This window comes from Amblyomma americanum, chromosome 10 (genome assembly GCF_052857255.1).
Source record: "Amblyomma americanum isolate KBUSLIRL-KWMA chromosome 10, ASM5285725v1, whole genome shotgun sequence".
Lineage (NCBI taxonomy): Eukaryota > Metazoa > Arthropoda > Arachnida > Ixodida > Ixodidae > Amblyomma > Amblyomma americanum.
This window is the reverse complement of record NC_135506.1, coordinates 107,019,763-107,091,851: the sequence shown is the minus strand read 5'-3', so window position 1 is coordinate 107,091,851 and position 72,089 is coordinate 107,019,763. Positions and strand designations below refer to the sequence as shown.

General features: G+C 46.0%; 1 protein-coding gene across 1 annotated transcript; it reads left to right on the top strand.

Moving 5' to 3' along the window:
* Window positions 1–64,701: 64,701 nt before the first annotated feature.
* Window positions 64,702–69,239, top strand: LOC144108609 (neprilysin-21-like). Its single transcript, XM_077641802.1, has 3 exons — window positions 64,702–64,717; window positions 66,763–67,067; window positions 68,910–69,239. The coding sequence occupies exons 1-3, from the start codon at window positions 64,702–64,704 to the stop codon at window positions 69,237–69,239; spliced, it is 651 nt and encodes a 216-aa protein (XP_077497928.1).
* The last annotated feature ends 2,850 nt before the right edge of the window (window positions 69,240–72,089 follow it).

The window sequence follows — 72,089 nt, the reverse complement described above, 5'->3', positions numbered from 1 at the left end:
ACTGAACTGGCACTCCTCAAGCAGGAAGAACTAATCCTTGAAAATTTTGTGGGATCTTTATTACCACTCAGTGTTTTTATCGTCTTGTCCAAAGCATTCGATTTTACTGATCATACAGTTTTTATAGGTACATTGACTTAATATGGCGTTCGTGGTATGGCCCTCGACTTACATGAATCATACTTGAGTCAAACAAGAAATTTGTGTATGTAAACGGCTTATCATCTAATATCCCTCCTGCTCATGTAAGTGTCCCTCAAGGAAGCATTTTGTGTTCTCTTCTGTTCAATATTTTCGTCAGCGATCTCATTAACATTTCTCTCAACAACACGCACATTATGTATGCCGTTGACACCACACTTCTCTTTTATTTCAAATCCCCAGATGATTTGGCCCTAGGTGCTAACAGCGTTCTTTCTAAATTACATCACTAGTCTCTCGAAAACGCTGGAATATTCAACACCGGAAAACCAAAGCCTTAATTTTCATCCAAAAAAGTATGAATGCCGCCTAACCTGAACGTATTATGTTTAACACCTGTAGAATAGAAATTTTATGATAAACGAAATGTTTTGGTGTGCACTCTGATCATGACATGTTCTAGCACTTCCATGTACATTTACTCGCTGGAAAACTGTCACAGGCGCTGGGTGATGCTCATTATTTCAGGCACCAGCCTCGATCCGTAAAACTTCTCGTTTATCATGTAATTTTTCTCAGTCACCTTAATTACTGCTGTCTCTTATGGGGGGCAACTTCAAATTCAAGCATCCGTAAGCTGTTTGTTTTTCAGAAGAATGTTGCCCGTGTCATACGCAGTAAGCCTCACGACTTTATTAACGCTCCTCTTTTCAATGCGCTCAGATCCCTAAAATTGCCTGCCTTAATAAACCACCGCTCATTGTCAACTTACAAAAGGGATGTGATAAAATATTGACGTTCTCAGCTCTCTCGCTAATCGCATAAAACGTACAGTCCCTTACAAATCTCAAGCCCCCGATACTTGGTGTGTTCCTCGCCTACGGGCTAATTATGGTTAGCAATTTTTTTAACCCCGGCTCCCCAGTTTACTAAATAAACTTTCCGGGTGTAATCTCGTTTTGCTCACTTGTTCCGCAAGAAATCTGTAGGAAGTGTTTTTGTGCTCGCGACTGCCTGCGGTTTTACCTGTACTTTTTGCCTTTCCTTTCTTACCCCTTTTTTCATGCATTTCTGCATATTTTTAACTTGATGTATTAATTTGCCTTCGGTTTATCGCAGTTCTTTTTCCCGTTTTTGTTTAACAAGATTCCCTCCTGCACTGCTACTGCCATTGTAAACAGCCCTTGGAGCGAATCAAGCTGCGAATCTTTTGCCTTTGTTTTCCTCGACAACCTTGTACTCACTTCTTTGTGGGAATTAGTCAACCAAATCAAATCAAAACACCGGACAACTATTGCGTATGTTGAAGTGCGGGCGTCTGTCTCTACACGATCATTGTACAAATTCAGCACTGAAATGTGAAAGCGTGATGGTGAAGTCATCACCGTCCACAGCGCTCATGTGTTGCAGTAAAAGGGTGAGGGGCGTGTATTCACGCTTCTTTGATACCCGCTGTATGGCCTCATGCATAGTGTACAGCATAAACTGGGTTTTGTACCAGATGCGGTATTCTTTACGGAGATAGAAGGACCAAGGTACCAGCCAAGGAAGCCAACAACAGTAAGTGGGTAGATCAATCACCTAGTATTCAGCAAAGACTCATAATAAAGAATTAGTCCTGCAGTAAGCCACCACAAAAAAGCGAATGATATATACATCGTTTCGGAGGAACAATTTAAATATTCGGATCACACACTTCGTGAACTTGCAACAAAAGGCTAAGGAAAGTGGCATTCACTGCATTGCTGATGTGTAAGATGCCAATAACTTTTTACCTGTCAATGAACGAAAGACTGTTAAGTCGGAAAAAGCTGCAACCGGTAAACTGCCCTCCAGTGGTCGAAAAGGGTGGAAGAGAAGTGTCATTCAGCTTCATATACGCACGAGGAAGTGTCAGCAATTGAGGCAGCCACACGGCAGCAAATCGCAAGTCCACTATGGCACTAATGAAAGGAAGGCCTGATCAGATGCTCAGCTGGACACAGGATTTATAAGCGGGTGCACACATGCAAGAAAAAAATTGTCCGGCTTGTCACTAGGGCTGTAATGGGCGAAATACCGCGTGTTACCAATGAAATGAAAAAGAACAGCTATTTGAGGACCAGGTATGAGCAGCTTTCTTCAGCAAGAGTGAAAAGCTTGTTGACATTAATGGAAAAGAATGTGGCCTTATTCTTTCATGCCACAAGCCATTTCTGGCTGCAACGAAAGACGGCATTGTTTCATGCAGCTGCTCTGAACTTCCCATTCCTGAGATCAAAAATCAATGCATGTGGAAGCAATTTCGAAGCGTGATTTACGTGTCGTGCAAATGAAGCCCAGCTGCAAGTACTACTCGCAAGTGCAAATGGAAATGAATGTGGTTTAGGTGAAGCCACGTGTGCTGCACGTTTACAGTAAAGAGAAGTGCCTGCAGTTTACAGTGCTCTTCAAAAAACCGTTTTTCACTGCCTCAGTCTAACGTTGCCCAGTGTTTAAGATTTTTTTAAGAATTTGATTGTTACCATTTTCGCTATCGTCAAAAGCGTTCACCTTTGGATTTCTGTAGCAGTCTTATGTGCTCGGCGTGAACGCTGGAAAAAAATTAAAACGATTATGCTACAGGTCGAAGGAATGGACCATTGTCTTCACTATTTATATAACAGTAGCTTACAGTTTGCGAATATTCAAATTTTTTGTCCAAAAAAGTTGGATATGTGCAGGAAGTCGATATAATTTCACGATCTGCTCTCGGCCCTTGGTGTTCAGAAATTACTCTGACAGCCCACAACACAGCAATAAGTTTCTCCACTCTTAGAACGCTGCAGAACTTCAGCCAATAACTCACAACGAGCGGCAACACCTCTTGTGCAGCTGCGAGCAAGACGGCACGTGCACACATTGATAGAGAGTGCCTCCGGCGCGAGCGGCGGAGGTATGGTAGGGTAAAACGAGACAAAAATTTCCAAACCCATACTGTTTTTGCTCTTTTATTTGAAAATCCGAAAACGTTGTACAGGAGCCTTCCTTGGTATCTCAGCTAAATGGTCAGAAAAACTGAGAAAGCTTGCAACATCACAACTGTGAATATTCATCAATTATATAAAAGTCATATTTGTCTCGATTTGTCCCGACCCACGCAGCAAAATGAGACATAAGGTGGGGCAAAGCGAGACATTTTGTTTAAACCAAACAAAATCAGTTCTTGCACTCGGAGAACTTGAAGTACAATCCTTGAGGACCTGCGAACTCTTCATGAGCCAACTCGTGACATATCGTGCATTGGATCCACAGAGAACGAGGCGCTGTGTAGCTCTATAATTCTTGCACGCGTGGTACTCCCAGTTACATTTGTTGCTTCTTAATCGCTTCGCAGAACGTTTTCCTTTCAGTGCGATATCGTGCGATTGAACGCTGCTACCAACAGCCCTTTCGTTTGATTTACCGCTTCCTTTTCTTGAGGCCATACCCGACTTGTTGGGAGGTTTTGCTGCAACTTGCTTCGCCTTGTATGGCGATGAGGTCAAACCGGTGCTTGTCTCCGACTTCTCTCTTTTCGGTTTTTCTATAGCAGGCACAGGAGAAAGAACTTGAAAGGTCGTGCCACTATGAGCGGGCTCTTCATTCTCTTCGGTAGAAGTAGGCGGGGAGCAGTTAGCGCGGGATTCTTGGCGTTGACCGCAAGCTTAATGCCCCGCTGCGCTTGCCAATGGCACTTCATCGAATACAGGATCATCCAGCGGCGCAAGAAAAAATAGCCAAACACCACACTTCTGCAATCTATTGGTTATGTTCCCGAAGTTTCCTGATCGTTCAAGGGCTTTGCTTACCAGCTCACCTACAGTCTCCATCGTGATGCGACTCCCAATGTTGCTTACGAGCCACTCTAGGCATGCGTTGTGGTAGGCTGCTTTGAAGGCTTTGAGAAACCTTACATCAGGTGGCTATAGCTTGTGTGCTTTATCCAAGCTGATTCTTGCAGAGCTCGTACGGGCCATGCGTCTGCAGTAGTTTTCCTCGACATTGAAGAGCCCCCTTAGTCACAAAGAAGGCTATCGGTGCAGCGCGAATAGAATATTTTCGCTGGCGCACGCTTTCTAGAGCCTTCTTCATATTGGCCTCGCTCTATGTAGCCGTCGTCGTCTTTTGTTTGTACGTGCGGGCCATTCTAGAAACCGAGACAAAAAAAATGCGAGAGCTAAAGAATACACTTTGCGCGAGCAGAGACTGCAATTGCTTGCTCCGAGCGACAAACTGTCGCGTTTTGCTCCTTCCATAAGCTCCTACTCAATAATTTTATTGTTATGAAGATTCCAACATAGGGAGCAGTAATTGTTTCCACAGCTAACCAAGAAAATGTAGTAACAACACAAATACGTACCTTGTCACAGTAGTTCACGGCTACGTTTTTGCACAGGTCCAAAGAAATGGGACGTCAGAATTGGCGGTACCTCTTTCGCGGTGCAGCCACGCCACGAAAGTCGCTCCAGAATTTTTTCCGGAAGTAGGCAACGCAAAATTTTCACCTTTTTTAACGCCGTGGACACTTAGCTACACCTAATGGTTGTTGAAGAAACCTACTTAATCTAAAAGAGTTTACTCTAGATGTCGCTCGGCGAGACTTGTCTCATCTTGCCCCATGTCTCATTTTACCGCGCCCTACTACCAGTTTAGACATTGATAACTCAAAGCGCTCCACCGGCGACGCGCGCGTACAGAAATTGCTGTGGCTCAACTCAGCTGAGCCAGGTTATACGAAGCGGAAGCTCGGTTTAGCCACTGCTACTTTGTGCCGCTGTCTGTCATAGGGATCGTTATAGGCAGCCAGGCGCCTCCAATGCTTTGTCGAAGAACTCGTCCCGGCAACCGGTTTTGGCTCCATATGTCTGCGTTGTCTAGGCTGTTGTTGTGGTTGTTGTTGCGCGGGCCTACCAAATGGATCTATATTTAGCCACATGAGCTGTCTTTTGCGGTTAAAGATGTTAGAGGATAGGGGATCGAGCGAGGAGAAAGAAGGACAGAGAAAGTAGGCGCTCCTTGCTCGTCTTGCCGCGGCGAAGCGTCAAGGGCGACGATGGAATGCACAACAGATGCACACAGTTGCAAGAAGACCCCCGCCACAATCGGCATGGGCTCTTTGAGTTCCACTCCCGTATGACCAGGAGCAGGAGCCCTCCGCGCTATCCGTCTCGCGTTATCTAGGCGGCCAGCGCTGCCCTTTTATATAGACCGTTTACAGCGCACAGTTTTTTTGTTTGAGACGAGATGGCGCCACAGGCGCGCTGGGAACACGGCGCCATTACAGGCCTCGTAAGTCGCCAGCGTGTACGCATCGACGCAGCAGGAGAAATATCGCGGGCGGCTGCCGAATGTCTTCTTTCTGCGAAGATGTTGAAAGGCAGAGGAAATACGTGCTGTGGATTGCAAGAATTGCGACGGAATGTTGAAGGTGCGAGATACGATCGTTTGCAATCATCACGGACACGAACTCTGCAAGGACGTACTGCCCTGTAGCGCCCGTTCAGCATGCACCCTTTCCGAACGGGCGAAACCAAAAAACACGTTCCCCAGCGCGAGATAGCCAATATAGAAAAAAAGATTACGATCTTGGAAAATCCTCGACGGTAAGTTCACAATATAACCGCGTGAACAAGCTGTTCCGCCACCGAAACCGTCACTTTGTGCTTTCAGATGCTCTGCAGTTGCATCCGCGTGTGAAGCGAGACCCCATTGCTCGTAAGTTAAGGTGTGCTGCCATTGACGAATTAGGTATGGAAAAGACGGACAACTTGCGCTCCTACATACCGCTACTACCGATTACGCAGTGCACAGCCGCGGGAGCGGACGACGCTTACCGTCAGTCCGTGTATTACATGTCTTCTTGGTGCTACTCTTGAGCTTCGCTCTAAGTAGAGCGGTTTTCTTGGACTATATTCGAAACAAAGCATTTGTGTAACGGCTGTTGTGGAAGGTGGTTGTCGCTTCCTCGCGGTTCATGCGAGACAGTCACTAGAATTGACTACGCAGGCCAGCGCTCAGATTGAAGCTGATTACTTACCATCAACGAGACCTCGAGCATTTTCACGTATGCATATCGAGCGTAGAGCGTACCACAATTTTATATGCGGGGCTGACATAATTGTGAATGTCGTGTAGTATTAACGCGTTTCCATGCTTGCGTTCTAAAAACAATATCGCTGATTCCTTCGAAACTATTGCACGCCAGCTTGTGAACACTGCTTTATGCATGGTACTGTTACCTTAATAGGTACATTTGTTTGTTGATTTGATTTTGTCGCCTTCTTGTCTTTAACAAACCAGCAGAAAATATTTTAGGTTTCCTAAGCACCGCTAACAGATTCTGAACAAATGCGTACGCTGGGCATGTGAGCATTTTATAGCGGTGTCTGTATGCGCGTACACAACACGACAAATACCTGCGCTGCCGCAGGAGAATTAAGCCTTAACGTTTTATTCAATAACAGTAAAGACATTCAGCAAAGCCTTCAGCGGATGCAAAAACAAGCATTCAGGTGACCCATTCCTTTGCTCGAAGAAGGAAAGCTGAGCGGCTCTGCGCGACACGAAGCCCGATCACGTTCTCACCCTCAAGTGATCAAATTAGGGCTCTCACATGTAATTCGAAACTTTGGCCGAACCATAGTGCCACCTGCCCACTCTACAAACGTATCAGCCGAGACCTTGCCTGTCGGAACCAAGCCATCAGGCGCAGCAGCCGTCGCAAGAGGCGCGCGCCGAGCAGTCAGGAGGTGTGTAATGGCGGCGTGCTCACGTGATCAAAGATAGCAGTCCCCACGATGCGGCGCTGTATAGCCTGTTTAGCAAGAGCGGGTCACTGGGTGAACCACTTGACACTACAGGAGCGGCGGTCGGCGCAGCGGCGGACGTGGCGGCGAAGCACACAGTGTAGAGGCGGCGCGCCTCCCGTTAGAGGTCATTTCAGGAGCAGATTTGACCTTCAGCTCTGCATGCGAGGAGTGAAGCATCTCTCTTAAATTTCAGAAATGACCGCCAGAAGAGAGGCAGTGCAGGTGCAGTGGGAGCAAACTTTAGGCGCGCTTCCCTATTTCAGCGATCGAATAGTGCCCTCGTGCAGTGGCCTGGGAATCTGATCTGTTCGAGGAGCCGCGGGTTGGAAATCCAGCCTCAGCAGCATTTATAATGTTTATTTGGTTATTTATTTAGATTCACAAGTTCAATTCAAAGTCAGGCTTTAGCGCTTAAACGGCTTATGCAGCTTTCGTCGTGAAGTAGTTTTCGCTCTAAAAAAGAGTACATACTTGCATGATTTCCAAAATTCTCGTCCTTCATTGCAATGCAGGAAAATATATCACATTCCTGAATATGATAGTGTGGCGATAAAAAGATGACGAAAGGATTGCTCAAAGGGAAAGTAATATGCAAGGCAGATGTCCTGGAGAAAAACAGCATAAAGTCCTATTTTATCACAAACTTATAAGATGTACGCTCGCTCAAATCTTGGGTGTTTTCATACGCATGATTAGCCATTTGCTGTTCTACATCTTTCTGCACGCCTACTGTGTTTGTGGTACGCGGTGCTCTTGCTTTTCTTACATAAACGTGTTGAGAAAAGCGTTTTCGCAAATGCTGTCAACAGTGATATTCTTTCTTAAATAAAGATAATTCCAATTGCCATTTGTTCCATCTGATTGGTACGTGAAATAGAAAAAACTGCATGATTGCATGCCTAAGACTTCTGTAATTTTAAGACAAATGAAATTATTTATGGAGCCTGCGCAACATGTTCGGTCGTTGCGTATTCCCGAAGCAGGTGCTACGTTCGAAGCAATATTTTTAAGTGGTCGTGTTCGTCAGAAAGGCATATATATGAATTACTGTTGATTTCTTTATTACCTGTGTCGTGCACGCAACCTTCTTATTCCCATCCACTTGGAAGCTTGATGCGTTCGGTGACGCAGGTAGGACGACGGAAGATGTGGCCTTTGCGACGACGGCATCTGAACGCGTGATGGCATCGCGTTCCCCAAGATCCATGCGCGCTCTAGAAGGGTGTGGAAAAGTGGCGCCGGAAAAAAAGTAATAAACATGCCTATTGCATTGTGGCGCCCTTGGAAACAGGCAGTGTGCAGAATATGCGAAACTTCTTTTTAGCTCTGTGAAAATCTTCTAGCACTCTGACGACGATATTGTTGCTCAAGTACTGCTCTACACTTCACTTAAATCTGAAGAATAGTGCATTTTTACTGTTCTCAATAATTATGGCTGGTTATTATTGTTAGTTTTAGGCTACAGCGGATTTTGCTGCTATCAGAATGCCTTACCAACCTGGTGTACAAAATGTTTTTTTAATCAAAAGTAATTGCTTTTAAGCTATATCACCTAACAGGTGCGCTCAGTGTTATGTGAAATTGAAAACATGTTGATCGAGTGTTTCGCTTTCTGATAAACACTAATACATATTTACTCGGGAAAATTTTTCCTGCGGAAATTTCATTTGCGCCATAAACATCCCTTTTATATAAACATCCCTTTGCTCTTAACTCCAGTTTCGGGTGCAAAAGAGATGGCCAGAAGTATTTTTTTTGTATTTTCGGGCGACATCAAAAGTGCTGAAAAAATTCTGAAACGTTCTATGCTTAAGGTTACCTTACCGGGTATTTTTCAATTTGTTCTATGGGCAAGCAGCTATTATTATTTACTCAATCAACATTAGGGAAAGTTAATTGGCAGCCAAGGGGAGGGCAGAGCACTCAACTACATTAACTGCATTAAGATAAAATCTCTCTTAAGATTTACGGCGAACTGATATTCTTTCAAGAATAACTCTAGTTTGGGCTGGCTAGTTCATGATTCAGAAAGAAAACGGCGCGAAATACGGCGACAAAAGAGAAATACACATGAAAGTACCAGCACCAACATACAACTGAATTTTTTTCGCGTGAAACCTGCCTTTTTGCACGGATGTTGTGTAGTGTCGGCTCATAACAAGGCAGGTTTGACACGAAATAAAATTGAGCTGCAAGTTGGCGCAGGCCCTGCCATGTATGTTTCTCTGTTGACTCCGTATTTCGCGCCGTCTTCTTTGTGATATGCTTCCTTGGTGCGCTTTAACTAAACCCCCTATATTAAGCTCAAAAAGCGTTGTAGGTGGCCGTAACCAATGAAGCGAATCTATTAATGCGGGAAAACTTCCTCTATACGATAGCAAAAATATTCGCTTCCGAAATAACTGAAGAATACTGAGCAAATCAAAGGCGTTACTCTAGACTTGGTCACCTCGTGCGCCTGAAATTCTGTTCTAACGCCTGAGGAAGTAGAAGCAATCATTCCAACGGGTTGCAGCAAATTAACGGTCGCAATCGCAGCTTCAAGTTCGAGAGAAATATGACATTTTCAATGCGAGCAATTTGCCATGCGCTTGTGATGTTTCTGCAGGCGAGACCAATCATATTTGCAGACTCAGTCAGTCGAGAGCATAAAGGTTTTTTTAAGCCAGTGTGGCTTTTTTGTTTTATACGTAGGGCAAAAGAAGCAGGCAGCACTTAAGAAAGGCGCATGCAGACAATTTACAGTCTGTACTTTTTTAGTACTGTAAGAGATAACTCTGGGTAAGATCGTGTTGTGTGGAGTACTGAGCTACCACAAATTTTGAGTTAGGTGTGCCTGCTTAGGTGCAACTTCTTTGGCGAGCATCAGTGACGACGAAAGAGAAGTCCTAGGTAATTTCAACCTTTAATACTACCGCATTACCAGCACGAAATGTAATTAAGAGGACAATTAGTTTCTAAAAGAAATTGTGGCACAGCGATAGCACAGTGCAATAAAGGAGAGAAAAACAGCGGTGGCTCAGTGGCAATGGCGTTCGGCTGCTGACCCGAAAAACGCGGGTTCGAAACATGGCCGCGGCGCTCGCATTTTGATGAAGGCAAAATTCTAGATGCCCATGCGCTGTGCGATGTCAGTGTACCTTAAAGTCCCCAGGTGGTGGAAATTTCCGGATCCCTTCATTGCAGCGTCCCCCATAGGCTGAGTCGCTTTGGGATGTTTTTGAAGTTTGAAGTTTATTCATTGCTTTGTTGGACAGGTAAAATACGCACAATAAAGCAGGAGCTAAAACCGTAGCCTGACAGGGGCTTTTGCCCTATCGAGCAGTAACGGTAGACCAGGTGTAATTTCAAACAAAGCTTGCAAGCATATACTATACATCTTGTTCAGACAGAAAACGATGAAAATTAACAGAAAATAAAACTGTAAAAACACTAACAAGTTTGAAAAAACATCAAATGCACGTAGCATACGCTTAAACAGAAAGTTAATTTCTTATATTTTAACAAAGCAACGTAAGCAACGTAATCCCTCATAAACCAAACCAAACCAAAAAACTAGAAATTTATTGCAAAAGCGTATTAGTCTGGGCTAGTTGGTACATTTCGCAGGATAAGGTACTGCGCCTGTGTCTGTCCGCTCCTCTAGTCCCGTCCGTTTGCGCTGTACATTTTCCTCAAATACCTGGACTTCCGGTTTAGCTTTGCTAATCAGGAAATATTGCACGAATGCACAGTTGTGTGTAATTCGACACCACCACGACGTATATGAAAGCGCGATAGAGGTCTCCGCAGACCCATGGAGCCAGTTATGGCCGTCTTCAGCTTTTTCATCCTAAATGCCAATTTACCTAATGTACTCCGGGACCCAGGCCTCTAGTGCCGCGTGCCGCAATGTTGTCAACACCAACGCATACAGCATGCATTTTTCTGTCACCACCGCCAAATAGCACAAAGGGCGAACATTACTTTGTGTATAGTATCAATTGATGAAGAACACGACGTGCAATACACCGTGCGAGGTAACAATGACGCGGTTGCGGTGCAGGATTCCAAGTTTGAATTTATATCTATGCAGGTGTGGGTTGACACCGACGAACCTATGTGACGCATGTGGGAAAGTTGAATCTTTAAACCATTTTGTCCTCTACTGCCCAAAGTTCGCACTTCAGAGAAAGATTTACCTGGAGGTCCCTCTCTCCAGGTTAGGACTCCCTTTATCTTTGCCAGCATTATTATCGTTTGGTGCGAACGCCAAGGGATTTGCATTGGGTTCTATTTGTGGGTTTCTCCACGATTACATAATTGCAACTGGTAGGTTGATGTGCTAATTCTTTTAAAATTCTACGAGCTCTTCTTTATCACCATAACGCTGTCTGTTATTTAACTGTCAATATTTTTCTCTTGTTTTTATTCATTGATTTTTCAAAATTCACGATTGGTGCTACATTTTTGTCATCATCATCCATGGAAACTTCTTTGTTTATTCAACTACACCTTGGCCAATCCCCCCGCGTGGGTATGTGCCATATACCTGGGGTGAAGAAGAAGAAGAGTGCGAGGGTGGGTTGCAGGTTAACACGAGGTGTGATGGGCTGCAATGATAGCATAGTGCACTCGCGCAGCGGCCAGCGAAGGGGATCTGTTCGCGGCCAGAGGGTTCGAATCGCAGTCATGGAAAAATTGATTTTATTTATATATCTTGTGCGCTAAGTCACCCTGAAGGTCAAGCACCACAACAACTAGTTAGCCCGTTTGACCTCAAGCAGAGCTGCTTTCACATTAAGGCCTCATTAACAGGTGCGGCCGGTTGAAAACTTACAAATAGTGCTTACTCTTGGTGGACATACGTTCTCCTTTACAGCAGCTGGCACAGATACATGATGGCCGCCTCTGGAAAAAAAATAGTCAAGGTATCCCTCTTACCCTGTCAAAAGGTCGTCAGCCATGTCACAGATTCGAAGAAAAAAATACTTTGCCCTTATCTCCTTTCGTCACAGTTTTCTATAGTATTTCAAAGCGGCCTCTTATCTTGGCTGAACTAGTTCTGTATCTATGTAAAGGTACCGAGAAATACTACGGAATACTCTGTTGTAACTAATAAATTTGTTTTCAATGCAGGGCTTTGTCCCAAAGTACTGCGCAAAGTTTGTTTTCATAAAAGAAAATTTTTTGCTCATGTTTTTTGTAAGCACTACCAACCATATGGTGCGCAATATATATGAAAAATTTCTTCTTAGAGATAAATCGTAGAATCTCCCTCACTGTTGCTAGAGTTAAACTAGCATACCTACCCAAACAGAATCAAGAAAACCATCAGAAAAATAAGTAATAGCACAGCCCCCCTCATTTTCAGAACATAAGTAGCTACGGCTCTCAAATATTGTGAGAATTGCTCTTTTATGGACACGGTTCGCTTGCTCCCTAATGAGAATCACGCCGTATAATATAAATCGGCTTATTCAGTTTCTTCTCGCGAAAGCGATGCTTATGTGTGATTCATCACTTTTCAATATAAAGATGAATACTGCCCTAGTATGATGACGTACGAATATCTTCCACGCACATTGCAGCGAGGATTTTGCTTTCTTGTAGGTTTCTCTAGTTTGAAGTTTATCTCCATTTCGAAAAGAACTATGACACAGAGGCGACGCAGCGCTTCTTGCAACTGAAATATTTTACTCAGAGGCAACAAAATATACATAAAAAAGCAACACAAACCCCAGCAAGTTCCGCGCCACGTTCTTAAGTTTAGGCGGGAAAAATTTACCACACGATATTGATTCAATTATCTAGGAACACTTTACTCGAAAGGCTGATCAACGTGTCATTGACACGTGAAAGCTCTGTTTGTGCTATAAGGAAGGCCTCCACTATCTCTCACGTCACTTGATCGCGGAGACGGAACAGTGCTTTGGTGTTCTTGAGAAGTGGAGAACACCCGTGGCAGCTGTGACAATGGCACACCAGATTTTTCGAACTCTTGGCAGGACGCAGTTTCAAGGTATTTGCTGAGCAATTTGGGTTCCTTAAACATTGACGACCTGTTCAGCTTCAACAACTCTGAATTCTTCGTCAAGTACCTTAAAGACAAGCTCCCCTCCCCTTGCATGGTCATTTCTTCAGTATTCATGTGGAAAATTACACTGTTTTGTGCCGCACAACAAAATAATAAGGTGCGTCAGGTCGGGCATCACTGAAGGTAATTATGAAAAGACATTTATTGATAAATGCGGTATTTTTCTTGAGGAGTTTCTTTAGATACTGTGATTTTATTTGATGTGTACGGCGATTGGCTAGAAAAAGCAATTGCTTGCGCAGCGAGTACGCGTGTGCATAGGGTCTAGAGTAGCTCCTGCTCTTAGCAGTATATTCTTGGTGCGGATTGACAACTGCGGAGCTCATAATTCGGACGGCCTATTTCTTAAGGCCTTCCAGTGCGTAGATGAATACCTCCTCATTGTCAACGACTGTGAGAACTTCGTTCGTAGGTTTAATGACATAGTTAAGTTGTTTGAGGATAGGGTGCTCGGATTGAAGCTCACCCACTGGATTTCAAAACAAGGCGAACCGCAGCTCCTGGATTTGCGGTTCATAATCAAGCCGGATCATCTCTGGTAGGTCCTCCGTCCAAGTTCAGCAAAATGTTTGCCTAATTTTGCGTCAGCGCCCTCAAAGCTCATCAAGGACTGGTATCGCTGCATCGTGCCTAAATCGGCTGCATCGAAGTACTGACATCATCTCATCAAGGAGAGCGTTGACTATCAGGTGGAATGACTAAAAAAAGCGGGTGCCTATATCACGTGATCAACAGAGCAAGCGACCAGGTTCTGTGGTGGGTGAAGTGCAACGACAAAATCGGGAATACGAACGAGCGCTGCACTGCCACCTTTGTGATTTTGTATGTCCATCGTGTATCGGACGGGATTAAGGATGTGACAGGCAGGTATGGTGTACATGTCATGTTTTCAGACCCGAAAAATTTATCGCAATTCTGCCCCCTGATTAAAAGGAAGTCGAAGCGTGAGCAGCCAAAACAAAAAGGGGGTGTAGTGTTAGGCACGTGTCGCCATATGTTGCTTGTAAGGTCAGTACTGCGCACCAAGTTCCCATGTCATGTGGTAAGGTGTACGTCAGGCATAGTGGACGCTCTTTGAATGCGCGGCTCATGGAGCATGCGAACTGTCTTGACAAGAGAGACACTCCGAACAATTTGGTGCGCCATTGTCACAGCTGGCGGGGGTGCACATCATTAAAAATACAAAGTGCTGTTCCGTCCCCGCGATCGTGTGATGCGAGTGATAGTGGAGGCCTTCCTTATAGCAAAAACGGGGCTTTCATGTGTCAGTGACACGTCGATCAGTCTTCTCAGTAGAGAGATAGAGTTTCTAGATAACCGAAAAAGGATCGCGTGGTAACGTTTTCCCGCCTAATCTTAAGCACGTGGCGCCGGAGTTCTTGGGGTTTGTGTTGTTTTTTTGTGTATATATTCCTGCCTCTGAATAAAAAATGTTTCACCTGTCGGAAGTATTGTGTCCCCCTCTGTGTCGTTGTTCCTTTAGCGCTTGAATTTTGCAGTATGGACAAGGTAGATGTACACTGGTAGCGAAGGCTCCATAGACGCCCATTGGTCCAAAAAATGGCGGCTCGTGGGCACTCCAGCGCCCCCTAGATTTTGGGAAGCAAACTACGCAAACGTGACGTAGAATGACGTCACGCATACGTATGCTTTTGGCGGGAATTATAAAGCGGTCTTTCTGTAGAATCCGCGTTTTCGAGCCCGTACCTCTCGAAGGTTGCTGCCTTTCAGCGCGCCCCAACCTTTGCCAGTCAAATGTGCTCGAGTTCCTGCTAGTTATGGCCTTGTTAATGTGCAATTGGGAACGCAATGAAAGTGACTGGTAAAGGAGGGGCAGCATAGAAAGGCAGCAACACTTCCAGACACTGGCGAAGCATGCATGATTCGTAGTGCAAATACTGGTGCTAGTACTTTTGAGAGCTTTTGAGTACAGCAAGGTATGATGCAAGGTATGATGCACAAAGCACTGGCACAAGTGCACAGTTCGCAATAGAGTGTACGGCAAGTATTGTTTTCATAGTTTCATATTCATTGTTTATTACAGCAACCAAACAAATACAGTCACAAAGCACACCCTTGGCACACAAACAAAAAAATACATGTCACAGGCAGCACAAGCAGTATTGTTTAAGTTGGCTAATCATCTCAATAGTCACAGTGCAGAAGGAAAAAGCCCTGAAGTGCCACGAACGTTGTCAGTTAGGAAATTGAAAAGTATAGAAAACAATGCTACGACAGCTTCAATTGAAGCAAACATAACATGACATAAGTAGGCGCATCAACACAGACCATAGAGCACACTGGGATTATTCTTCACATTTAATTTCTTCAGCTGAAAGAACATAGCAGGTGCGTTTACATCTGCAAGGCAATGTTAAAGCCAGCTTTAGCACCCTCAAACGTGCTCAACGTAGGAGCAAATACCATACATTGAAAAAGACATGAAGCCAAGTACGCACGAACGGGTTACAGCTATGAAACACGAGCGAACAGCCCGGCGAAACCATATCGAAGCTATCGCGCATACCTAGAGCAGACGACACACCTGTGAAAGTCCAGCGGGAATCGGTGTGGCGTGACACCAATGGTACTATCCACGTTGTCGCAGTGTACCGCCTTGGTGTACCACGGAGCATCGTTTCTTCACATGCCGCAAGCTCATCTTGAAATGAAGCGCTAAGCGCTTCAAAAGAAGAGCGCGAAGCGTGCATAGACGGAAAAAGACTTCGCACTGGCCGCACGCCGAAGGAAACGACAAAACCGAGAAAACTGCCGCAGCGGTGCAGCGGGGTGCAAATCTTACCGAACGGTGACAAAGAAGCGACGTGCAAGGACGACGAAAACTTCGCAAAAGGAGCATTTTGAGACCGGCGAGCTAAATTTATACGCTTTACCAGGCGCGCCATCGCAGACAGCTGGCGATAAGAAATCGCCACTGTGGCCGGGTTAGCCGGGTATCGAAACAAGGCCTGCAAAGACGCGCTGTAATGCACCGCACACTCATGAATAGGGGGCAGGTCAAGAGTGTTGCAAAAATACAAAATTTGCCAGGTTTTAATAAAGTGACTTACCTCTTTCATAAAACAAGGTGCTAATATATTTTTTCTTTTCTATTGGCAGATTACATTCCAATTTTGTAGCTTTATCATTTCTTTATATGAGTGTTTTGCCCCCCATCCTCTGGTTGTGCTGCAGTCGCGCTAAACCACTTTTCGGCCCAGCCTTCGCCACCACTTTAAATCCGCCTTGGTATGGACGTAAACCAAGTCGCGCTCCATTTTCTGCCTTGTTCCATAAGAAATAAGTGAAACGTCAATCCACTTGACGGTGCTTGGGTCCAATTACATGGCAAGGCAGCGAGTTGCCGATAACAAGATACGTATCGTCGGCAGACGCATTATTTATTTCAGAGTACCGCTGCTCTCATTTTTTATTTCATGTATATGGTTCTGTCGTGTGGAAACTTCAAGATTACAAGAAAACACGTAGGTGGCTAAGATATTAGAATAAGCGAATAACGCTCGCAAACGCATATAATGGCATGTAATTAATGGCCTTTGTAACTAGGCACTCAAACCCCGCATGGACACTTATTTTTTGCGTAGCAGTTTTGCAGAAAATTTTCCGCTCAGTTATCACGACAGATTAGAACTATGGCAGTCGGTCACTATACGACGTTATACATTTCTGTTGACGAATTGCCTCAGCTCTGCAACGTCATATGGGATGTCCGTGTTGCGAGAGCGGCATTTTTGTACATTATATTCTTCTTGTTTCGACAAACACTGCTCTGAATAATTCGTGTAGGGTATGTTGCTGGGCTAGCTGGTAGCTGTAGAACATAATGGAATCGCAGCGCTGGCAGACAAGGACAGTGTGTGTGTGTGTGTGTGTGTGTGTGTGTGTGTGTGTGTGTGTGTGTGTGTGTGTGTGTGTGTGTGTGTGTGTGTGTGTGTGTGTGTGTGTGTGTGTGTGTGTGTGTGTGTGTGTGTGTGTGTGTGTGTGTGTGTGTGTGTGTGTGTGTGTGTGTGTGTGTGTGTGTGTGTGTGTGTGTGTGTGTGTGTGTGTGTGTGTGTGTGTGTGTGTGTGTGTGTGTGTGTGTGTGTGTGTGTGTGTGTGTGTGTGTGTGTGTGTGTGTGTGTGTGTGTGTGTGTGTGTGTGTGTGTGTGTGTGTGTGTGTGTGTGTGTGTGTGTGTGTGTGTGTGTGTGTGTGTGTGTGTGTGTGTGTGTGTGTGTGTGTGTGTGTGTGTGTGTGTGTGTGTGTGTGTGTGTGTGTGTGTGTGTGTGTGTGTGTGTGTGTGTGTGTGTGTGTGTGTGTGTGTGTGTGTGTGTGTGTGTGTGTGTGTGTGTGTGTGTGTGTGTGTGTGTGTGTGTGTGTGTGTGTGTGTGTGTGTGTGTGTGTGTGTGTGTGTGTGTGTGTGTGTGTGTGTGTGTGTGTGTGTGTGTGTGTGTGTGTGTGTGTGTGTGTGTGTGTGTGTGTGTGTGTGTGTGTGTGTGTGTGTGTGTGTGTGTGTGTGTGTGTGTGTGTGTGTGTGTGTGTGTGTGTGTGTGTGTGTGTGTGTGTGTGTGTGTGTGTGTGTGTGTGTGTGTGTGTGTGTGTGTGTGTGTGTGTGTGTGTGTGTGTGTGTGTGTGTGTGTGTGTGTGTGTGTGTGTGTGTGTGTGTGTGTGTGTGTGTGTGTGTGTGTGTGTGTGTGTGTGTGTGTGTGTGTGTGTGTGTGTGTGTGTGTGTGTGTGTGTGTGTGTGTGTGTGTGTGTGTGTGTGTGTGTGTGTGTGTGTGTGTGTGTGTGTGTGTGTGTGTGTGTGTGTGTGTGTGTGGGGTTCATGCTTTCCCGTACGCAGCTGAAGCCCTCAGGCCGAATAAAAATCACCGCGCGAATGGTAGGGCTTCAGCCGCGCAACGTGAGTCACTTCATTTCGTGCACAACGACGGCCGCTTGCAATGAGACGTGCTATGCGGTAATTGAGCTCGCTAATTTGCTCAATAGTAACATAGGGTTCATCGTAGTGCGACAGCAGATTCTGGGACAATCGCCCCTTTTTGATAGGACACAAGAAAAAAACTCTCCTCCAACAAAGTTTCGGTGTTCGACTGAAGACCGTTAGCTACGGGACCTTCAAGTGTTTACGTCGGTGTCGTCATCAAACGTGGAAAATATCAAATCCAAACGTCCGTTGAAGTTTCCTTTCCGGAAACAGCCCTTCTACTTCACAGATTTTGCGCTACTGTTGCTATTTACAGCCACCTTCGCTATATCCGGTAAATTTCCTAGTTATTTCAGCAAAAATGTGTGCATCACAGCCCAAAAAATCGCTTGATGCCATCCAGAACCCCCTGCGAAAAACGGTTCGGCCGTAATGGCAGTCTGAAGGTCCACGGAATGCACGGTTTTTGGGTGGAAAGGTCGTTGTTGCGAATCTCAAACATATCCTCGGCTTTATCTGAATTCGTAATCTTGTCGTCAGGAACATGTCTAGTCATTTTACATCACTTACCTTTCTGCGTCAAACGGATGGTCCCCAAATTTTATGCAAATGGTTGTCCAGGGGGGGGGGGGGGCGTTGCACTTCAATGGCCGCTATGCTCGCACATATACTATAACGGGTCGAAAGATTAGATAAAACTTCAGGTGCTACGCGCCCACTGTTGGCACGGTACACAGTGTGGTCGCGTGGTAACCGTCTTGATCAATTTGACCTTCATTGCATAACGACGCGTATTTGGCAAACGTAAGCAGTAAGAGCTGACGCTCTTAAAAACCAAATCACGAAGATGATAATGATGATGATGATCGTGGGTTTTTATGGTGCAAGGGCATCTGTGACCAAAGAGCGCTTTGTCAGAAGGGGATTTCGTTTGCTCAAGGTGGGGTCATAGATCCATTTCCCAAGAATTTCACCCTGATGAAACCGAGCACTAGGCGAGGGGAAGCTTGAGCCCATTGGACCACCGGTGGGTACCCGGCGGCACTAGGGATCGAACCCCGCACCTTCCGCGTGTGAGGTGGATGCTGAGCCACTATAGGCCATCGCTTCGGTATCAAATCACGTGGTCTGTAAGTAATCTCTAAGTAATTAACTTAAAGACCTCTTCAGGTTACTTGCAGACGAGGTCTGTAGTAACCTGGTGGCAGTTGGCGTTGTTGCGCGCTTTAGGTCGATCTTGGGAGGAGAGAACACGATGCGGGCAAAGCACCAGTCTTCTGAAGTGAAACAGAGCGTATCGGTCAGCTGCGGAAGGCTGTTCATCAGGCTCGGCAGAAAAGGGTAGTACGGTGCCGAGGTGTTGCGGGGGAAGTGAGCACAGAGCTAGAAGGGGCTGAAGGCAGTAGTCGCATGGCGCTTGGTATTGAGCTGGTAACTGATGTACGGCAAGATGATGTCCCAGTTCTTGTGCTTGGAATCAGCGTACTTGGATGCATGCTAGTGATCGTTCGGTTGGTGAGTTCATTGGCGAAAATGTGAAGCCAAGGAAAAGGGAGGTGAACTGCCGACAATGATCACTGATGATAACTGTTGGAGGCCTGTGACGGAGAACTATTGCTTGCAGTATAGATGAGGACACATGGTACTCTGTAGGTCAGGGCTGGGCCGCCGTTTCACAACACCGAGTAAGGCAATAAACGCAAACCACTACCCAGCGGTTCCAATTGTAATACTTCGGAAATATGTCTAAGAATTCTAAACCCACTTGCTAAAAAGGTGCTCCAGGTGGCGCTACTTAGTGCCGATGGCCGGATGCAACGCTAGTAGGTGACTTGTGTTTTTGGCACTGAAAGCAGCTGGTGACGTACCGCTCAGTCGTGGCCCGCATTCTCGACCGATACAAAAAGTTCCTGGGTACGGTTAAGCGTTCTTGCTGAGCCAAAGTGTCCAGACATAGGGTCGGCGCGTATGGCTTGCAAGACACAGCTGTGCAGGCTCTTCAGAACGCGCAGGAGGAAGCGGTGGCCCCTAGAAGAAAAGTTTTTCACGAGACACTGTCTCGCCCACAGAAGTGGCTGGAGGGGTCTTAAGCAGCGGCCAGGAGAGACTGTAGGTTGGAACATTTTTGCTGTTCCTCTTTTAAAATGGTGATGTCAGGAAAAGCCGGTGACAGTTAAGTGACACAGTGGCGGAAATTATCGATGTTAAACTTCGTCCCAGGAATGGGCAACCGCGAAAGGCAGTACGCGTGGCGAATACGACAGCGAGACATTCCTGCTTTGTCGCCATATAATTGCGCTCCGCCTTACCGAGAGAGCGACTCGAATAAGCAGCAACATGCTCTGTTTTCACAGCGCTGGACGAGAACAGCTTCGATTCCGACATCGTTCGAGTCGCTATGAATCACTGTTGGGCCTGTTGCATCGAAGTGGCGAAGGACAGGGTAGGGCATGAGAAGAAATTGTAATGGGCGGAGGTGGAGGTCCCTACTTTAGGACCCCTCTGGCGGTGGGCGCCGCCCGGGTGCGCCCGACTAAGGCTTTATGAGCGTGTAAGTCTTGGCAGTCAAGCAAAGTCACGTCCCAGTCTTCACGGGTTGGGTTGGGGGTGGAGGGAATAGCCGGATTGGAGGGGCAGGCCCACACCATGTGATAGGTGTCCGAGTACACCGCTCTGCAGTGCGGGCAAGCTGCCAGTAAAGGAGGGGTCAAAAAGTTATAGGGCTGCCGGACACAGCAATGTATTTGTGAGATTGTGAGAGAACAGCAGCGAATGGAGCATACGCAGAAAACTACAGCCGACCATTAATGTTTAGGGTGGAAAGAACTTCTGGCCGCACTCCCCGGGTTTCAGCAGGGTGTGTCGAAAGCCTCTGAGCAGCAAGTGTAACTGGATCTCTGCACCCCCTAATCGCACTGTAAGTCGGCGGCGGCATCTACCTTCAAACTGAGCCAGTTATGTGCCTTTCCTTTTCTCAAAATGCGTGGTAGGTTTAGACATTGTTAACTGATTTTACAGCGAAGCTGTATACCTCTAGCATCCAAGAAAATTTTCGTGTCATCAGGGTCGTCAGCAAAAAACTCCAGGAATGAAGCTGAATGTACTCAGAGTGGAAAAGTACCAACAACATAGGAATCGTATGTCATACTGATCATGAAACTGTCGTAGTGAAAAAAATGGAACAAATAATCATAATAAAAATTTGTAGATAAAATAAAAATTTAAAATAGAAAAAAAACAGAAACACAAATAATACAAACATCAAATTGTTTGAAAAACCATCAAAAAGTAAACTAAAGAACGATAACTCTTTAAAATCAAGCATACAGCAAACAGCTCAGTACTTGTTTTCATTACGAAAAAAACACAAAACAAGCATAAAAACCACATGACAGATAATAAGGCGAGTATGAACAATGGAAACACCGTTTTAATAACCCAAGTCAACCAACGACCATTCATGGTTCATGCATTGATTTAACGTTTGCAAATAGTATCTCTACGGTTAGAACTGAAAATCTCAGTGTATATCATATTGATCTTAAAGGTGTCGTGAATGCCGTTTTGAAGTTCTAAAGGGCAATATAAGTGCATTTCACTTGTCTCTGGTTTCACTCTTTGTAGAGCCACGTGTGCGAATTTTCAAGTGAAGTGGCAATGTGTAATTGTGTGTGGTTTTACAGCTTCACTCTCCAACCACCACCACAGCGCAGATTGGAGCGACAATTTTTTGTAGCCAAAGCTACATTGGCTACGAACTTGATTTCGCTGTGGCACTCCTGGGGAGAAGGCACAGAGCCGTTGCCAATCAACAGCTGCAGCTGGCGGACGCCACGCGTTCGCCGCGCCATCTGCCATGACGTCACACCGTGCGCCTTGCCGCGCAGCAGTCCTTTCCCTTACCCGCGCTTATGCGCTTAACCGCCAACCAACGTATTCGGTGGCGCTATCTATGAGAGCTACCGAAACCCCTGCAAACTCACTGAATAAAAGAAAAACCTTTGTCGAGGCTGGGAATCAAACCAGGACCTTTGGCATTTGAGGCGGAGACGCTGGCAATTCACCATGTCGGATTTTTTTCTTCTCTATTGCATGGGAATAGTGCCGAAAAGAAAAGTCTGAGCAGGTTTACGCCACAAAACACCAGGCCACACTACACCTGCATGAGCCCTCCTTCTAAAACATCAGAAGTCTTTGAAACACACACATGCATCCGGATAGGGGAGCTAGCTAGGCGGCTCTTGCAGCGCAGCATATACTCCCCTCCCCCCCCCCCCTGCACAAAAGAGCATTGTTAAGAAAACTATGATTAAGACGACCGTGGAGATTGGGTGTGGTGGTCCGTCACGCGGCTCTTCTAGAGACTAAATAGTCCGAGCTACATAAATAGACCATATGACACAGCAGTTTTTCCCCACAGGCAAAAAACGGATACTGTAGGGTGTCATGTCAATGTCCTTCTCAAATTTTTGTTGTAAAAATTCCGAGAATACAGCATCAATGCACAGAATCAAACAATGGTTATTTGTCTCTGGTGTATTGCACAACGGCAATTCACCATCTATGGCGCAAGCATCTCCTTAGCATGAAGCCATGCCTTCAGAGGCAGCGTGGCTATGTGCAGTTTAAGGAAGAATGTTTTTGCTTGCAGAAGAAATGCGCATTCGCCTAAAACGTTTTAAAACACTGGTCTCAAGGAACTCCGGAAAAGGTTGCCAATACAACGGTACTAGGAACAAATACTCTGTAGCGCCTGAGTCATCTGCCTTCTGGAGTGGTTATACAGTTAGTCTAAAGAAAAGCGCACAGTGAGGAAATTGAAGTTGTCAGCACAACCAGGTCACAACCAGGTCAGCACAACCAGGCGCACAACCAGGTCTCGTGGTCATTAGACACCTCAGTCGCACTTAGAGCTACGAGGCAGGCGGTGGTAACAGACTTATGTGTGCTGTATGCGTTGGTGTTGACAGTCTTCTGGCAGAAACGTGAGAATGGAGAAATGGGCTGCCAGCGTTCATTAGCGTTGGCTGTGAAAACGCTGTATACACTCCGCTATCAGTAGCCGTCATCAGTAGCGCTTATTTGCTCTCCGAGGCAGAGAAGGATGCCGCATTCGTCAACAGGATTATTGCTGAAGACGATACATGGTGTTTTCAATACGATCCTCAAACACAGAGGATCCCTTAAGGAATCCCTATAGACAAGTTTTGCGAATAAAAAATCTTGCATACCTGAGCCCGAGCAAACACTCACAGTTCCCTACCAGTCCAAAATTGGGTTTGTCGCCTCATGAAGACTATATGTGAATACCAGTAGATGTCACTGTTGCGAATTAAGTGAAGAGCAACCCCTGAGCCATGACGGCTCAGGTTTTCATCATGAATAAAGGCGCATCTAGTGAATCCACGGGTTTCATATATTAACTCTTCCGATCCAGAAGTCGCCACGCTTTCGCTACGTATATCCTGGCTTAACAGCTTGGTCATCTGCAATTTTTTTTAGGGAAGAGAAGGCGCACAACCAGGTCTCGTGGTCATTAGACACCTCAGTCGCACTTAGAGCTACGAGGCAGGCGGTGGTAACAGACTTATGTGTGCTGTATGCGTTGGTGTTAACAGTCTTCTGGCAGAAACGTGAGAATGGAGAAATGGGCTGCCAGCGTTCATTAGCGTTGGCTGTGAAAACGCTGTATACACTCCGCTATCAGTAGCCGTCATCAGTAGCGCTTATTTGCTCTCCAAGGCAGAGAAGGATGCCGCATTCGTCAACAGGATTATTGCTGAAGACGATACATGGTGTTTTCAATACGATCCTCAAACACAGAGGCAGAGCGCGGAATGGCGGTCCACAAGCTCTCCGTCGTCGAGAAAGGGACGGCGACAGGAGACCAAAACAAAGATGATGGTTAGAGTTTTTTTTCAATGCAAGAGGAGTCATACACCCCGAGTTAGTCCCACAAGGGCAGACGGTGAATCAAGATTTTTATATCCGCGTGCTTCAGCACATGCGTGATGCACTGAGAAGCCGTCGCCCTTATTTACGGGAATCTGGACATTGGAGCCTTCTCCACGATACGCAAGTCCGCACACTGCTTTCAGCGTGACATAATTTCTCGCCAAGCACAGCATTACATTACATCCCCATCCGCCTTACCCGCCTGACCTCTCCCCATTCGATTTTTTCCTTTTTCCTTGTGTGAAGATTGCCGTGAAAGGTTGCTGTATCGGAGAGTGTGGAGGCCATTCAAAACTTCACGACAAAGTAGCTGACGTCTTTGCCAAAATATGCGTTTCACAACTGTTTCCAAGACCTTAGGAAGTGTTGGAAGCCGTGTATATACTGCAAGGCAGACTCTTTCGAAGGGGCGTTGCACCAATGATTCATATGCTAGATTCATTTTTTTTAATGGACTCTGTATTGGGACTTTACGGACAAAGGCTTATATTCTTTATATTCTTTATATTTTTCACATTTCTCTATCACCTCATAGAAAGTGTGAATATGGCCTATTGCCGAAAATATTTTACGGAAGCATGCCTTATCATTCGGTTGACCTGTCTTAGGTTGTCCTTACTCTATAAAAAAATACCTAAAATACCTTATAGGCAATGGAATGTAAGCTGATCGATGTGTAAGTTTTCAAGTGCTTGACTTCTTCGCTCTATATATTAAGATTATGTAAGCATGCTTCCAACCTTCTGGGACGCTCTATGTCATAATGCATTGCGTATAGAGGGTGGCTAGTTATCTAGCACAGCCTCCCCTCGTCCTTCAACAGACCTGCTGTCGTGATATCTGTGAGGTATGCAATGGCGGCCTGCCCGGAGCCAGATATTCTTAGCACCCTTCGCTACGCCATACGTGTCACCGCTGCCATCGTCCGTTTCTGCTCTGCCGCTGGTGACTGAGGGCCGAGGGTATTGCGCCATTCTGGAGTGAATTTTAGGGCTTTATTTTTAGTTTTCTTGCTTTGACTCTTAATTAAGGGCAGTTGTCTGTGTGACGCCGATACATATAGCCGGTCACTGAATGTCGCCTTCAGCATCCTTCACCAAAGCCAATGCTTGCAAATGACAGGGAAACAGACGAAATGAATGAAACAACAAAGAGCAAATAATACTGCGTCTGGTTTCGAGCTGAAGAGTAGCGTTGCAAGAATTTCATGGTCCGATTAAAGCAGCTGCAATGTTAAAATGGCGTCAGCTTAGAAGGGAGGTTTCGGTTAAGGAAATAATCTTCATGAAAGGATTCAAAATTGTACTCTAATCTGATTCCCCGTTGCTTTGTGATATGCTGAGTGTTCAATTCTAAAAAAGATAGCCGTTTTTCTGCATAAAACTGGCAAACTTAGGATAAGGATTACATATAGAAAAAAAAGATGGGGAGATGCAGCTGGTCCGGTCTTTCGGAGTGCAGTGGGTGAACGTGTATCGGTAAATTAACACTGGTGCAAAACAAATCTGCCAGGAATACTCTATGAATGGGTCTCGTCCTTCGAGCAGACTGATCGTCCTTCAAGCCGCTTCACCGAACAACACTGTTAGCCAAAAAGGCACAAGGCGTACTTCATAGTAACAACGTATTTTTGTGACATGTTTTCGCCCGAGCTGTGATTGCTATTCTAAATTCTATTGCATTAAGTTTTACTAGAACATGATTTTTTGTATTAATAATGTGTTCTGCCTATTTCAATTGTATGTGTTTTCTCCCCAAATTATTATGTAACGCCTTATTAGAGTCCTTTAAGGGTAAAACAAATGATAATGATGATGCTGTTATAAATGAATAAGAGTTTGCATTTCCCGACGAAGTCTCGCTACGCTTCTATATCAGAAATTGCCCTATGATCAATTTGTACAAAACATGCGTTGAGAAAATACCGATAAACAAAAACAATTGATATATTTTGTTTGTTGTAGCGTTCACCGAATGAGAACATAGCCCGCGCAAGATTATGAAAATGTACATGTCGCCGTGGGTGCATTCTCCTCGTTCTAAGTTCAAACAAGCTTGCTTACACTCTGCCTTCGGTACAACGTGAAAAGTTATTGGGATGTTTAGGTATAAATGATCCGCGCATTCTACAAATTAAATGTTGCCTCTGAATTACACACAGACCCTTCACTCCATCCTTGTAGTCACCTGGAAAGCAAGAACCACATAAATGAGAATGAGAATGAGGTAAATTAAAATAATATTGCAAATATCATTCCCAGTTTGCGGCCGCCTCATACGTACAGAGTTTTTAGAGAAAGGGATGACTGAAAAGCCTGCCAGAAAAATTGCTGCAATGCCATGGCGGCTTGTTTTCGAAATACGCGCATTATGAATGATTAGCTACCGCAAAACGTGACCATCATCCTGTGCGCATTTAGACCAAGGTTACGCACAGCATATACGTAGGGAAAGGAGTATTTAAACCGTTAGAGCGGTGCACACCAGTGCTTATCGCGGGTCGCGTTCCTCGCAGCATATATGTGTGTGTGTGTGTGTATGTGTGTGTGTGTGTGTGTGTGTGTGTGTGTGTGTGTGTGTGTGTGTGTGCGCGTGTGTGTGTGTGTGTGTGTGCGCGTGTGTGTGTGTGTGTGTGTGTGTGTGTGTGTGTGTGTGTGTGTGTGTGTGTGTGTGTGTGTGTGTGTGTGTGTGTGTGTGTGTGTGTGTGTGTGTGTGTGTGTGTGTGTGTGTGTGTGTGTGTGTGTGTGTGTGTGTGTGTGTGTGTGTGTGTGTGTGTGTGTGTGTGTGTGTGTGTGTGTGTGTGTGTGTGTGTGTGTGTGTGTGTGTGTGTGTGTGTGTGTGTGTGTGTGTGTGTGTGTGTGTGTGTGTGTGTGTGTGAGAACCTGGCGATCTCTCGATCGAACAAGCTGCACCCTCGTATTCAAGATTAAACTCACACTAGCGTACATGGTCGACCAGAGGATGGAACTTCTTCCATGCACCCGCAAGCCGATGTAAAAATTCCAAATACCCAGAAACATGCATCCCACATACAACACAGAACAAAGAAGCAGCAGAGCCAGAAGCCTGTGCAAGAAATACGATGGTCGCCCGGATAAGCATCACGCGAATGCAGGCGGTTCAGTCCAAGGGCGAATGATCATCGCCAAGCCTAGGACAAACTATTAAACTGGGCGTAAAACTAATCAAATAAAAGATTCGTTCTCACGCAGAGGAGGCCGCCATCGCTCTAGTGCTGTATACTTCAAATGAGCTCTAGCTTCTAATATGAGGCTTCCTTTTAAATTAGGTTCTTTGAGAATATTGAATCAGAGGTCTGGTGTAACGGTAACTTAGCAAATAAGTGTTTATTTATCAAAATTATTGCAAGGGCCAAAGTAGAGAGTGAAGTCGTGGTGTTTTTAAGCATGGTGCGTAAACAAAGTAATTTTACTTTGCCAAACTAGTGGCAAGAATAGCTGCCACCTCTGCTGTCAGTTTAGGACATGCCAACGCCTTCGCGTCGTTATTTTTTAGACGCACATAATGGTTACCTCGGTGGCATTAGCGACGCTTCAATTTGTCTAGAAGGTAGTAGCGTGAGAGGTAATGCTCTGAGAGTCACATGCTACAGCTACTGGGAGCAAATTCACACGCGGAATAAAATAGAATAAAAAACGATGCCGAACCAAAAATGAAGTGTGCTAAATTGCACCGGAGTCACCATGGACAAACTTCGACGGACCGAACAAATGAGGCCATCCGTCCTGCAAATTTGTCCACCGTAGTAAGGACCTAATTTACTATACATGTCCTGCCAAATGTCTGACGTAGAGGCATTAATAAGTACAACGACCGACTGTCTGTTCATTACTGGCTGAAGCCAAGAGGGGCAGACGGTGTGAAAAACGACGGATTATCGCACGGGACATCAGTTACTATAGCACGGCTTGTTGCTTATCTGTTAGTGTGCTACATGTGTGTTATTGTGTTAAACGAAATTTTTCATGGCTTTCGACAACTCACGACCTTAAGAGCAAGTGCAGCACATTACGTTCAATAATTTATTGGTTCCGCTTATTGGACGCTGCTATCTTGGCACCCGCCTGAAAGGGAACGTTATATCGGACGATTTGCCATCCTTCGAAATCGTAGATTGCGCTGTCCGTGTGGGATGCGGACATTAACACCTAATTTCTGAAAGTATTTTTTTGTTTCAATATCTCTTAAAATACATACGAAATCCTCTACAACGCTTAAATCAATTACAGCCGTTTATAATAAGAAACATTCAAAATGAGGCAAGCGAACACTTGCCGCATGTCTTAACGGTTGTTTGCCTCGTGTCTGACACTAGCAGAGTGCCGGAAGAACACAAGAAAAAGAGCCTGATGATCATCGCCAAATGGCATCGTTCGCATAAGGTGAACGAAAAAGGAGAACAAGTGCACGGACATTTACTTTAGGCCCATCTAAGGAATCGCCTTAGTCATGGTACCGGGGGTATGGGACACTTGCCCTTCATTACTTCAAGGATGCTTTTCATTGAGGTGATGATTCCACCAACACATTTTATGTGTAGCCATATTGTTCCACAGAAGGACTTGTATTATGCTCTTAGAAAGCAGAGGTAATGTCCCGCTAGACGGAAAAGCTTTTAATGCGCGATGCAAGCCGCCGAGGCTAGCTACACCAGGCATTAGGGTGAAGGCATATGAAGGGTGGGCGGGATTTAGTCGCGATGTTCCATGTCCCCAAGCACTAACGGTGATTGGAAACATTTGATTTAAAATGCAAGGTGAGAACTTCATAGACTCGATGGCGCCAAAACATTTTGACATTCTTATAAAGATACAATGCATTATAATGGCGACCACTCCTTTACAAATTTGTAGAAGACACCATAATGAAGTGCAAAAGTTTAGTTTAATATGACTTTCTGTTTGCTTCCGTGCTTGTCAGCTAGAAGAGCAAAGCTGCGCGACGTATTTTTTAGATGACTATAATAGACACTCACAAGCATTTGTGGAATTTCGAAAGATGAAAACAGTAGCCAGTTGACCGAAGACTCAAAAGGGCTGCGTCTGTGCGCGTTCCTTTTGTTGCCCTCGTCCCACTGCGCAATGTTTTTCCCCACAATTTTTCGCATAGCTTCTTTACTGGCAATAGCGCTTCGATCGTGAAAGCAGCCTACATCGCCTTAAGTACCCACAAGGTTTCATCCCATGCTAAAGAAAGCCTTTCGGAGTGGCCCGCAACTGTCTACTTTTGGGCAGCAACGGAAAACTTACACAGGCGCATTTCGCGATTTAATCGTTTCGCCTCATTCATTCTCAATTGATTACCTTAATTTTTTGCTTGGTACCTTGTCTGCTGCCGTATTAGAACGACATCGATTAAGTTCTGAAATCTCATTTTGCCTCTGCAATCCAGCTTAGATATGCGTTAATTTTCTTCAATAATCTTCTGTGAGCCATTCCAAATATATGAACCTTACAATTGAGGCTGATTTATTATGAAGCAGAGGATGATTATGAATGCGGTGAACCATGCGGCCCAGGGTGCAACTGCTGCAGCGGAAGGATCAAACCTGTGCAGACCAAGATGTATTCGGCCCGTTTCATTACAAAGGATGGTGATACTAAAATAAAGTGCATAGTGGTGACGGCGATAATGGCGGCGGAAGTGACTAATGAAAGGAGCGTCGGGAGCATCTTTCTGCTGCCTTCATAACAAAGCTTCTTTTTCAATCACGTCGGTCAATAATGTGAGTGCTTCTGAGGAAATATTCGAAACGCTCCGGTCTCATGAAAACTGTTCATAAGCCATCTATAAACGGGAAATGTTTGCTTATACTCCATGCATTATTAACCTAAAAATATAACGTTATTAACCTAAAAATATACAAAATGTAGGCGTGAAGCCCATGCTACGAAAGAGTGCGGATCGCCTTTAGAACGTTTGTTCTGACCCTACCTTCCAATGAGTAATACAAGAAACGGGAAAATACCAACATCAGTGACCAAACTCGTGCTCATTTCAATACATGCACGGGAATTTTTTAGTCTTTACAGATTATTTTGTAAAGTGTGAGAGATATATCAGCGCGATCTGTAGGACTGAATGGTACAGCAAGGCTGACTTGTGTACCTTATATGAACCAATTATTAGACATATATTCCTCTTATATAATTTAGCAATTATTTTTGTTTGCTTTTAAGCTGCAAGGAATTATTACAAAATCCTTGGTCATCAGCATCAACGGTGATTTATTTTTCTGTTTTTGTTTATTCTACAATATACAACATTTGTCCGTAAAGCTCCGGCACTGATTTATTTTCTTCTCTAGAATTAATTCCCAAAACCAAATGTTGGCGCGTATGTGTAGCGCCATCTTTTCGGGATAACCTGAGCTATTTATTTTAATTGCTGTGGCAGCCCTTAGACGACACTAATTGTAGAAAAAATGCGTTTTCACTAGTGGTCTCGCCTTCTACTGTGAGTGAATGTGGAGTGCTGGACACCCACCTCGAACATCGTGTAAACATTAAAATCTGAGCGAAGCTTGGCAAGACAGCCACAGAGAACTATGAGCTCCTTTGTGACGCTTACGGACACGAGACAATAACGCGGGCGCGAGTTTTCGTGTGGCACAAGAGGTTCGTTTCGGGGAGAACATCGGTGGAAGACAATGCAAGACAGGGGCGCCCTTCAACCTCACGGAATGAAAACAACGTGGCTCGGATCGGGGAAATCATAGAAGAAGACCGCACCGTTACACTACGCATACTATCAAATTCTATCGACATTAGTAAGAGAACATGGCACCAAATTTTGCGAGAGAACTTGGGAAAACGAAAGGTGAATTCCAGACTTGTGCTGGGCTCCCTCACACAGGACCAGAAGGACACGCGAGCATCAGTGAGCGCTGGCTTGCTATCCGAGGCAGAGAAGGATGCTGCATTCGTCGACAGCATCATTTCTGAAGACGAAACATTGTGTGTTCAATACAATCCTCAAACCAAGAGGAAGAGCGACGAATGGCGGTGCACAAGCTCTCCGGAGTCGCGAAAGGTGTGGTGCCAGAATATCAAAACAAAGACGATGCTGACAGTTTATTTTCGATACCAGAGGTATCATACACCACGAGTTTGTGCCGCAAGGGCAGACGGTGAATCAGGAGTTTTATATCAGCGTGCTCCGACACATGCATGATGCAATTCGACGCCGTCGCCCCCATTTATGGGCATCTGGACAATGGAGCCTTCTCTACGATAACGCAAGGCAGCAGACGGCTCTCAGCGTGACAAAATTTCTCATCAAACACTGTACTTCTCTATCCGCCATACACGCCTGAGCTCTCCCCATGCGATTTTTTCCTCTTTGCTAGTGTGAAGAGAGCCCTAAAAGGTCGCTGGATGGGGAGTTTGGAGGCCATTCAAGACGCCACGATAAAGGAGGGGACCGCCCTGCCAAAATAAGCGTTTTACAACTGTTTCCAAGACCTCAAGAAGCGTTAGAAGTTGTGTATGGACTTCATGGGAGAATATTCGGAAGGGGTGCTGCATAGATGATTTCAATGTTGAACGCATTTTTTTTATTGGACTCAGTCTCGGAACTTGACGGAAAAAGGTAGTATATCGAAATACCTTGCCAAGCGCACGGATTTGAAAGAAAGTTGAGTTTGCTTTATTGCATTCCATACTTATAAAATTCCGTTGTCGCAGCTCTAACCAATCAAATACAGCGGCAATTGTAGTATTAGATGTTGTAGAAGAAGTTACTTTATTTCGGCGGCGAAACGAAATCTAAAAAAAATTTCTAAAGGTTACAAATGTTGTATGCGCGTAACAAACTAATTAGGCAGGCAAGTGTTTGGGGGAATCCGTCATGTAGAGTGCAATTGTAATAAGGGAGTAATTGGTCTTCGTCATCCACCTAGTGCAGCGAATACAAAACAAATCTTTACAACTGCCACAAAAACTTCGTAGTCAAACAGGAATTCGTCCTTCTCCGAGGTACGAAACCGGGATTACCGCTTCCATGGAGCAATGTCTCTTACAACTGAGCTAAAATTGTGACTGCTAGTGCAATTTGGGCAAGAGCGAATTGGTCAAAAACTCTAAGTGGCAACAGATTCTGTCCAATGTTTCCAGGAAATGTCTAGGGGAAGTGTCAGTGGTGTCGGGGATGACTAAATCTCTGCTTACGTGTGGGAATGCGAAAATATTAGTGTCCCGGAGTCCATTATTTAAGCGCAGTTAGTCTACAGGCGTTAAAGTTCTTTTCAGCAGGTTTATGCGTTTCGGTATTCGATGCTCACCAGCGTGCGCGCGCACGCACGCACGACATGTTCCTTAACGCTGCACGAACAGCGAACGACGGAACGCTGTACGACGAACACACGCACACATTTGCACACACGCACTAACACACAAACACGCACGAGCGCCCGTATGACGCCGCACAGAACGTTAAATTTACGACGAACGTTGCATCAAATTTTTGTTAGGGAAGTCTCAGAAGGCATTCAATTGATGGTGCATATGTCCTCGTTTCAAATCCCTGTCGCAAGCTAGCCTCCAACTTGACCAGCGCATATAAGCTATATGCAACTACAAGTCGTATGACACCACCCGGAACACTGTACAGCAAACCGTTGTGTCAGAAGTGTGGTACCAATATTGTTGGGAAAACTGGCGTCACATGGAAGTCGGCCAGTGCCGATCTTGTATAGACGAACGACGTGTATAAGATTCTCTGAATTAGTGTTGCTGGGCTTTCTGTGAGCGTTATACGGCCGCTATATGAATTCCACTTGTTTTTACTGCCACCGCTGGGATTTCCGGTACCATCGTCGAGTGAACTTATTACACATGTATAAAAACACGCACAAAGCACACACTACAACTTTGCTCTTAATGGGACTAGTAATGGTTTCGCATTAAAACTCGGTGTAGCGCTAGCAAAACCGCCGGCACTGCTGCTAAGATTGAAAAAATATAGATTAAAGAAAGAGTTGTAGATAAAGCGAGGAAAGAGTAAACACTGGCATACGAAAACAGATGCGCTCACCCTTACGGCGCTAACCTTGTCTTCAGCTGAACAATACACACAGCAGTGTTGTATCGTTATGTCAGTAGCACACACGCCAGACAGCGCTTCATACGCCGCTATTTATTCAGACACGGGCGAAGACAAACAGAACAACCTAGATTAAACATGGCTGTTTTTTTATATAGTCAGGACAGCGAGACCAGTGACGTCACAAGCCTGCATGCATTGACAGCAATGACACAACTTTCCCACCCCATCCTGCTTCATTTATTGTTATGAGCAATATCGGTCGAGGGCCCCTCTTTTACGAGCGCTGCGTAGGAGTGGTAGGTGAGGATTAGAGTGCGGTGCAGTGGAATTAGCATGCACTCAATTTGGGTAACGATGGAGACAGATGCCGAAGAGTCTTCAGCTGCCGTGTCGTCCGAGGAGCATACTACAGTACCCTCGGATGGCTTCGTATAAACCTCGATGCTGGGATCAATCACGTCAGGAATGGTCTGGTGATCAGGCGTCACCCTCTCCTCACATTTACACGGTCGGAGCTTATCCGTGAGAGACTACCGTTCGCGTACAAACCAAGTACGTGCCGGCGGTCAACCGCCAGCAGATTGTCCTTGCTGTGTATTTTTCACCGCAATGCCGGAGACCGTTTAACAGGACGCGGGCACCCTCTTGGAATTCTTTCTATGATCCGCGATTTGCCGACTGTTTGCAAGATCTAAATTTCTTTTTAATCTTTTCTCTCACTCAGTGCAAAACAGGGTTTCACGTTAGAAGCGTCCATGACAGGAAACGCACTTCTGGTGTTTCATCAGTGATCCTTGTTGGAGTGTTCTCCTAAATGAACAAGTACTGATATACACAGCACTGCAAAGGCATTGTATGCTGTTTCTGGGGCTTGAGAAGGTCTTTGTTTACTGTCTGCACACAGCGCTCTACACTGCCTTTGGAAGCAGGAGGGTAAGAAGATTTAACGTGCCCAAACCATTCCCGCTCACGAAGGTCTCAAAATTCAAAGCAGAAAACTGCTGGCTTTTGTCTCTTACCACGGCTTTTGGTATTCCGTACAAGGCAAAGATACCACGCAGTTGTCCAGCCTTTTCACTTGACGACGAGTATATCAGAAACACTTCCACCCACGTAGAATACGTGTCGACGAGCACGAAAAATCATTGTTGATCACGATACGCAAATCTAGACGCCATCTTTCTCATCCACACGTGGGCCAGCCCCATGATAATAAGTGAGCACTCGATGCCGCGATTTGCGAGAAACGGCACGTGTCATGTTTGTTTACCACTTTATCTATGTTCTGAGTTAATCTTTGTCCCCACATGTGTCCTCCCGAGAGGATTTTCATTCCGGTCATTCTTGTACGTCTCTGTATAACAATCACAAAACTTTTGCACGCAAGTAAACCGGTACTGTGTGTATTTATCAGACTTAACGTCCTCAAGCGACTCAGGCTATGCGAGACGTCGTAGTGAAGGACTCCGTGTAATTTCGACCACCCACTGTTCTTTAACCAGCACTGTCATTGTACACCGCACGAGCCTCTAGCATTTCGCCTCCTTCGAAACACGACCGCCGCGGCTGAGCTCGAACCCGTGTCAATCAGGTCAGCAGCCGACCACCATAAGTCAGCCACCGCAGCGGCTTTGCCACCAGTACTGCAAAGTTGATATCAAGATTGGTATTGACGTGGAATTGGGGCACATAGCTCGCCGTTTCAAATCCCTTCCGCAAGGTAGGCTCTATTGTGACTATGACACCATCCGGAACATACGGCGTCAAACGGTTGCTCAACAAAATTTACACGAATGTCGAGACCAAGTGGCCCGAATTTGACCCCAGCTAAACACGGATATATATATATATATATATATATATATATATATATATTCGGAGGTCGTGGGTTAGAACTCCACCGGCGGCATGGTTGTCTTTTATGCTGCTTTATAAGTTTTTTCTTCAAGCGATTTATTAATATAAGTACTATAATATGCCACTGATAAGCACAAAACATTTAAAAAATGTTCCCTTATCCACCTTGGTTTCGATGACTGTTGGCTCCCTTCATAAGTGTATATATATATATATATATATATATATATATATATATATATATATATATATATATATATATATATATATATATATATATATATAGTAGAAAACGCTTCATTTAGCCATAGATTTATTTTGAGTCGACGTTTCGGACAGAGCCTGTCCTTTCTCAAGACTGTACTTTCTCAGGACAGGCTCTGTCCGAAACGTCGACTCAAAATAAATCTATGGCTAAATGAAGCGTTTTCAACTTTGAATTTTTGCCTCTAGCAACCAAATACGTTTATCTTTCTATACTATATATATATATATATATATATATATATATATATATATATATATATATAAATATATATATATATATATATATATATATATATATATACTTATGAAGGGAGCCAACAGTCATCGAAACCAAGGTTCATAGGGGAATGTTTCATTTTTTATTTTTTAATGCGTAGTGCTAATCACTGGGTTAATAATCCTTACATTAATCTATCGCTTAATGAAAATTATTTATAAAGCAGCAGAAAAAACAACCATGCCACTGGTGGGATCCGAACCCACGACCTCTGAATATCGCGTCTGGTGCTCTTACCAACTGAGCTACGGCGACGGCTGTCCAATCTGCTGCTCTCGTGGGCATTTATGTTTAATGGGTGTAAGCGTACCTTGAGACTGTTCACCAGCGCCACCCTCGTCCATAGCGGCTGACGTAACACGTCCTGTGTTACCGCGAGTGTGACGTGAAACGTCGTCTAACGACGAGGGCGGAAACTGTGTGAAAGCCCTCTTATGCTACCTATGGCATCAAGACTGCCAGAACCGAGACCCTCGTTAAGCAATTAGCAGACAAGGTAGAGGAGATTAGGGACTCGTTTTTGACAAAGGGTGGCGCTGGTGAACACTCTCAAGGTACGCTTACACCCATCAAACAAATACCCACGAGAGCAGCAGATTGGACAGCCGTAGCCGTAGCTCAGTTGGTAAGAGCACCGGACGCGATATTCGGAGATCGTGGGTTCGGATTCCACCGGCGGCATGGTTGTTTTTTCTGCTGCTTTATAAGTAATTTTGTTTAAGCGATAGATTAATGTAAGTATTATTAACCCAGTGATTAGCACTACGCATTAAAAAAATGAAACATTCCCCTATGCACCTTGGTTTTGGTGACTGTTGGCTCCCTTCATAAGTTTGTCAAAAACGAGTCCCTCAGCTCCTTTACCTTGTCTGCTAATATATATATATATATATATATATATATATATATATATATATATATATTGCTATCGAGAAACGGTTGACGTACGCAGGATTCGTTTACTTGTACGCGCAAGACGCTGTTGGAACGCACAAGGCAGCAGGCAGCTCGAGAGATGGCGAGGAGGCATCTTGCCCCGCGATGCCTGAAGGCTTTCCAACTGCCAGGTAATACAGTTTAGCCGCGATACGGCGCCACTATAGGAGTTAGTAGTGTGGCATTACTCCCCCTCTTCGAAAGACACCGACTCGGTGCGGCAGCAATGGGAGGCAGGGCAACAAGGGTAGTCACATGTGTCTGGCGTACGGTGTAGACACGCGCAAGGCGCTAGCGGGCGCGGTGCGGCCTCATCCGGGCTACGTGGACAACTTCGGAAGTCGGCCGTCTAGAAGAGCGAAGAGTTCTCTGGAGAAAAACTTCGTAGGTGCCTTCACTGAGCTGGCGGAGAACCTCGTAGAGGCCAAAGTATTGGCGTAGAAGCTTCTCAGAGCGCCCTCGCAAGCGGATTTGGCTCCACACCCAGACTTGTTCGCTGGAGTGGTAACGCACATTTCCATGGCGGAGGTTATAGCGCCGAGCGTCGAGAATTAGCTGGTGCCGGATGCGCTCTCGAGCGAGTCGGCGGGCGGCCTCAGTGTAACGAGCGCATTGGGCAGCACCCATGACAGCGGAGGTAGTGTCAGCTGCAAGCAGCACTGCATCCACCATGGTTGTGGCTTCGCGACCATGTACTAAACGAAATGGAGTGAAGCGTGTCGTTTCCTGAATTGCAGCATTATAGGCAAATGTGACGTAAGGGACTATGGCGTCTCAGTTCCGATGGTCCGCATGGACATACATGGAAATCATGTCGGCGATCGTCTTGTTGATCAGTTCGGTGAGGCCGTTGGTTTGAGGGTGGTAAGCGGTTGTCTTGCGGCGACTGGTGCCGCTCAGGCGCATAACCTCCTGCGCAAGGGCCAAGGTGAACGTTGTTCCCCTGTGAGTTAAAACGATGGTGGGTGCACCGTGACGAAGCACAATGTTTTGGATAAAAAGTTCGAAATTTCGTCAGCGTTACCACGGGGAAGAGGTTTAGTTTCCCAGATCGGCTGAGGTAGTCGGTGGCGACCACAATGTTGCGGCTGCCCAGCGACGACACCGGAAATGGGCCGAGTAAGTCTATGCCGACTTGATGGAAGGGGACTTGTGGCGGATCAATAGGCTGTAGTAGGGCGGCTGGCTTAGTCGGCGGCGTCTTGCGACGCTGACCCTCGCGGCAAGTTCTTACGTAATGCTTCACAACTACAGCAACCCTGGGCCAGTAGTAATTTTGGCGTATCCGCGCCAAAGTGCGAGAAAAACCCATGTGACCAGAGGATTGGTCATCATGGCACACCTGCAGAACTTCGTCGCGCAAGGCCACAGGTAGGACGAGCAGATAGGCAGCTTCCGTCGGGTTGTAGTTTTTCGTATACAGAACGCCATCGCGCAAACAGAATGACGACAGTCCACGTGAGAATATTTGGGGAGGGGGGGGGGGGGTGACGCCGTGCTTTCTTCAAGATGCTGAATGAGAGGCCGTAGTTCACTGTCGTTCCTTTGGTGTTGAGTGAGGACGGACGTGGGGATGGCGCCGAGAAAAATAGAATAGTCGTCGGGGTCAGCTCTAGGGTCCTCGATAGGAGCACGAGACAAACAGACGGCATCACTGTGCTTCATACCAGACTTATAGACGATGGTGACATTGAATTCCTGAAGTCGTAGGCTCCAGCGTGCAAGCCGTCTCGAGGGATCTTTGAGGTTCGCCAGCCAACACAGCGAGTGGTGGTCACTGACGACCCTGAAAGGGCCGCCTTATAAGTACGGCCGAAATTTGGTCACTGCCCACACAATGGCCAGGCATTCTTTTTCGGTGGTGGAATAGTTTGCCTCAGATCGTGACAAGGTGCTGCTCGCGTGTGCAACTACGTGTTCGAGACCTTCCTGCCACTGCACAAGGACCGCACCGAGGCCGATGTTGCTGGCGTCTGTGTACAGTTCAGTGGCGGCCGACTCGTCGAAGTGTCCAAGGATGCGCGTGCTTTGGAGACGAGTTCGGAGGTCCTCAAAGGCCTTCTGTTGCTCCAGGCGCCAGAAGAACGGTTCGGAATCTTTCGTTCTGCACAAAACGCCGATAATAGGCGCAGATACCCAGAAAGCGGCGGAAGCTTCGCTTATAGGTGGGCACAGGAAAAGCAGCCACGGCGGCCGTCTTATCGGGGTCGGGGCTAACCTCTTTAGCACTCACGATGTGGCCCAGAAACTTCAACTCGTCGAAAGCGAATTGACACTTTTCGGGATTCAGGGAAAGACCGGCCGAACGAATTGCTTCGAACACAGTGCGCAGGCGTCTCAGGTGCTCTTCAACCGTATTAGAGAAGATGACAACGTCATCCAAGTACACGAGACAGGATTGCCATTTCAGATCGGCAAGAACGGTGTCCATCATCCGCTGGAAGGTTGCAGGAGCCGAGCACAGGCCGAAAGGGAGCACCCGGAATTCGTACAGACGGTCCGGTGTAATAAAGGTGGTCTTTTCCCGGTCGCGTTCGTCTACCTCAATTTGTCAATAGCCGCTGCGTAAATCTAGCGATGAAAAGTACTTGGCGTGCCGCAGACGATCCAGATAGTTATCAATGCGCGACCGAGGATAAACATCCCTTTTTGTGACTTTGTTTAAACGTCGGTAATCAACGCAGAACCGTAGGGTTCCATCTTTCGTTGCTACTAGGACAACAGGCGACGACCACTGGCTCGTCGACGGCTGTATCACGTCGTCCTGGAGCATTTCTTGTACTTGGAGGCGAATGGCATCACTCTCCTTCAAAGAGACCCGGTAAGGCGGCTGACATAACAGCCGCTGGTTGGCGGCGACTATAATTCGGTGCTTTGTGAGCGGTGTCCGCCTAACCTTAGAGATCGAGGCAAAGCAGTCACAGAAAGGCTAGATAACGCTTTCGAGGCAGCGTTTTTGATTAGACGGGAGGTTCGGGTTCACGGCAGTTCTTATGGGAGTGGTTGGTGCCTCCTCTGATGCCGAGGCTTCGGAGAAAGCGTGCTGTCCCGCGAATTTGCTGAGATCTTCGAAATACGCAATAACTGCTCTGCGAGACAAGCAATGAAGTTCACAGCCAGAATTTGTTACCAAGAGTTTGGTTCGGCCATTGTTCAGCTCAACAATTCCGCGAGCAACACAAATTTGTCGACCCAGGAACAGCGACATATTGGATTCAGCAATGCCACGAATCCCACCGGTAGTTTACAACCACTCAACTCAACTCATTCTGGTGATGTTGTCGCAATCTATGGTAACAAAAATGCTAGCTCTTGACGGGATTAATACGTTTTCGCCAAAGACGCGTAACTTAGTCCCGCGCGGCTCGGGATCGCCGTCAACAAGAGGTTGAGTCGAAAATGACACGATCAGCTCCTGAAGATTGATGACAGCACCGTACTCCTGAAGGAAGTACAAACCAATTATCAGGTCTTTGGAGCACTCGGGCAGCACAGCAAAGCAACCAGGGAAAGTAGCACCGCGTATCTGTATTCGTGACATGCAGACGCCAATTGGCGTAACCACATGGCCGCCGACTGTTCTGATCTGTGGTGCAGACCAAGGGGTCAGAACCTTTCTGAGGGCCATGGCTAACAGACTGCTCATTACAGAAAAATCAGCGCCGGTATCCAAAAGTGCGGTCAGATCGTGATTTTCAGCGATTGCTGGGATTTCTGCAGACACCAGTCGGTCACAGCACGTTGTTGTCGTTTAGGTCGTCGTCGGTCGGATCGTAGCCGCGAATCGTCGGGTGGAGGCTCCTGACTTGATCCATTAGCGGCGGCCCTACCCCCTACCCCGGAAGACGCCTTCCTCAGTTTTCCCGATGTGGGGACGCGCCTCGGAACTGGCTAGAAAAACACGGGCGGCTTGGCGAAGAAAACCGCCTTGGGGACGGCGACCGGGACTGACGTCGCCGCGAGGTCGTTGGCCGCACGATATCGGACAGATACTGCTCGATGTCCCGCGGCCTTTCTCCGTAGCGTGGTCAAGGTGCGTCAGGTCAAAACCCTCTTAAGCCCATTCTGCAGTAGGGGCCGTGGCGGAGGATGTGGCCGGGCTCACCGTAGTGGTAGATGAGCGGCCTATTGTTTGGAGTATGCCAAACGCGCAGTTTACTCATGGTGGGCCGGGACTCCTGCGGTACGACGGGTACAGATGCATTTTGGCACCGCAGTGAAGGCACAGGTGTGACGGGGGAAAAGGCTTCTCTCAGGCCCAGGACGGCTTTGTAGCGCTTGACTGTGTGTCATCCCATAGGGCGCTGGCTGCGGAGCTGGTGGCGACTGAACAGCTCGCCGGACTTCATCTCGGACCATAACCTCTATGGCAGCGACGCTGGCCTGTGGAGCTTCGAAGCGAAGTTTCTCGAGTTCTCTGCGCACCAGGCTCTTCACAAGCTTTCGAAGCTCCTCAGTTGGTAGCGCCGTGGGCGTACAGTGGTGAGTGGCTGCTACACTAGCTTGACGGACGTAGTGCGCACCCCGTTCTTGCAGAGAACGCTCTATGCTTGTTGCCTCCTTGGCAAAGTAGGCCACCGTTCTTGGTGAGTCACGTACCAGTCCAAAAACAATTGCTCTTTTACGCCGCGCATTAAGAGGCGTACCTTCTTGTACTCGGGCATAGCAGGGTCGGCGCGATTGAAGAGTCGCGTCATGTTCTCGATGAACATGGTGACGCTTTCTTTCGGCTGCTGCAACCTCGATTGCTAGGCGATTTCAGCCTTCTCCTTTCGTTCGCTGGTGTTGAACGTGGCTGAAAACTCTCGGCGAGAGATCTCCTAGTTAGTGAAGGAATCTTCGTGGTTCTCATACCACGTCTTGGCCGAGTCCTGTAGCGCGAAGCATATGTTCCGTAATTTGCGCTCGCCGTCCCACTCGTTGAAGCCCGCCACACGGTCAAAGCTGGCCAACCAGTCTTCGACGTCCTCAATCCTCTCACCGTGGAATGATGGGGGCGACCGAGGTGTGAGAAGGACGAACGGCGGGCATTCCCGGAAAGCTGACTTGTCTGGCTAGCCGTAGCGGATGCCATGGCCCTTGCTGATCTTGCGAGTTGGCCGAACTCTGGTTGTAGGACTCGCAGGCAGCGGCTCGCCTTGTGGACTGAAGTTATAGCCACGCGTTGTGAACTGACGTCAAGAGTGTCCTCGAGGTCAGCGTTCATGGACCGTTACCCTGCGGCTCCACCAAATATGTCACTGAGAAACGGTTGACGTACATAGGGCTCGTTCGTAGGACACCACTAACTCATATATATATGAAAAGTTGAAAACGCTTCATTTAGCCATACATTTATTTTGAGTCGACGTTTCGGACAGAGCCTGTCCTTTCTCAAGACTGCGGTTACAGGGGTCTTCTTCCTCTTCTCAAGGAGTTGGCACTGGCACACATGTACGACACATGAACAGAAGAAACAAACGGAGGCAAAGAATACTAGAAAAGATAGAGAGAGAAAAGGAAAAAAGGGGAACAAATAAAAAAGAAAGAAGAAAAAGAAAAACGTGCTGTCTACTTTTTCCTCAGGGCCGGCACCCGAAAAACCGGCTGGTTATTTGTTTTTGAGTGTACTAGAATATTTTTAATGTTTTTTGGTCGTCTGTAGATGCCAGGTCTGCAAACACATACAAACATCAAGATGTGCTGTAAGCACAGCTTCAGGCTTCAAATGGGAAATTAATGGCAACTTTGATTGTGATTCCTGCAACGTGATATATCTCCTAGAATTCAGTGTGTGCAGTATGCAGTACAATGGACAGACCGTCAACCCTCTACGAATTCGCTTTAATAACCACCGCGCGCTTATCTTACCCCTACACAACCTTCCCTTCTCAAAACACATTAATGAGCTCAACCACCCATTTGATGCAATTAAGTTAACATTCCTACACGGTGGGTTTCACAACACCCGGGAAAGAGAAGAACGCGAGTCGTAATTCATTTACAAATTTGAAACAATTCCTCACGGCATTAATGAACGTCCAGGTGTATTGTCCTCCATCCGCCCCTTGCAGGGCCGTTGCTGACATTACGAGAGCCAGCTTGACATACCTCGGTCGTTTCTTGCCAGCGACATCTTTTTCAAGCTCACACAAATTTCTTCATTCCCCACCCCATCCCACCCCTATCTTCCCAGTTCGATTACCTTGCCGACGGGGTGCAATTGAAGAACCCTTGCCTAAGTGCTCACGCCATTCACATTTACCTCCCGCACGACACTTGCCCGAACTCGGATGTTTTTCCACTTTTTTTTTCTTTTGTGGGTGTTTTCATGCACAGTGCACGTGTGTGTAGTTAAGCTCACGGTGCCGCTGATGCTACCTTGACTCGGGTTGCCGGAATGGTTCCAGATGACGGAAGTCTCCTGTCCTGTCTGCATTTTATTCTGTTTATTTCTTCACTCTTTCTGACCAGGGCACTCGAGTGCACGCATCTCTAATTTTTGTATGTTGGACAATTCCGCCACCGTCTGTTTCTGTACACCTTACTCGCTTAAATGCTCCCGCCATTGTCATTTAGCCGCCACACGACACTGACACAAGCTCGGATGTTTTACTATTGTGTGCTGGGTGTTTTCATGCACAGTGCACGTGTGTCTAGTTAAGCTCACGGCGCCGCTGATTCGGCCTTGGCTCTGGCTGCCGAAGTGGTTCCAGATGACGGAAGCTCCGGCCCTGTCTGCATTTTATTCAGTTTATTTGTTTACTCTTTATGGTCGAGGCACGCGAGTGCACGCGTCTTTAACTTTTGTGTGTAGGGCGATCCCGCCACCGTCTGATCCTCTGCACCTTACACGCCGCCGCTCTGTTGCCTTGATGGGTAGCCATTATCCCCTCCCACTCCGTGTTTTTCTTTTTTTCCCTCGTCCCGGGTCGGCTCCCCGAGGCTGCGGGGTGAGCGGCGGGGGACAGCGCGTTTTTCTTTTTATTTGTTCCCCCTTTTCCCTTTATATCTGTATCTTTTCTAGTATTATTTGCCTCCGTTTGTTTCTTTTGTTCAAGTGTCGTACATGTGTGCCAGTGTCAACTCCTTAAGAAGAGGAAGAAGACCCCTGTAACCGCAGTCTTGAGAAAGGACTGGCTCTGTCCGAAACGTCGAATTAAATTAAATCTATGGCTAAATTAAGCGTTTTCAACTTTGCATTTTAGCCTCTAGCATCCAAATACGTTTATATATATATATATATATATATATATATATATATATATATATATATATATATATATATATATATATATATATATATATATATATATATATATATATATATATATATATATATATACACCATAGCGACCTCTGGGACAAAAAGGTCTTTGCTACTAAAGCTGCCAGCTTGGATTATATCCCTGTAATCTGCGTGTTTCGGAGGATTGGAACGCGGACAGTAGAGCTAACGCTCTAAAAAGCCCTGCACGGATTGTGATTCAGCTGCTTGGTTTCTCGATAGCAGCCACGAGAGGGCCCCAGCGTTCGCAATATCGCTATAGTTCCGACATACCGACCGGTAGATGCAGGCTGGCAGAAGAATGCCCACCGCTGAACACGTGCGCTGAAAAAGCGGGAGCTGGCTTGTCATGGCCTAAAAGACCTAGGTCCGTATTCCGAGTTTGTGTCACAATAAAAGGCGTTATAATCTGGCGCAGCGGCCACATCTGCTTGGTCGAAACGCCGGAAGTGATGCGGTGGTTCGGATGCAGTGAAAATGGCGAGACAAACCGGACGGTTACCTAAAACATGCTCAAGGACAGCCAATACGACGGCGCTGTGAAGCGGAGCTTCTCGCTTCAAAGTGAACTCGTCAGTGTTACAGTGTTTCTCGGTACGTGAATACGCTATTCACTTGTACAAGGCTTCCGCTTCGTCTTAGCTTGCGTATAAGAAATTGATTGGAGGATAAATTTTCTCTGTTCTTCATTTCGTTGTACGAATCGATAGCTCCTAGACCTAACAAGCACCGGTTTATTGTAGAAATTGTTCTCTTCATTCAAATCGGATGGCGCCACTATAACCGGAGTTATCTTGATTGCGTACGTTGAGCGATGTAACATAAACCATGATGTTCGGCAGGGTACTCGCCTTTAATGCGTGAAAACGTGAATATCCTATTCTAAACTCTCTGTTAGTTGTTGAAGAGTCTTGCATCATGATCGTGTTTAATGCTGGCAGCGCGAAACCGCTCATCTGCACGAACGGTAAGTCGCCAGCCACGCGCTGCTACATCGGCGCGTTTGACATGCCAGAGGTGGTTTTTCGGAATCACAGTTCGTGATAGCCGCGGCGGTGTAGCTCTGCACTGAGCTGGCGAGTTAGCTTGCATGTTAGTTTTCATGCGTCAGTGTGAGAATGAGTGGGCTTCGTACCACGGCGAACCTATGAAAAATTCGCCTGCGAAGTTTCCCAATGCATATATGCAGAAAAACACAGCAAGATTTTTTTAGCTGACTCCTTTTGTTTATATGCAAAAGAAAAATTAAAAACCTGATAGTGGCATCTCATGGTTCTGGCAGTGCCTACGTGCCAGCGATGTTGCAGACGGCAAGTCATCACGGCGTCTTGGCTCAGCAAGGCACGGAAAGCGAGAGTGCAGCGAGTGAGTGCAGGCACAAGTTGTCCTCTCCGCTCTCTTTCACCCTGAAGACAAATGTAAAACGCCGTGTTGTGTGAACAAGCTAGCTGTATCTTTTTTACCATCGGTGGTCAGCGGGTGTGCTGGCCGCCTTCTGTACCTAAAAAGTCATCCGTTGTTGCGTACAGTAATTTCTTCTTTCAATACGCCTCTGGCCGCCGGGTACCCATTGGTGATACAATGGGTACAAGCTTTCCCCTGGTCTGGTGCGCGGCTTATTTACGGTGAAATGCTAGGAAAATGGGTCTTGAGAAAAAAGAAAAATACCTTGTGTCATGGCACTCTTTGGTCATAGGCGCCCTTGCGCCATAAAAATCCATCATCATCAGTACGCCTCTGGTCTTTACCAAGGAGAAAGGAGTATCTTAACTAATTTTTTTCTATTTGTTGAAGTCCGGTGGGTAAGTAAAGCCGCTTTGATATTCCCTGTTTACAGTAGAACCGGATGCGCAGCAAATCTTGTGGCAGAATGTTAGTCGCATTGGTTGCGTTCCATTTCTCGGCAAAGAGCCACAGGGCTGCTGCACGTATCGCTGTGGTAGCCGCAACGCACTGACACCCTGCCGCCGGTCACAGTCGCCACCGAACTGACATCCGCCACCGGCATTTTGACAAATCATGTGTGGCCGCTGCCACACATGACTGTGACGCTTTTCATTATGACACAAACTCCGAATATGTCTTCTGCTAAGGGCTGCTGATCACTTGTCTACCATAGAGGCAAAACTTTCGTCCGAACAAATATTCTGAAACTTACTTAGACTTAAAATAACTGCGAGTGCCTCTTTTTCGAAGTGCACGTACTTTAGCTCTGTTTTGCTTAGAGTTTTCTAAGTGAAAGCTAGTGGCCCTTAAACCGAACCTACTTTCTAAAACAGAACGACCCCACGCCGTACGCCGATTGATTACTCGTAGTTTACTACCCCTAATGCGGTCTGAAGTACTTCCGACTATTTCTTCACTAGGGCTGATACCTTGTCTGCACTGATGCCGCACACACACGCTGATCCAGTGTAATATCAAGACCTCCAGCCAATCGCGACCCCACAACAACGTCTCGCATCTTTAAAAACTACGTACAACAATAAGATATAGGGTAAGCGATTTGGCATTTTCTCCTGCTTGAATGAGGTACCAAGCTATGTCGCTGTATACAGCTAACTTGTGGTCAGTGCAGTTGATGGAAAATTTTGCAAATGCGTTTCCTTGCAAAGCTGTAGCGGGCCTCTTTACCGGTGTCATAGAGAACATATCTGCTTTTATCCAATTTTTTAAATACTGGGGTAGGCATAGACATTTTTTTTCCATTTTCCATCAATTACGTGAGAGCCTTATTCTGCCCCCCTTGAGATCCTCCCGACGTTTGTTTAATTGCAACAGTGTTCAGCGTGTTCATGGTACCACTAAAGCTTTGAATAATTCCTTTCGGCCATTTATGTTTGTGTTCTACCTTTGTGACCCGTTATTACCATTTGTCCCCTCCTCCTTCTTATGTAATGCGCCGTTGTGGTTGTTAAGTGCCGTCTGATGTCGACGTAGATGGAATTGCGTGTCCATTCTCTATGCCTGAGTTGTTGGCTGCGATAGATGATGCGAAACGGAAAACAGCGCCCGGCCCAGACAATATTCAGTACTAGGTGTACAAGAACCTGAGTAGCGCTGCACTCCCTCAACTACTTGACACCATAAACAAAGTATGGTTGGATGGTGTAGTGCCGGAGAGCTGGAAATCCGCTGTCGTGATTCCTATCCCGAAACCAGAAAACCCTCTGACGGACCTCGCCACATTGCGACCTATCTCCTTAACTCCTACGCTGTGCAAGCTGGCGGAGAAAATGCTAGCCAAACGACTGTCATGGTGGCTAGAGCAGCACGGTTTTTATCACCCAGCACAAATCAGCTTTCGTCCATATATTGGCACAGAGGACGGGTTGGCTGTCTTAGCATCTGCAGTTTTGTCATCTACCCGCAGCCGGAATGTGCGTACTGTTTTAGCAATGGACGTTGAAAAAGCATGTGATAACATCAGTCATGCAGCCATTCTAAACTCCGTTGACATGCTTCATCTCCCTCTGACAGTGCGTAGTTTTGTCCAATCTTTTTTGGAAGGCAGAAAATTTGCGATACTCCTCAGCGGCGAAGCGTTCGGATCATTTGTTCCTCTCTGCGGCCTGCCCCAGAGATCAGTATTGTCACCGACGTTATTTAATATTGCTTTCATACCGCTGGCTTGGCGCTTACATGACATCCGTGACATAAAATTTCTTCAGTACGCTGACGACGTCATGGTGCGGAGTACTCACCAAGATCTCCGTACTCAGGAGGCTGCCCTTCAATCTGCCTTGGATGTTATCTGTAATTACGCATCATCAAACGGACTTCAGCTATCCGTGCATAAAACAACATATACGTCAGTCGCCAACCGCTAGCGACGCCGTAAACTTGCTGCAAGTCCAATCCGTCTTTGTCTATCAGGAACCCCACTACAGGAAAGTCCGTGTGTAAAAATCCTTGGCTTAATGATTCACCAGTCAGGATCAGCGACTGCATGGCTTTCTCAGGCAAAAAGGCAAGCTATTCAGATTTTGGGTTTGATTAGAAGAATTGCCCCTAAAACGGGTGGCGCAGGTTCCTTCGTTGCACGGCAATTGGTAAGGGCAGTTCTGCAGCCCCGTATTGTTTATCAAGCCCAATTTCAACATCTTACAAGAGCCCAACGGGATCGCCTTGAAGCCGTGAACCGAGAGGCTATGAGGACCATTACGTGCATTCCAGGCAACACACCGTTCATAGCTTTACAAGAGAATGCGCAGCTCAATACCATTGATGAGCTGGTGCACCAGCGCCGTGAAGCGCGCAGCCTTAAGGCCAGTCTATCGCACTCCACGCATGCACTGGCGATATATGCAACGTCACACTCCCATCTTCAGCTGCCAACGCCAGTTCTTCCCGCATGGAAGTTTGTACAGCTCAGCGACAACAAGCTAACAGATAATCGCCGGCCAACATCTGCTCATTCGGCATCATTGCTTCGCCAGAAATTTGAGGAACAAGATGCTTGCCTGCCTGAAGGATCCATTGTTTTCTACGTAGACGCAAGCATACAAGACTGCAAAGCAACAACAGCTATCTACTGTCCGTGCAGACCTGCCGTGAATCAAACCTCTTGGTTTCATCTTACGGAACCCCCTTCGTCCTTTTGTGCTGAGCTCGTTGCAGTTCAAGAAGCACTCTGCTCTGTGGCCCACTTAACTATGCTCCCTACGGCCCGCGTTGTCATCCGCACTGACGCCCTTCAAGTTGTGCGGTTGCTACGACGTGTTAGCCGCTGTCCCGATATGTCAGGACATCCACCGGCTCGCGGCACGCATCCCGCAGCCAGTACGTATTGAGTGGGTCTCACGGGATCTGCTAACCTATCAAAGGCAGGCAGATTTAGCGACCCGCCTTGCGAATCCAAACTCATCACCGCCTCGGCTCCTTCATTTGGACAATTTTACACTCTTTTCATCAAGAAAGGAACTCCTCCGGCGCCGTACACGTGCTCTCATCCTCCGTGTGCGGTAACCCTCCCCCGCGGTCTTACCCATGCAGAGGAGGTTGCACTTAGGAGGATCCGGGTCGGGGTTGCCCTCACACCAGCCATCACTCGGAAGTGGCCTCAGTACCGAGAATTGTTTCCTCGGCCAGGGTGTTCGGTGTGCAAACACGAGAACATTGAGGCCGACATTCATCACTTACTGTGGGACTGCACAGCTCTTAAGCCTACAAGGATCCGGCACCTGATGGTAGCAGGTCTGTCACCAAGCAACCCTTCTTCATACATTGCCTGGACTCAGGGACCGTACCATCGTTCTCTACTGGACTTCATCAAATCAGCTAAACTTTTTCCATTCATTTAGATCATTCATCACACCTTCACCCATCATAGATGCCCTGGGGCAATAAATTTCGCTTTCAAAAAGGAAAGGGTAAATGAATCATGATGATGATGAGATGGTTTGCTGGCTGCAGCAAGATTTTTTACTTTTTCTTCACCTAATGCCGCAATTTTCCCTCTGTGCACATTGAGGTTCTCGCCACAAAAATGACCCCGAAGAGAATAAGAGGAGTTGCAGGTACGCTAGCGTTCAAAGGCGATTTCTCTCAGGGACTCCTGGTAAGCTAAATTAAGTGTGGTTTTGCATGCTTCCCCTGTAGAATGGCACTTCTACGTGCTTCATTTGCATATTTCCTGCCGATTGAAGCGTCCGTACTATTGCTGTCTCGATGCAATGGCGTGTTGTGCAGCCACATAATGAAGTCCAGTCGCCTTGCTACCAAGGGCATACAGCCTAGCTTCACTGATAAAAATTCGACTCTTGCATGCCCATTCTGCTGCCTGTCTGCATATGGGCGCCATTTCGAGTAACTTTTATGTAGTGTCTGAGTGGCTTTTGATGGCATAAATGCTGCTCACCCAGGATATGGTTCAACCGGTGTATAAACTGCAATCACAACACTAGAGATCGCACTACAATTGTTCTTCATTTGCAGCAGCCTCCACGTAATATTGCCGAGTTCGCGCTTTTTCCCTGCATTCTAAATTCCAGGTTTTCTGCTTCTAGTACGTACCAGCAGAACAGTAGCCTAATAAAACTGAATGGCTGATTTTTGTTGCTCGTATTGTTTCAACACTCGTTGAAAAAATAGTTTCGATGGCTGCTGAAACTATTGTGATGCCTGGTTATCGACCGGGAAAGCGCCGGCATTGTAGCTTCCAAACTGTGCATGCGCGAGAATACGAGAATATTTGTGAGAACGCGTAAGAGCACAAGTAATCGCCGTGATGCTCATTGGTCCTATAGCGCAAAGGATTAGTATTTTGAACGCGTTCGGCAGGGGTTCCGCATCCGCTTTTGAAGCGAAAGCTGCACTACGCTAGGTAGAGCCAATTTCACCGTCCGTTGCCGGTCGACCTTCAAGTGAGCTAGACTTCAACTGTAGCTATAGGGCGGACCATATGTGGTCCATCATACCACTAGACCTTTGACATTTGACCTTTCGATCCTCTTGTAGAGGGTGGCAGAATAGTAACGTGACAATCGCGTGATGTCGTGCGTTGGAAACTGCCGTTGTGACGTCAGTCCGGGCAGGATATAATGGCCGTAGCGTTCAGTGGGTGGCCAGCAGCTCGCGATCAACCAGTAACTGCCACCTGCAAGGGTGGCAGGGTGGAGCGTTGCCTATCCAGTGTACAGAACGCGCACAGCGTTACAGATGCCAAGCCGCTCCTGGTTGCTCGAAGCTCCACAGCTTTCGCTCTCTAATCAGGATTAGCTGTAGTTAAACCTGAGCTATTTTCTGATATTTTTACCTTTTTATAACGATGAATCAGAAGCCTGAAAATATTGTTATTTTAACCATGGCGTCGTGTACCTTGGTAAATTGCTCTCTAAGACACTTTTGAAAAAAATAGCTGTTCAAACAATTATTCAAATTTAACTTTTCACGTCGTCTTTTACCTGCAAAAACAGCCTCCTGCACAAAAATCCTTTATCGTTCCCCTGGAATGAGCGTTACCTTGATGGCTGTGCACCATTCCCCACATCGTGTATGGACCCATTTCGTGGTGGGTGTCAATTGCGTGACCACATATGAGACGAGACATTCTTCTGCAGCGGCCACACCAAGCATCACACGTGTAGCAAATGTGATAAATATTTTTTATCATCTGTTCTGTGTAAGGCGTTTTTCACAGAAAGAGCTTCAGAGAAAATAACGACAGTAAATGAAATGGCCCGAAATTATTATAAACACTTAGCCATTGAAGTTTCTTTAAATGTAACGGCGCCACACCTGGCATGACAGTGAGCCCGTTGACGTCCACAATGGGACATGTACCTCTGCGAATGATTCCCAATAAGGCCCGTGTTCCACTAGATATGATCGTGCAGCCTTCACAGGTTTCTTTACTCTCACTGCGCAATTTTACTCTGTTCCACCCCCAAAACTACGGTTACTTCTTCGAACCCTCTTATCACCCTAAGGTTTCTACGGTCATTGTTTGCCTGCGTGACATTTATAAGTTAGCAAATGTTCCAGAGTTCTGCGCTCCATTCGGATGCGCCGCCTGTCTAGATGGAATATAAAAGCATTTTTTTAAGAAAATGCCGCAGTAATTGCCGCACATCTTGGTGGACGCCGTAAGGAAGCTTGGAGTGAACGAAAAGAGGAACAGGTGCCGTAGATGTCACTGTCCGCGCCTCTTGCAATTATGGCCCTGGTGCCCGGCTGCTCTTGGCACGACCCGCGCTGCTTCGATTATGGCCGCGAGATGACGCTGACCGCTTCCGACCCACAAGAGGAAGACCCCTGCAACGACTTCCACAGGTACGAAGAACGCTTGTTTCCGAAACAGTATAGGATCCTGCAGTTTTATTACACGACGATATGTTTTCAAGCTACCTTCAAACCTTCTTAACGCATGTTTATAAATGTTTCTGATCAAGCTGCCACGACTAAGGAGCGAGACGCATATCTTTTCACTTCTGAGGTTAGTGGGGAATTTGTACACATCGAGTTTACACAGGGCGAGCCTTAGTTATTCTCTAGCAGCCACAATTTCGTCGCGTAGTGCGCGAAAGAGAGAAATACCTTCACTGCCTGTGGATTCCCAGGCTCAAGAAGATAGGTTGGTTGAGAGAGCATGTGAACAGTCAAAAATGACGGATGCAGCCACGCTCGCCGCCGCCCACGTGAACAGGCCTGCTCTGCAATGCTTCGATGCGCAACTATTAGACTAGGAAAGAGATAATCAAGAAGGAAAACAGGTTGTAACTACTAATATTAGCGAACAGCTCAACACGGTCTTGCGGAAAGATTTGACTAGGGTATGAAGAATGAAAGCCGGAGCTCAGCATGCTCTGAACACCACTCATTGTACATGGTACTAGTAAGGGCTTGGAACCCAACCCTGGTCAAATCCCTGCCTGCTGAACTTTTGCTGCCGGCAGACTGTTTAAACGTCTTCAGCTGTGCGCACATCACTAAGCGGATATCTAGGTTGGTTCTATATTTTGGCTATAACAAAAGCACGAAAAAACACAAAAACAATGTCGCGTCGGTGCCTGCTACATTTGCGATCCACGCCACTCGTTCAAAAGTTTGTTGATTGCTAGCGTTTGTGGTCACGTATATTATCAGAAACGTGAAGAGTGTCTTTAGGTGTGTAGGAACGTACTTTTCAGGCTGAATGAGGGGAGCTAATTACCGAGAATGTCGTTTCGAAGTAAATATTTGGGGACATTAACAATATCACAGTAATAGAGTATTGGATGAATAAGAAACATTACACGGGGATAAGCTTTTGTTTGGCTGGGTCCTGTGGAATATCTGCAGTTAGGCAACCTGGGCTTAGGGCGCAAGAAAGCTGAGTAGTGATGCTCCATAAATTCTTCTTCTGCATTTCTTTCCGAAGCGATGTTTAAAAGCAACATGATAGTCACCGCGACCAGGTAGCAATCGCAGTTTCCGGTGCTTCCCGCGTAACGTAGTCACAATATGTATAGAACAGACTTCGAGGTATAATTGCAAGTCGCGAAATTTCGTTTTCAGATTGCTTGCAATAGTTTTCTTAAATATGCACTCGAAAACACTAGAGCGTGCGACGAGGTTTAAAAACCTTCACGAAACTTAAGCGTTTGAAGAAAGTAAGATTGGGAAAAATCTCCTTTTAATGGGAACAGCTAGAAAAGCGTTGACATCTGTTTTTCCTCTCATATCGTACACGTCTTCCGGGCTGTTCTCCTTGCAATGTACTAGCAATTCGTTTGTTTAGCCATTAGAGAAATTTCTCATTACTTTTATCTCCATTTACTCAATTTAAGTTAGAATGACGTATAACGAGTGATGTTTCGCTTCAGAATCAGCTCTGCAAACGCGGACGCTTTGTGGTTAGCCACTGGGGCTTCTGGTGCATCGTAAGCAGCTTTAGGCTGAAGAACTTTCGCACTAGACACACTCTTCCAACATAAGTCATCGTTGTCATCAAACTACGAAGTTATGTACACAAATATATATCGCGAGTATGCAGGCATTAGGCATTCCTAATTTTATCAGTGATAAACTACCATGACTGAGTGAAGGTTCATAATCGAAATAGGTTTCCTACATATGGGATTTACTGTTATGGTTTTGCATAAAATACGAAAAATTGCCTTTGTATTAGCAAGTACCACAAACACTTTTCTTTCACAAAAATGGTTTTTGCATACTTTAATAAATTGTATATATGATTGACATACATCTTCTATAATATGACAATTCTCCCTACACTTTATTTTCCTCGTACATCCTGTATTTGTTGAATATAGATAACCTAGTATCGCTTTCTGTCTCTAGTGAACCCGCTGATGCAACTGTATCATTATGCGTGTTACTTTTTTTGGCTCCTGTTACAAACATGAGCAGTGTGGAACTGTGAGGTCTGACACGCTACACGTTCTGCGTGCACAATCAATAAATGTGTTTTCGTTTCGGTATAGAGTATGCCATTTATTCTGTACACATTTGTCTCCTGCTGCAGCTACGTGTGCAGCAATTTCGCGGAACTGTACCCGAGTTGGTCCAGCTTCTTGGCGCTGCTGGAGTCGAAGCTTTCGGCGTTCCGCAGCCACGTGCTGGACGAGCACCCCGTCGGTGCCAGCGACGAAGTGGGGCGCCACGTCATCGTCGCCTTCCGCAATGCGTCGAAGAGTACAGGTGCGCACGCGAAAGGGTGTTTTCAAAATCGTGCAAGCTGTAAAATCATGTTAGACAAGGAATCATGCAAAATCATGTTAGACAAGGAAAAGAACCACTGATGCAGGACGCTAAAGTTGTGCGGGTGCGAAAGAAGGAGACGTGGTCACAGACAAAAAAAAAGAGTACTGGATTCATCTCCTTGCGGTGTAGCCAATTTACGGGAGTGCTAGTTTTATACAAAATTCTGATGCCAGATAGAGCGATTACTAACCCTGTACAAGAATGTGAGTTGCGTATTGCGTGTATGCATTTGCAACCGCTTGATCACTATGGACAAATTTTATTCAATGCCTTTTGCTGGCAGTGTTGCAGTAGGGCACTCGTGCAATTTGGGTGTGGGGATGTTGAGCGTGAGGGCTGGGGTGTAGGCTGTGTGTACGGCAGGCGCATCTTTACGCGACGCGTGGGACCGTACTTCACGGACCAGTGGCTCTTTTATTAATAAAATGCAGGCAACCCAGGTGACAGATGGAGCGAGGATACCAAAAATGATAGGGCTAATAGGAGGGCAATATGTGTAGAGTAAGAGCATAAGGTGGGAAAGGCACGGACGACAACGGCTTTACTTTCGCGACAATACCCATTAGCTAGCGGAGAGAAAAACTTTCCTGTTGGTGGCAAAGGAAATAATTACCAGCAGGGTGGGCTATCCAGATAAGAAAGAACGCCGAAGTTAATTTTCTTTATTTTTATCTTTTGTGCAGCGGAGAAATAGTAAAAGCTGCAGCCGGTCTTGCAGGACCTCAATGGATGCAATTAGAGTAATGTGCTTGCGGAGAGTCTTACCCGACTTCCAGCTTCTGCCCGTTGCTCAAGGAGACCGCCGACAACCGGCTGGTGCTAAGCCTGGACTTCAGGCTGCCGCGCTTCCCGCCGGGCGGCGGCGAGCGGACGGTCTCGGCCATTGAAGAGTCGCTGCGGCTTGTAGGGCACTATAGCACTGGCGTCAGCCGCTTCAGGCGCTCAGCGCTTTGCACAATGAGACACATGAGGGCGCTTATTTCACATCTGAACGCGGCGTCGCGCTGGGAGGGCGGCCTGGCGCACGTCAAGTTTTCCCAGGTTCAGGAAGAGCTCCTTTCGTTCGTGGGACCGACGCCGTTTCTGGGGATGACGAACGCGGCTCTGCACGAGGCGAAAAAGGAAGACGTGAGTGGAGCTTTGCTTCCCAATGCAGTACAGCAAAATTATACGCTTGCAGTTGTCTCCCTTCAGGGGCCATTTTTGTTTTCATCCAAAATAAATATTTTAGGCTTAAGCTGTGATTAAGGAGTCGAGAAAGACAATGCGTTAGTTTCCAGCGGAAGGTATCAGTGGGCAACCTCTTCACGGATGTTCAGTGTCTGTGTGGTAGGAAACAACTACATTTAAAAATCGAATTTGCTTAGAAAACACGACAAAGATTTCGGCAATGGTTTTGTTTGAAAGTTTTGCACTTTGAGTTGGACATTTAATGAGAAAAAATGTTTGGGCACAGCAGTAACAGCTGACGTGCTATCTAGTTCTCAATTTCGTGTAATATAATTTACTTCTTTCTTTATATGGCATAAAAATACAACCTGCGTGCGACATAAATTGTGCTACGAAAATATCACTGTTAAATTCCGCTCATAATTGCGTACAAAGTGGATTAAAGAGATAATACATAATAATGTGCAGGAGCACAGGTCAGGAATATTGATATTCGGTACGCGCATAGTTCATTTATTTGTACAATACGGTAAGTCAAAAAAGCACAAGCAGGAGTGGGGAATCATACAATAGACCATCATTACGGAATGCTAAATTGAGGGTCCTGACGCGTGATCAAAAAGCAAAAAAGAGGAAATAACAAAAAATAAACAAATTGTGAAAAATATGCATTCAAGGTTAACTGTCAAAACCTCGTTCAGGACTCCAAGGTAGAAAAGAGGGAAGAGGCATCCAGACGGCGGTTTTCTACGGAGGAACACCGCTAAACTGAAATTAAAGAGTCCTGAAGCGCCGTTTACTGAAGGTGCGAACTATGTCTGAAGCATTCCCTCTTCGCGCTGTTCTTGAGTGGGAAGCTACAGGAAGAGGTTCAGCACACTGCGTGCAACAAAAGCGACCCACAATCAGTGATGTCACCATCTGCCTTATTTCTAGTTTCATTTTTGACAATGTGCCAAAGATACCTTTTGGGCCGGTTAATTTAAGTGTTATTAATGGGTCATGTCTAGTGCAGCCGGCACTGACTGTTTTCGAAGCCGAAAGGAGGGTGTGACACTGGTGTGACGACAGTAGTTTCATATTACCTCTTACTTCAATCGGCTGGATGTGCACTTGCCATTGCGTAAATGATTGCTTAGCAAACGTAAGTATCGCAGGACTGGTGAGATAAGTACTCATCATTTATAATAAATATTGGACAAGGCCAGCCAGGCGGTTGTTTGAGTTAACCCCGAGGTTGCTTCTATGCAGGTAATAAAATGGAATATTGCGGCGGGTTGCGTTTGGTGATTCTTGAAGCTGCGGGCCTTATCAGTCACACATAATTGGGACGTGTATACAAAGTGGACACGCAAAGAATACGGGTTGTGACGCATAGATTACCATAATATTTGTATGTGCGACCAGAGGTGGCCCACTATTGAAAGCGACACAGGAATAACGAAGAAATAATTCTCTGATATAAGTACAGTGTTTTTCAAAAGCAACCGACCAATTACGTTCGGTATTGGGCGTGCAGTTCCCATTAAGGGGCCCTAAGTGGGTTTGGAACCCGACTGGTGTAAGGACGAGATACAACCTCCTTCTCGGGGGTTATGAGCTGCAGCAATACCTGCCTGTTTGGTTAACAGATAATGTTTCTGAAATGGTACGGGTCCTGGTCACATAAAATTCCATTTATATTGCCCATCTACAACATGGTTTACCACTAAGCTTGATGGATGTTTGCCCGTTACTCCGCAGGTTGCATACAAGACGGAAAACTAGTATATTTCAAGGTGAGCCATGCTGAACGCTGAGCTTGAATACGGACTTTCTGTCATTACTCGCTTTGAAGGCGTTGGTTCGGCCAATGTTTCGACGACATTTTTAAAGACCATTTCTTGTTTCAGATTTTTCTGGTCTCATTCTATGTACGTAATTTCTCGTTGACTGTGAAGATGGTGATCTTGCTTCGATTACGGCCGGAATTGTATTGCCTTAATTGGCGCTGATAGGGGCACGTCAATAGCATTTTGGCAGTTCAGGGCATCAACGCCACCACCCGAAACACTCTGCATCCTAAAGAACAAAATAAAATGGTCGATTTGCGTAGTTAGGCCGAATGGATATTAGGTGCGCTAGGAGTTCGGTTTTCACTTCGATTTTGCTGTTCATACCAATGTTCACGGCTGGCAGTTCATGGGGTAGCGATAGCGGGCTAATTTCTGTATATGCGGAATTGCTCCTTCTCCACGTTCTTATATACCTGGGAGTCTTCCCACTAATCCTGGCGCAGCTAGTGGTGCCGCGATCAAACGACGCAACACTGCTTTTCAACGGCAGGTGCTGCCATCGGGGGGACTTGGGCTGCGATAAAGTTGCTCTCCATGGCGCCCTCCCAATATTAATTGAAATGCCGCCTGACACGGTGGGCTGGCTACTCTCTAAAGCCTGTTTCTAAAGCCTACTCTCTGAAGGGTGCCTCTCTGAAGCCTGTTTTGTGGCAGGCTGCTTACTTTCCCACCTGTTGTGAAGTCTGTTTTGTACACAGACAGGCAAAAACCTAGAGGCTAAACGCGTAAAATGGCCACTGGAAGTGCTAGCAAACTAAACACATCGATTCAGTAGTTTGATGAAACCATTGCATAATTAGTAGCATTGGTAAAGGGAGCATGAGCCTTACTGGAGAGACGAGAAAGGAACTTGGTGTTGTAGAGAGGATAACAGCTTGCCCTTCAGTGTGAATGTTGCTTCCAAACTGGTGCAGTACTTCCGGCAAGAGGATAAAATGGTGACTTCCACACCGACGGTCATCGCCGCATTTTCCAAGTTCGTGGCCGCTGCGAAGGCAACCGCGCTGATCCGCTTGGTCCGCTACCTGGTCAACGAGAGCCTTTTGCCGGTGTCCTCTGGCAACCTGGCGGACATCTACGGCGTCGACCAACGCGCGGCGTTCCACTTGCGAGCTGACACCTGCGCCCGGGAGGCCATCGGTGCCATGCCGCGCGCCTGACAGCATCTCCTCTACCAGGAACGTCTCGAGCAGAGGTATTCCCACTTTCGAACGCTCGAAAGCATTCTCTCTACGATGCGATCACACACGGTGCTGCAGCTTCTGTGCATTCCTCCGTAAAATCGTCATCATTATCAGGCAGCATGAGTGCACCTCAGGCGATGTGCCTCTAGAATAAAACCTACACTTTTCGTCTCCTGCGCCAGCACCGACCACCGTATCCCGCCAAGTTTTCCAATCTCACCTTTCCACGCTCTTTTTGTGGATTTAGGTTGCAACTCCCTACCTTGAGTTTCTACAACAGGATGCTGAGCTGGTTGAGGTGGCACCAAGCACTACAACAAGCATGAAAGATTACAAGTGCAGCGCTCGTTTGTGCATTTTCTCTTGTGTTCTCATATGTGTGCGCATCGTCTAAAACATTTATATATACTCTGTTATCGCAATCGACAGCTCTTCATCTTTTGATGGTGCTACATGACACGCAAATTCCAATTACTCTCTTTCACTTTTGATGGAATATTACTAACTCGAATTTTTCTATTTTGCACTTCTTTTTTTGTCTGTCAATTTTTTTTTTATCGAACGCGGTATCCTTTTCACATAAGGTGGAGGTTCGGAAATCTCGAAATATGATCAACTTGTGCCGCTATTTCGAACCAAGTAACCCACTCCAGACCCGCTGGTACTTCATTTCACCGCCAACCGCCAGCACCTTCGCACTGGCTGCCGGTGGCAGCAGGTCCTAGAATATAGCGTGCAACGCGTCTGCACTTATGAGTCATAAGTGCTTTGAGGAATTACTCTATAATAAATACTTCGGAAGAATTGTCGACTTGCCTGGACATGCCAACCGCACATTCGTTTGACCTGCCCTCGCACCAAGGCGCAGCTTAGGTGTAGTAATTTTTAAGTTATTTTATTTAAATGACCCTGAAGAGGAAAGTCAGCCCAACACAAAGTCTCTCTCTGACTGTCCTCTTCATTACCGCTTCCATGCCCTCCTCGCCGTGCTCCACAATTGTTCGGATGTAATCACCTTTCTCGGCGCAGTTGTCGATGAGATAGCGGATTTTCATGAAACATCGAAACACACAAAGGCACATTCAGATATACTTACGAAGCCATAAACACAGAGACAGGTGCAACACGGACGTTCGTAGTTGGACTAAGCTTTATAAGCGACCGAATCGCCGCACATTAAAAATAGACGGATTCCCGTCTCAACTTGAAGTATTTAAAGATACCAGTTTCTATGGGAGTAGCCTTAGACAGTGTAGTACAGTCCCTATTGGGTTTAATTGGAGAGGACGTTGTACTATTGTGGGCAAGGGTCTCGACAGAGCTGACGATGTTTTTAGCGGTAAGACAATAGTGTTAGGTTGCAAGCTCGAGACAGTAGGGCATATACCTAACGTATGGATGTGCCGTGGCACAAGCTTCCGGACGCGCTTCTGGACGCCAACGAAAACATATCACAACAAGCGCAAGTTTTAGAAGAAGCCAGGAGGAGTATAATAAGTGCTTTAATAAACGTCACGTAAACTCAGCCACGCTAGCGGAGCAAGCACACATCGGCTCGTGTAGGGCGGTGCGCGCATAGGTAATAAAAAAAATATCATCGTACACGGCCTTCATTCGGAATTATTTTCTATATAAACAACCGCACTGGTCTTGGGAACCAACGTCTATCTAAATTCAGTTTATTGTAGAAAGTTATAGCATGCGCTGAGCCATATTTGTACATTCTTGCACGTGGCTACTAAGCGTCTCATAAGGGAAAGCAAACTGGACTAGGGGTTTCTTTTTCCTTTCTTCAGTTGCATGGTTTAACCGGATTGGTCGCATATTCGGGCACTGGCGGCTCGCCGGCTCAGGTACAAAGCCCCGGACGCTGTGGTTCGCGCAGTCCTGGATTCTGCGATGGCGCACTACTCGTGGATGGACGCGGAGACGCAGGCTCGTGTCAACGGCCGCTTGCGGCGGCTCCGCTTCGTGCTGGGCCCTTTGGCTACGCTCTCAAATCCCACCGATGTGCGGCGGCACTATCGGCACCTGCAGCCGTTCGGCGATACCGCGTCGTTGACCACCTGGGTGCTGGAACAGCGGGCCCGCGACGTGCGTGCTCGGAACGCGGAGCTGTTGAACAACGGAGCCGCATCCAAAGCTGCTCCAGAGCCTGAGGCGGTCAGTATATTCGCTTCAGAAGGGTATGGAGCAGTGGGGCTTGAGGAGACAAGAATGGCAAACTGAAGTTGTGCTCTAGCTGAAGCACATTCTTGCCTGAATGACAAGTAGGCCACTTTAACAGAAAACATGGCATTTGTAACCTAGAACTAGAAGAACAAAAAATGCCAGTGGTTTAGCTCTGGTTAACCCTGGTTGAAACCGAAAAGCTGCATGTCCCTAGCTACGCTTGTTGTGCAGCGACTGGCTGTTTCTATAGATAGCCATACTGAGACACGCACAGTAGCAGACATTTTTTCTTAAATCTTGAACACCTTGCTTTCTTCCAAAATACATTAAAGGCGCTCACACAAGACTGCATTTATTCAATATAGCTTCGGTAATACATACTACTGTATTATTGCTCGTTCTGTAGATATATGGAACTAAATCCGGTTCCATACAAAGCGCGAACATTGCAGATAATTTAACAAAGCTGAATTGAAAAAGAAATTCGTTTTTTGGGGAAAGTAAATGGCGCAATTTGAGACAGGCGTCATTTCTTTTTCTTAAAACCAACTTTCATTTTCCTTCGCATAAACGTGGTTCGTGCGTGCACCGAGGTATATGAGACAGGCGTCATTTCTTTTGCCTAAAATCAACTTTATTCCACTTTCTTTCTCTCTTACGGCGCAATTCGGGGGTCCACCGAGGTATGAGAGACAAGCGTAATTTCCTTTTTTTAAACCAATTTTCATTTCAGTTTCCTTTCATTACGGGCATGGTTTGGCTGTCCACCGATATATGTGAGACAGGCGTCGTTTCCTTGTTTGACCTCTCGCTACATTCAAGGTCAAACTTGCAGCCAATAATCTCCGCTCTCCACGGCAGGCGTCGCATCGATCACACCTAGCGTTCTGCTGAACGCATCGAAGTGCATCAGCGTTTTATGGAGAATGCACTTTCGTGACCTAAACATTTGATGCCGGCAGACGCTGTCCCGCTTTAACGGACGTCAATGTCAAGAATCAATGGTTAAGGTGAAGGGTCAAAGTCGAGATAGTTGGTGTAACAGATGCTGGTGTCGCTGCTGCAGCTGACGTCATGTGTCGAACCTGACTACCACTAGTTATGCTCATGGTTTGACCTGTACCTACATTCAAGGTGAAACATGTGGCCATGGTGACCTCTAGCTATAATCAAGGTCAAATCTGCGGCATCCCTGACGGTTTGAGAAGCTGGCGTAGTGCAGCTTTTGTCTGCGAAATTCAAGCAATACCCCCAGCGTCCACTCTCGTAAGCAAGCACCGCTGATGTCAAGAAACATTTGGCGCAATAATGCCTGATGCCAGGCTAACCAAATCTGCTTCGCGTCCGTGATCGCACAGTCCATATTTGTTTTCATGTCACGAGTTTAATCCGGTGGCGATAAAGAAATGTTGCTTTTTAAAAACTATCCCAGCCATAATTTAATATTTTTCAGCCGATTAAACCCATAGTAGCTGGAAAATGTAGCGCAGTAAATTCTTACAGACAGGAATTTAGAGTCAACTTTCTTCAGTGTTTCTTAAAAATTTTTGGTTCTCAAGGTGGGTATCATGATGAACTTGTGCAGCGGGCTGTGCATTTCGTATTCTCTGGTCTTCTAATGTCTGAATAAGAGCTTCATATTTTATTCGCAAGAGCAGTTAAATTTCGCTCAGCATTTGGTCTAGAACGAGCTTGTAAGGATGCAACGGGCGCACCATTTATCACTCAAAGCCCTCCTCGTCTTTTCAATCACTGGCCCATGGAGCGAATGCAGAAGGCGTTGCGGCCACTTTTCTTTGCTGCTTCGTCGCGGCCATTTCGTGCGAACTCCCACTTACCTCCTTCTCACCATCACTTCTGGCTCAGTGGTTCACCGCAAAACCGTTCATGGCGCCATAGCTTTATATCCTCTCTTCCTGTCCCCTCACCTCTTTCATTTCATTTGTCCATTCTACATGCTATCATTTATTTCCGCTGCCCCAGCTCAGGTGTTTCAGTATCGATGGCAGATGTCGGGGCTAGCAAAAATCTTTTCCGTCCTTTTTACTACCATTTTAATAAAACCACTTACTACTACTGCGATAGTTTTGCCTCGACCAAATTCCCCTGATACGTTAAGAGTAGCGGCACTCAGCGCCGCTCTGCGCTTACCTCCTCAATTATCATCATTCGGCAGCTACGTGTGGTACACAGTGCACGGTTTTTCTCCTGAGCGCCCTCTGTCTCGCCAGAGCAGCAAGTTCAGGCTCGATTTATTTTATTCAAGGAGGGGGGGGGGGGGGGGGGGGTTGAGGCGTAAGTAAGGGCCTCGATGGTGTATGAGAATTTAAGAAGGAAGATAACAGCATTGATGATATTGAAAGGAATTTTTATGAATAGGTTTTCTGGCTTTAGGCCACTTGCATAGGTTATAAAGTAACATAAGCTTCGGGCGATCGATTTCGTTTCATGCTTTAGACACTTTCGGTTTATCGAAGCTCTTCCTCTGACAGTGCATGTCTTTCAGCAATTCAAGAATATATGTAGCGTCATGCCCATCAATCCAGGATTATTCTTGCGGGGGACTTTAACCTTGACAACATAGACTGGGCCACAATGCACCACACATCACAAGCTTCAGAAGCGCTTATACACAGAATGCTAAATTTTAACCTTCAAAAACTTGTCACTAGTCCTAATCGCATTCAAGGTTTAGAAAAAATATCCTCCACCTCATATTTCATAGTGAACATTTCCGTATAGTGAAGCAAAAATGAAAATTATTCAAGGCATAGCTGACCACGGCATACCTAAGTGCAGACTCTAGCTCGATCATTGCACTACTAGCCTGCCTACAGTAAAACGTTTTTTGAACTTTTACAGGGCGGAAGACCCCAGCATACTAACCCATCTGTCGCATGAATTCGATTCCTTCTTGGAAAATGCTTCTGAAGAATCTACTTACGTAAATACTATATGGCTACATTTTAAGAGCATTGTCCTGCACTCAGCGACAAATTTTATCCCAATGATAACGAAAAAATCATTACCTTAATAATCTATTGATCACACGTGAAGTCATTCATGCTAAACGGTGCGTAAAACGGTTTCGTAGGGTAAACAAGAATAGCCCAAAACTATCCACAGTCTAAAGGATTCGAAACAATACTGCACTGTCACTTTACCTAGCTTCCTGAATTACAACCCACAAAGAATCTGGAAACATCTGCGCAGTACCCAGCCAACGGCAACCAAACTAACAAAAGACGATAAAAGTACAATGGCTAATAAATACAACAATTTCTTCCAGTCAGTCTTCACGAAAGACAACGGTTCACTTCCCCCTCTCCCGCCACTCCGTGCCTCGGTGCTTGATCCCTTGACAATAACAGACGCCGGAATGCCCGATCTTCTTCTCAACCCTGACCCTAAAAAAGTAAAAGGTCCTGACGAAATTCCACAGGAATTCTTAAAAAAAATACGCTGAGTGGTGCAGTAGATATCTAGGACAGATTTTTAGCCAGTCACTATCAACTGCTCATCTGCCACATGGTTGGAAAAATAGTACCGATCTACAAGACAGGAGACAAAAATAATGTTAATTTCAGACCTTTATAGCTTACCAGCACTTAATGCAAAATACTAGAGCATATCATTTTAAAATACATAACAATAACTCTAGAACGCCAAAATATACTCTCGCCCCACCAGCACCGTTTTCGATCAGGCTTATCAACCATCACTCAACTAACAGAGGTAGTTCATGACCTTGCTTTTAGCGTTAATAATCGTTCTCAAATTGACATGTTTTTACTTGATTTTTCTAATGCTTTTGATGGCGTGAGTCGCGCCAAGCTGATTGCAAAACTGGAACAAGCTATTGGGAAGGGAGAAGTTTCCGCTTAGATAACAAATTTTTTAACAGGCCGCTTCCAGTTTGTTTTGTTCGATCATACACCATCTGATATCGTACCTGTCATGTCAGGAGTACCACAAGGCTCAGTGTTTTGGCCACTGCTATTTCTTATTTTTATTAACGATATAACCAAAAATATAGGGTGCAAAATTAAACTCTTTGCTGATGATTGTGTGATATATAAAGAAATTATCAGCCATGACGGTGATCTTGTTCTTTCTGGTTCCCTTAAAACTCTATCCGAGTGGAGCTCCAAGTGGCAAATGTTAATTAACGTAAATAAATCAGCGTCAGTGACGATAACAAGAAAAAAACAGCCATCTCACCTCGCCAACGGTTAATAACATGCCTCTTTCGAAGGTCGATCAACATAAATACTTAGGCATAACATTTACATCAAACCTCAAATGGGAAACTTCTGCACACAGCAGAGAACCCACAGTGGGGCTCTAAATTTGGCGAGCCCTTTTTACCTTTCCTGAGAACTTTTTGAGTTAGAGTCATCCTTCGTGACACGCGTCTGCCTTTATGTGGGTTTGGCAAACTGCTATTGGCTAAGTTATTTGAGGCGTCACGCAGCGGCCAATGACGCGATTGGTCCGCGGCGTCACGCCGGATAGTTGGGAAGCTTTGCCGCCTTTAGAATGTCCGCGCTTCGCCAGCATGGTGGCATGGCCTAGTGGGTGGAGTTGACGGTGGAGGGGTGGTGTTCGGCTATGCAAAATGTGAGGAGAGAATGGAGAAATGCGCGAATACACAGAAATGCATGTTTTGATGGCAGGTATAACTCATTTTTACGGAACGTTTAAAAAAGTTAATTCTACAGGATATTAGATTATCGTGTCCTGTAGGCATACCACAGCTTTATTTATTATCATAATGATTATTACGGCAATTGATTAATGACTAATGTTAATGACCGATGACCACTGACTCCCCTATTTTATCTTAAGTGCCACACACATACAGAGATGACTGTTGATTCCACCAACTGATGACCTCGCATCAGGCGGCACAATCCGCGGACACGTTTGCGTCCACATCTTATGGAGATTTCCGCTGCCGACATAGCCTAGCAATGCTTTCGCATTAATAACCACTTGCAACTTGTTGATTATGACCCCAAGACCACCGTTAAGAAGAGCAAATCAGACGGCTCACAAGGTCGAGATTTGCCTCGACATAAATTTCACTTCTTTCAAGCACACCAAAGTAGCTTAGAGGTTGTTAATTTGGTGATAATAGCCCTGTCTGTTACATGATTTGGGCAGAAAAAGTAACCTTAAATAATGAAGAGAGAAATTAAGATTTAAAGTTGTGAGGAACTGCATTCATGTATTCTTTGTTTAAGTGCACGCCGGGTTATATGAAAATAAACAACCAGGATAACTCTCGGCTGAAATGCATTTCAGGGCAGGCATAGGGAGGATTTAAATGGCAGCTTAGAGGCATGCTTCAAAACGTAACTGCAGAATGGCTTCATCTTCTCATTTCTCACCTTTGGAGCAAAGACTATATACTCAAGAAAAGTTATTGTTTAAATACGGGGCAGTGTAGCGGCCTATAGTCAGGAAAAAGAAGAAGCAGCGTGGAATAAAAGGAGTAATTTGGTTTAATAAGATATTAGCAGAAATTGTGACGAAAATCTAGCCAGGTTACATAACGCAAAAAACATAGCCAAGCGTATTCAGAAGTAAACAAAATATAGCTTGTTGGGGGGGGGGGGGGGGGGGGGAGTGCATGAACACGGGCGTAGAGGGGCTCGTGTGCAAATTCGTGGATTGTTATCCGGCTACTGCCGCCGGAAAGGGTTCATTGGAGATCATTGCGAGGGGCATTAGTCTTTCACTGAACCGAGCTTTCAAAGTTGACTGCCTGGGCGAAATAAGTGCTCCTGACGCTTGTCGAAGAGGGCTTTTTTGGCCGTGCTCCCTTGACGTGACACGATGTTCGTAATATAGGCTTTCAAAATTCTTTCGTCGCAACAAAACATATACAGGGTGTTTCCCGTGCGAAGTGACACAATTCTTAAAAATAGTTTTTTAAGTTAAAATAGCGCTTTTCTCGGCATAGAATTTCCAGCGATAAGTACAGTCTGCGTCACCCTTGTGTAGAGTGTGGGATCAGTGTGCTGGGTGCCGTAGAAACTAAAATTAGAAAGCAGCCCATGCTTTCCAACCAAAGTGTTCGGGCTCTTCTTGCGCACAAGCGTTGCTTCTAATTCATATTAGCATTGCCAAGGTGACCGTTTTTATGAGAGAGAGTGCACCGCCCGAGCGCTCTAGACAACGATGATTGTGACTGTACATCAGAATACGGCCAATATCTGGTAACAAGCAGGCTGGTTAAATAATACAGAATAGTCAACTTTTTAAATATTACTGCTAGGCTCCACAACTACTGACAGGCATCTAGCGCACATTAAGTAATATTGTTTACACTTTAGGCAGTTTGTTTTATTTCGAGCTCAACATAAATTAGCAGAAAACAGTCTAAACTGTATTACAAGATGATACCAACCACTGCCAAATGTGGGAGTACTTACAACAGAAAAACATTTGCCAGTGAGCGCTATTCTTGACCGTACTTGTGGTCGGTTTTACCTGGTCTGCGTTCATGCCTTTAACAAACTGCGCTCAGCAGGCCTCGCACTGACTTCACCAATTGATTACTGAAAGCAATTTAAATCTGCACCGCTGTTCTTGGACGTGCAAACAACCGCAGTACTGGACTCCGTGCAACACGAGTTGCTCACGTCCCCGGCGCTTCTGTTCCCGCCATTTTCCACTGGGGGAGAGGCACCGCATTCCGATGCCGTCAACTACGCGGCACTCGGATCCATCGTGGGCTCCCTTCTGGCTCGCCACTTGGACCCCGTCACCGGCGTCTACGATCTGCGGGGCGTTCGCTACGGGCACACGTGGTACGCGGAGAACAGCGAGGCGACCTACCTTGAGCAGCAGCACTGCGTGGGCCACAAGCAGGGCTCGTACGAAGGAATCAACGTCACCGATAAAGACGCTTCCGAGGTAAGCGCTGCTCCTGCATCGAGCATAATCTTCAGCGCATGACTGGGGACATACCTTGGATTGCATTCCGGAAAGTTCCTATCAACGTGACTTTTTCCAGGCTCGTACTTTAAACTTGCATAAAATCCACGCAGAAAATTTAAAAAAAACGTACGAAATAAGTTCTTGCTTTACGTTCTTGTTTTCTACATACCACTTTTTGGTAACTGGTTGGACTGTTCTGTCAAGCAGAGACAGTGTAGCTAGGCAAAAGCTAGGCGAAGAAAATTTGGTGACCGGAAGAATTTGATGTGCTCGTGTGAATGGAAGTGCCCCGTCTAAATGCTACTGAACGACATGGCAGCTTACACAATAAGCTTACTCTGCCGCGTTACCCGGTAGTACTCGCGTAAGAACTGGGTTTCAGTCTATATGTACCTTAAAACAGACAGTCCAGTTGAGCGTTAGCGAAAGGTGACGTAGTTTGACGGCAATTTTCGGGCTCATGTCAAAAAGTCAATAAGGTTATTATTTCTTATGCCATACTAAAGGTGTTGACTTTTCTAGGCAGCGCTTAGTTTTGTTTGCGGGCAAGATATTGCAAGCAGTGGGGTATAAAAATATAAACGCTCACCCTACTTTTCGAGGACGCTAAGATATTGCTGTGGTACTGCGTGTTTAGTAGACGTGATTATGTGTGTCTTGCTTGCGCTTACAGTTAAGAAGCTGAATGTTCACGTTGCACGAGACATTTTTAACAGCTCCCGGAGTGGTCACGGTTTTAAGGCTACGGCGTGACTTTAAGAAAAGTGTCTTGTTGATGCCAAGTAGAGCAAGCATATCTAAAAAATGTCTCCAAAAACTGTTGAGCTGTCCTTTCTTCTAAGATCGAGATCAAGATTTGTATCGAGATTTTAGCGCATGTCTATTGTTTGTTGTAACAGACCAATCCCATTATAGAAGAGTTTAAACTTAGTACCGACTGGAGGCCGCTTGTGTTTCAGCCTTTTATTGTCTGCATAACAATTGTTACACCACTCCTATCTTGGTCTTGATCGGACTGAGGGTGTCTCTATCAATAATTACACAAATAAAAGTGCACCTGCGTCATGGCGGCCACTTTGAATTTCATGAAGTTAATGTTGATTCAATGGCTTAATTTCAGTAATTTTTAATGAATGCATGGAAAGGGAGCACAGCCATTCTCATCCTCTCCTTTAGCAGGTAGACCAAAAAGCAAAACAGAGTGCAGCGCTTTCACGTGTCTTAACGGCTTCGTTCATGTCATGGATGACAGAAAACTTTGACAAGCAGATGTTACTTTTTTCGATTAATGCACTGTAAAATACGGCAATGTCGCACTCTCCGCTTGGAAGCGACCAAAGCAACGTGTATACTTCGTCTTGGATCTTTCTGTGTCTGTGTTTCTTGGATAATTTGCAGCGCCCGGTCGTAAATGCTTTAAACGGCATAGGATAGGATTATTTAATAGTGGTTACCTGCAGTACCCGAAGGTGTGATTTAAGGCAGCAGGATAATTGAATAATAATACAGGCCAATAGAATAAATATTAACGATGTATGAGCAACATGCAATACTCACATAAAGCAGCAAATATTATAATCACTACCAATGTCATATACCCCAATAATAAGTAATAAACAAAAGCCACGAAGAAAAATACTCTGGAACATTGACAGAAGGAAGACCACATCATTCCGCACTGTTGCGCATTTGATAGTATAATGCGAAGCATTGTTTCGGCCCGGCATTCGAAACTGTCATGCACGGTATTTGCAAACGGTAATTTACGATACACCACTGTGCCTGTAGAAACATTGGCGATTCAGTACGTTTGCCCAGGTATTGGCGCACACGGTCGGCCTCCGAATGGCGTACGCCGCCTTTCGCAAGAGCGTGCAGAACCACTCCTCGTCTGGTGTCGGTGGTGGCTCCGACAAGGAGGCTGCTCCTCTGGGCATCGGCGCCTCGGGGCAAGTTTACGACCGGGAGCGGCTCTTCTTCGCCGCCTACTGCTTCCAGCTGTGCGGCATTGTCATCGCTCGTCACGTGACGCGTTCCTTGCCGCTCAACGAGCGCTGCAACCTGCCGCTGCGCGAACTACCCGAGTTCGGGAACGCATATAACTCCCCCAACGGCAGCGCCATGGTGCCGGAGCAGACTTGTCTCTAACCACCCTGGAGATTGCAAGGACTCAGAAATTATGGTGACTATTTACAAGCCATTATCAGGAAACATTCGCCTGATAGGGTTTTTGTAGGCCGATCCTCACGGACCAAATGAGGGGTAGTCTTTGCTACTGTCTCTGAAATCAGCTCATTTCTTACGGACATTATTATATTATAAACGCAAGAAATTACGAGGATATAATTGCAAAGTCATTGCGGAGCTGAATCCCAGAAGAAACTTTACTCTTGTTTCAATTCTTCACTGCAAAGTTTTCAGTAAAGAGAAAATGGTCTCAAGCAATATAGAAAGAAGAAAGGAATGACATATACGCTACTGGTTTGCTGAAACGAAGGCAAAATAACCCTTCTCCAACACTACTATAAGAAAAGTGTCTTCAAGCTTCTTTGGTACCGCATTGGGCTACGAGAAATTGTTTGTTTAGGCTAATATTTATTAATATAACAAGTGATGAAAGCATGTAATCCAACATGCAACTGCTATCAAAAGGAGCACATATTCATTTTCTAGTTTGCTGTCATCATTGATATCTGATTCACCGTCTAATCCTTTATCTTATGTTCCTACTGCATATTCACGCTGCGAAAGCTTTCTGTGTAATAGAAAGTTCTGACTGTCAAGAAAGAATTAAGCGGTTCGTATTCATGCCCCTCACAGGTTTACTGTTTAAACATCGCTTTTACCCTTCTATTTGATAAAACACGGTAATTGTTTTTACTATATGCCTTGAATGTATGGGTTTCGCAACCTGTCTTCATTTACAATTTTGATAGCTCTTTCGTTCAACGTTAAGTATATACATTTATTATATATGTGTTGCACACATCTATTTTCAATAAAATAAAAGAGTGGGTATGAAAACTTCAAGTTAGACTTGCTTCTAATTAAGCAAAGATGTGTTTGTGAAAAGTGCCTATTGTATTCGGCAATGAATATCTATTTCTTGACTTCTCATGAAGTTCATGGTACGTTAAAAACAATGAATGTGGTAACGGAAATGTTACTCAAACGCTTGGAACCGATTCACTCGGTCCTTACATCAAACAATATTTAGCAGACAAATTTTATGAAGGATCATTATCTTTCTAGCTCTTCCAAATTTTGAAAACTTACTCTTTACCACAGCGCAGCCCTTCAAAGCATGAGTTTATAATAACTGTGCAGTGTGCTTCGGGGTGAATGCCGGATGAAGCGTTTACCACACCGATTACTTTGAAGCACCAAGATAATGCGCGCACAAGATGTTGTCCTAATCCTTTGCGGTGGAATCACTGCCGCGAATTCCTCAAGATAAAACAAAGTAAAGTGCCTAATCCATAACAAGCCTTTGTGAGTGAGTTAAAAGAAATGTTTTAAGAGAAGGTATAGAGAGTGGAACATAGATTTTTCTGCAGAAACCGATCTAGTCATACGTGCAACCTATTGTGTTTGCCCCAGAAGTTTGGCAGCGATGACGGTGGCGAAACAGTGTTTTACAACGCAGCTGCAGACAGCTTGTATCACGAGTAAGCGTCGATGCTGCAAGCAGATCACGGCGACCACTCGCAGTCAACTTCTTCTAGGACGCGTCTCATTGGCTCTCATAATTCTGCACGTGGTTTATGGGTTTTATCTTCCCAATGGCAGAGAGACTAAGAGGAACTACGTAGTGAAGGGCTGCAGATAATTTTTACCACGCGGGGTACATTAACACGCATGACATCACCCGCTACACGGGCCTGTCGGATTTCACCTCCATCGCAATCCGACCGCCCCGGCCGTGACCGAACCCCTGTCTTTCTGCTCAGCATCCCAGCGTCACAACCACTAAGCAACAGCGGCAGCTTGGGTGTCATTACTGACATACTCATTTCCCCTATGCGGTGCTACTGATTTTTTATGGGAACTCGTTGCCTTCGCGCCGCTAGTTCGTTCTTGTAAATGCCGCAGAGTCACAGGCGTGAGTCGCTCCCGAGCTGCTGTTAAATATGTGTTGCTCAAGCAGAAGTGCACCGCCGGCGCCGCCAAGATTCACCTGCGAAAGCTGTTCTACCAGAAGAGCGGCGCCGACATTGACTAGATACCGAAATTCGAAACACTGCCGTGCAGCTAACCGCCAGTTCTGCAAAGCTCCCGGTTAAGAATTCTGAATGAATCTGGTTTTGCTTTGCGTTGTGACTTTCTTTGCAAGTAATCATGAGGCTAATTGGATTCCAGGACCGCCCTTGTCTCGGTGATGATTACACGTTCTTGATTCTCGATCACGCGCTGCCCTTTCGCAAGTATGAGCGGCCACCACGTTGGCTCAGTGGTTATGGCGCTCCCCTGCTGACCTGAAAGGCGCGCGCTCCTTCCCGCCTATAGGTGGTCGCATTTGAATGGATGCGAAATTCAAGATGCCAGTGCACTGTACAATGTCACTGCGTGTTAAAGAACCTCAGATGGTCGAAATTTCCGCACCTCTTCACTACGGCGTCCCTCATAGCCTGAGTCGCTGGGAGACGTTAAACACCTATAATTCATAAACAAGTATGAGCTACCGCATGCCGTTCTACAGATTTATCTATGGAACTACTGTTTCCACAACTTACCTACCTTATTGACACTACGGAACAATCTGCCACGCCTCCGCATATATTTATTTATACTTAGCGGCACCCCATACACCTGCTGCTGCGTTGATTTTGCTGCGGTGCCCTCAACCTGAACGGTTGCGCTACAGTCTGTTCCGGAGCTCCGTATGTCTGTGTCGCCTGGGGTGAAAAACCTTCAGTTGAAAGTCAGCGATCGAGTTGTTATGCTTGTTCTGTCCTCTTTTTTGCTCTGTTCAATAAGTCTACCACAGCCCCACTGCTC

What these genes read in the sequence shown, in the direction of transcription:
- LOC144108609 (XM_077641802.1), top strand. An exon ending in CCGATAAAGACGCTTCCGAG is followed by an intron (nt 67,068 to 68,909) that starts GTAAGCGCTGCT and finishes ACGTTTGCCCAG; the next exon opens with GTATTGGCGCACACGGTCGG.